The sequence below is a fragment of the Mauremys mutica genome, chromosome 25 (assembly GCF_020497125.1).
Source record: "Mauremys mutica isolate MM-2020 ecotype Southern chromosome 25, ASM2049712v1, whole genome shotgun sequence".
NCBI classification, from domain to species: Eukaryota; Metazoa; Chordata; order Testudines; family Geoemydidae; genus Mauremys; species Mauremys mutica.
Window position 1 is genome coordinate 5,120,864 of NC_059096.1, and position 69,701 is coordinate 5,190,564.

General features: G+C 54.4%; 1 protein-coding gene across 1 annotated transcript; it reads left to right on the top strand.

Moving 5' to 3' along the window:
• The first annotated feature begins 3,307 nt into the window (after nt 1–3,307).
• Nucleotides 3,308–57,402, top strand: TBKBP1 (TBK1 binding protein 1). The gene is made up of 10 exons (XM_044999763.1): nt 3,308–3,468; nt 13,964–14,240; nt 14,912–15,034; nt 15,762–15,866; nt 18,746–18,899; nt 21,465–21,661; nt 22,133–22,194; nt 53,600–53,718; nt 54,153–54,877; nt 55,710–57,402. Exons 2-10 carry the CDS (start codon nt 14,019–14,021, stop codon nt 55,836–55,838), a joined length of 1,836 nt encoding a protein of 611 aa, XP_044855698.1. The 5' UTR covers nt 3,308–3,468; nt 13,964–14,018; the 3' UTR covers nt 55,839–57,402.
• Nucleotides 57,403–69,701: the final 12,299 nt, after the last annotated feature.

A 69,701-nucleotide genomic window follows, 5' to 3' on the forward strand; every position in this document is an offset into this window, starting at 1 on the left:
AGTGGTGTCTCCCCTTGTGCCTCAGTTTCCCCATCTGTAAAATACTGACCTGCTTTGGAAAGTCCTTGAGCTCTAGGGATAAAAATAAGAGCTAGGTATTACTATTATTAGCAAAAAGTGCCATAGTAGGATTTCTTTTATTGCGCAGCACAAGACCCCATCATCCCTCTTAACACTGTGCTGGAACATTGGTTAAACTCTTACATGGAGAGAAGACTGTCACCTATTGAATGACCACCCCTGCTTCTTAGGACCCTACCCAAGTAACGACGTAGCACTCCCCGTGGGTGCTGGAAGGGTCAGAGCACACAGTGATCCGCCACTAAAGACAAGATCTCTTTCAGATATCAATGAATTTCCCCTTTGTGGGTGTGCAGAGACAACTCATTCAAGAAGCGAAAAATATGACTGAGACAAAAGTCACTGAGTAGCTGACTTTAATGTCCATACTCCTGTTGGCCACACTAGCACAGAATCAGACAGTAAAGGACTACCCAGGATCTCCTGAGTACATGGCCCAGCTGTGCCACTGACTGGCCAAGTCACATCACTCTGACTCAGTCTCCCTATCTGTAAAAGGGAGATAAGAGCCCATAGAGATGAGATATGGTGAAGATTCATGTGTTATATGCATTCATCTAGGGTATTTACATAGTAACACAATTTGGTTTTCACATCAACCACACATTTTTAGTGGTTTTCCCATTCTCCCTACTCCAGCAAAGGCAGGAAGAAAGGCTTTCTGGTGAAGGCAACAACTTCTGAGATGTAGGTTCAATTCCTGCCTTGGTCATAAATATCCTGTGTGATCATAGTCAAGTTTTTGAAAAGTCTTTTGATTTTGGAAAGGCAACTTGAGCCTCCTTAAAGCAGACTGGTTTTCAAAGCACCGAGCCTCTGCTCTCTGGACACCTGGGTTTGGGGCACCCCAAATCCCCAGGTCAGTTTCGAAACTCTTGACCGTAAATCTCTCTGGATTTCAGTGCCCCATCTGCGAAATGGGGTTCGGGAGGCTTCCTTTCTCCCACCCTTTGGTCTGTTTTGTCCAGTTTAGACTGTAAGGCCCAGATCTTGAAAGTTACTTAGGCTCCAACTGAAGGACAAAAACAACGAGGAGTCTAACAGATTTATTTGCCACTGGACGTGTTGTTTTTGTGGATACAGACTAACACGGCTGCCCCTCTGATCATTGAAGGACAATGTCTCTTACCGGCCATGTGTGCGTCCCCACAACTGGACGCCTCAACTGGGGCCTCTGGGTGTGACCTCATAAAAACAACAACCATCCCCAAACCATCAACTCTACAGACCCCTTGACTCAGATAATGATGCCTTTGTTAAAAGGATATATTCGGTCCCTGCATCGACACCCGTAACACACACTACTATATGGAAACCCGCGGTGACAGCTTCACCAGAGAAAGGATAACAGCTATTAATAAAGCCCCTGTGCAGCTAACTGAAAAAAAAATGTAATTCCTTAATAGAAGCCTCTAAATAGAGAGATATTTAAAGAATAATATGTTCTCACTGGGAAAAAAAATCCCACGCCCCATTGCATGTATTTAATGGGGTTTGGTGGTGGGTTTTTTTTAATTTCTCCCACTGTTATTCTATTTAAAATGCCTCAATTTTATTTTGATCTCTCATACACAATACGGAAGCAATCCACTCCTACGGCTTTCTTGAGAAGACTTGAGAAGGAATAAAATCAGTTTGCAGGAGCTCGCGAACAAAACACTTCCCATCGTGTCAATCAGGGCTGCGTGACTGGTGAACTGGGGAGCGTACTGACCGCAACGGAGCGCGGGGGCGTTTTAGATGCTAGCATGAAATACGTCCTGTGGAGGAAGTGCCACCCACAGTCCGCCTCATGGAGCCCCCTTGCCCGCGATGGGTGCACAGGTAAAGCCATCCTGCCATCCTCGGCTCCAGTGAGGTTGGCTGAAGGGGAGGTGTTGAGAGTAGGTTGTTGCGTCAGGCAGGCACAGGAGTTACGGACTCTGCTGGAAAGTTGGCATAGTAGTTACAGGGCGGCCCTGGGCTCTGGCCAAAGGTTGGTGGGGTGGGGATGGGATTCAGTTCTCCATCTCTGCTTCGCTCCCTGCGCAGAGTGTGTGTTTTATCCATGGGGGGAGAGACGTACTCAATTTTTCCCCCAAGGGTATGCAGAATCTCATTTCAAGCAAACACCCACTAAACCAAAAAAATTCTCAGGCCAAGCTTAGCCTGGAAACGATCAGCGTGGAAAACATCTCCAGTGGGTGCTTCAAACGCCCTGGAATTACTTAGACACTTTTCACAATCCCACCCGTTATGGACCGAGGACATGCAGGTTCATCTCAGCACAACCCGAAGGGCAAAGGCCGAGCTGGACTCAATTTGATTCATGTGTCAAATTTCCAGCACTGGTGGGGGTAGGGGGGGACTGCACAAAGGTCTTGAAACTGCAGCTCACCTGCTCCATAAACTAAACGAATCAATTGTAGCCACAGGCAGAGGCAATGTTTACACAGGACTTCCCATCTCCAAGCGATTTGCAAACATCCCCTCCTGAGGGCTCCCTGCAGCTTTGTGAAAACGGGGAAATTTCACAGACTGGGGAAAATTCACAGGCCTAGGATTTTCCAAAGTGACTAGTGAGCCTTGGGGCTGGCTTGAGACTTCTTAAAGAGGCCTGGTTTTCAGCAGGGACATGCCAGCGCGCCAGGCCTCTGAAGATTAGGTGCCAGAGGGGAGGGTCTCAGATCTGGGCCCCCAAAATGAGGCAGGGGCTGTGGGAGCAGGGGGGAGGGAAACGGGGGCTAACTCAGTTCGCTCCAGCCGGCGGAGGTCAGCCGCCTCCTGCCGGTTAGCCAGGAGGAGACAGACACCAGACAAATAAACGAGGAGGAGATTGAAAATGACGCTCCTGTCTGGGAAGTTGGTTGAGCAGCAGAGGCAGCGGCCAGCTGGTTCTGGGGGGAGAGGAGAGGCGTGGGGGGGGGGGGTTATTTCCCCCGCTCCTCCTCTTCCCTTAAAAACCCACCGCTGCATTTAAAGGGGGGGGGGTAAGGGACAGGATCCGAGCCTCTGTCCCTCTCGCCCTGTGGCTGGTTCGGTTATTCGCTCCCCGGGCAGGCGCTGGCCGGGCGGGGAGCCGGGCGAAGGGGGGAGCCCGCGGCCGAGCGGTCCCGGGCCGGGGATGCGCTGGGCAGGGATCCAGCCTGCCCGGCCCGGCCCGGCTCGGCCCGGCTGGGCTGCGGGCCACGTGGTGCGGCTGGCGGGGGCTATTCCGAGCGGAGGAAAGGGGCGGCAGGAAAAGGGAAGCGGCGGAGCCGGAGCTGAGCAATTCCCGGGGCGGAGAGAGCGAGCGAGCGGGTGGGTGGGGGGCGAAGGAGCCGCCCCACCCCCACCCCGGCGCTGCTCAGGGGTGGGGTGGGGAAATCCGGCCGTGCCGAGGATGGAGCCCGCCTGGCAGCGGCTGCGGTGAGTCGGTTCTGCCTCGCTCGCCGCGTCCGGCCGGGGGCCTGCGGCCGGGGGGGGGGATCGGGCCCCTGCCCCCGCGCGGGGGGGGCCCCACGGGGAGGGGGGCGTTGTCTCCACTGGGCGGGGGGGGGGGGCGAAAGGTCCGAGAAACACGCGCTGTACCGGGCCCCGGGCTCCGCGCCCCCCATCCCGACCCTCCCCCGGCCCCCCTGCACCCCGGTCCCTGCCTGCCCCCCATCCCGACCCTCCCCCGGCCCCCCTGCACCCCGGTCCCTGCCTGCCCCCCATCCCGACCCTGCCCCGGCCCCCCTGCACCCCGGCCCCTGCCTGCCCGGCCCCACCATCCCGACCCTCCCCCTGCACCCCGCCTGCCCGGCCCCCTTGCACCCTGGTCCCTCCCTGCCCGCCCCCCCATTCCGAGCCTCTGCACCCCTGCCCGGGCCCCCTGCACCCCGACCCCGCCTGCCTGGCCCCCCCATCCCGACCCTCCGCTGGCCTCCCCAGCTCCACTACACCCCAGTCCCTCCCTGCCTGCCCCCCGACCCTCCCCCGGCCCCCCTGCACCCTGACCCTCCTCTGGCCCTACTGCACCCTGATCCCTTCCTGCCCAGCCCACGAGTCCAACCATCCCCCCTCCCTGCCCGGCCCCCCCATCCCAATCCTCCCCTGGCTCCATTGCACCCCAAAACGACCCTCCCTGGCCCCACTGCACCCCTGTCCCTCCCTGCCTGGACCCCCCAGTCTGACCCTCTCCCAGCCCCCCTGCACCCTTCCCCCGTTCCCTGACCCCACTGCACCCCTGATCCCTCCCTGCCCGGAACCCCAGCCACTACCCTTCCCTGGCCCCATTGCATCCCTGCTCCCTCCCAGCCCCCTGTGTCCGGGAGTCCTCCACACCCCAATCTCCCCCAGTCCCCAGACTCCATTGCATACTGACGACCACCCCTTCAATCCTGGACCATTGCATCTGTGATGCCCCATCCCCCTGGCATCTGTAACTCCTACCACCATCCAATTTCATAGTGATCCCATTGCATGTCCTCACCCCCCAGCCTCTGCATCTGTGACCCCCCCCATTCTGATCCCGCTGGCCAACTGCTTCATAGCATCCTAACACCCTGCGTCTGTGACCCCCCCCATCCTAACACCCTGCGTCTGTGACCCCCCCCCATCCTAACATCCTGCGTCTGTGACACCTCCTCCATCCTATCCATTGTATCTGTGACCCCCCCATCCTAACACCCTGCATCCATGACACCTCCTCCATCCTATCCATTGTATCCGTGACCCCCCCATCCTAATACCCTGCATCTGACACACCCCACATCCTAACACCCTGCATCCATGACCCCCATCCTAACACCCTGCATCTGTGACACCTCCTCCATCCTATCCATTGTATCCGTGACCCCCCCCATCCTAACACCCTGCATCCGTGACACCCCCCTACCTCTTCTGACCCATTGCGTGCTGACCCCTGCCTATGTGACCCCCAGACTCCTAACTCCCTGACCCCATTGCATCTGTCCCCCCATTGCTTACTGACACCCTGAATCTGTGACCCCTCTAACCCGACTCCCATCCTGTTGTGTCTGTGATCTTCCCCCATCCTGATCCCAGGGCACCACTGGGCCCTCCATATTCTGACCTCCTGCATCCTAAGACCTGTGACCCTTCCATCCTAACTCCCGGGACCCCATTGTGTCTATGACACTCTCCAACCCTGATTTCCCCCCCCCACACACACAATCGCATCGTTGTCCCCCCATCCCTGCCTCTGTGACACCCCCCCCCATGCATTCTGACCACTCTCTCTGCATCTGTAACTAATGCAGCTGCACATGCACGTGCGCACACACACCCCCGGACCCATTCACTTGACCCTTCCTCCCCTGTACAGCAAGCATGACCCCCCCCCCATCCTGCTCCCATTGTATGTGTTCACCCCACTCCCCACACACTAGTGGGATCATCTAGACAGACCCTTCCCCTCCCACCCACATCAGCTCTGCTTTGGGCTCAGGGGCCAGACATCTGGAAGCAAATACAACATCTGGCTGCTTGGGATGACTCTGGGTGGGGTGAGAGGGAGGGGTCGGGAGTCTGCTTGCAGGCTGATCTCTATGGAGGCTCACAGCAGGGCCTGAGCAGGGAGCTGGGGCTTTGCCAGCCAGGTAACGGTAGTTTATTATTTGCAAGCATCTTCCCGGCGGGCTGGAGTGGATGCAGGGATGCCCGACTGGCTCCCAGGCCTGCTCTGGTGCCTTCCATTTGGGAAGTTGAGTGTTTGCATTGTGGTTAGCAGAGCAGAGAGGAAGGGGTTAATGGTTCTGCCACCTGCTCTCACACAGGCTTGTTCTCACAACATCGCTGTTGCCTGCACAGTCAGACTCGCACCTTGCACGGGATGCGGGTCACAGGCCCACGTGCATGCTCAGGGCCACACTGTTGCACGTTCACACTCAGTGTTACGCACCCTGATGCACGCTACTCTCTCACACGCATGCTCACAGCCTTACACACCGACACGCTCACCATTACCCTGATGCGTGTGACAAAGCGGACACTCGGCCACAATGTTGCACGTTCACACTCAGTGTTACACACCCTGATGCACGCTAGGAGATGCAAGCTCACAGCCTTCCACACCAGCACGCTCACCGCTACCCTGATGCGCGTGACAAAGCGCACGCTCAGGCTCACGCACGCACATTCGTACAGCTAGTCACACACACACTGTTGCACTCTTTGCACACAGACACGTGCTCTCTCTCGCTCATCCATACCAGCTGGCAAACTTCCCTCCCACATTGCGCACACTGGCACGATTTCGCTCGCACGCTTGATGCTCACGGCTGCACACCCGTGCGCAGAGGTGCTGGAACTAGGGGGGCCTGCCGCACCCCTGGGCTTGAAGTGGTTTCCGTCGTATCCAGGGCTTCCAGTTTGGTTCAATGGCTCTCAGCCCCCCACCTCTGTACAAAGGGTTCCAGCACCCCTGCCCATGCGCGCCATCTCTGCTGCCTTCCCTGAGACCTGAAGCGATCTCTGTTGCACGGTGAGTTACTGCTGCTTCAGTCACATAGTGAAAGAGAAAGCAACCAAGGGAAATAAAAAGCAATTAAGGGAGGAATCTTTCCCATCACCGCTGAGTAACCAAGAAGCTCAGGGCAGGAGAGAGATTCAGATCGGCACCGCCGCAGCTGTCTTTTTGTAGGGGCTGGGGGAGGTACCCTATTATAGGGGGTAACTCTTGAATCATCTTCCCCTGGTGTTTACACTACAGGGCCTGGGAAGCTGTTGTTATCCAGGATGGTCCCATTGTGACCTGGTGGCTGTCAAATATCGGTATCGGTGCCAACACTTAGTGGGAGACAGCTGGGTGTAGGCAGCGAAGCCAGGTGCCGAGGAGGGTCCTCGGTCCCTCTAGCCCCTGAGCGATCTGCAAACCAGAGCTGTGTTTGGTGCTGCTTGAAATGTACCAGCCAGCCGTCACGCTGCACAGCCGAGGCCGTGTCTCCCCTTGGGACAGGAGGGACTCCCACTGCTTCCTATAGGATTGATCCTCTCCTGTAGGAGAGAACCGTAGACCATAGGGATGAGCAGGGTATGATAAACTAGTGAGAATCAAGCCGCCCTTGGGGAATTGTGGCCAAGGAGTCTGGCCCCTGCTTGGTGTTTGGGATTGCGTGTTCGTGCTGGAAATTGATCCTACCGGTTACTTGCCTACCTGCTTCTGAGGCTCAGGTGCGCCGTGATTCTGCAGCTGGGGAATGTTTGGCTTCTTGTTCGCTCATGTGGAAAGAAAAAAAAAAAGTTTCTAGGCCTTATGGTTGCAAAGTTCATCACCCAGATGTAACTGACGCAATCATGCTTGTCAGTGGCACCAGTTCAGGGATTTCGGAGGGATTCAAGTTCCTGTCCCTGCCCCGCACAGAGTCTGCAGACAGCCTGAAACCATAACACGGGAGAGGTGAACTGCCTTGTTCATATCAGGTGGTGGTTAACTCTGAAACCCAGTGATGTCACGATCAGTGTCAGCTATTAAACTTTTGTTGACGATTTAATTGCCAATTAGTATACCTAGTTCTGTTTATCGCAGTTTGCCACCCACATCTTTCCGGGTGCCAAAAACCTCACCTGTCCCCTCCCCAGCTTCTAAAATCCACAGCTTCAGCCATGCCAAGAACTCCTGCAAGGCAGTGATGCCTTTTAACTGCAAAGTTCTGCAGCAGACCGACGATTAAAAACGTAGAGGCCATGTAAAATAAATGGCATGAAATAACTGGGGAAGCTGTAGTGATTGCATTATTTGCTTTCCTGTTGGATTCAGTGAACGTCTCAATGTTTCGATTTATCCAACGCTGCTGCAGACTCTCTGGTCAGTGATACAGGGCTGCTGGAAAAGGTAGAGGATTGCTGGAGAGTGCACAAGCCCCAGTGACGTTCAGCACACATGCGGTGCATTGTTGAGTGTGTTTCATTATCCACGTTGTACGGAGGGGGAAACTGAGGCACGGAACGGCAACGTGATCACACAGTGAGTCCATGGCAGAGTGGGGACTAGGACCCAGTCCTGCTCTAACTGCTAGACCCAAATCCCTTTCCAGTTTCAGGAATGGAACCCAGGAGTCCTGCTTCCCAGTCCATTCTGTTGTAACGACTCGAACCAACTCCCTGCTTAACAGCAGGAATAGAACCCAGGAGTCCTGTTCACTGGCGATGCTGCCTTTGCTTGGCTCAATCTCACATATAAGGAGCTTGTGTTAGGACAACTGCATGGTCTAATGCCAGCCTCTCCTAGGTCTGTTGTGTCCAGGCCTGTGGGGTAAGCTCAGGCCTCTTAAGGAATTAACCTGCGAACAAAACAAATGTGCCACCTCCAGCTGGGCACAAGCCAGAAGAAATAACTGAAAAATGAAGGACTCCGAATGGTGAGTGAACCGTTCTGAAGGGTGCCCGGTGTCTCCTAGCGATTTCTTGCAGACCATTGATTCATCGCCCGCTGCTGCCTGTGCCGGCAGAGAGTCAGGCCAGCATGTGGCCAGGGTGGCACAGAAGGGAGATTTAGATCTGGAAATATGAATGGAGGGAGAAGGAAGAATCTGGTGTTGGAGGAAGTGTGGGATAGTGGTCAGAGGAGGGAAATGGGACTTGGGGCTCCTGGTTTCTCATGCTAGCTCAGGAGATTGGGAGTCTGGGCTCTGGGGTCTCTTCCTGGCTTTGACACACATTCTCTTTGTGACTAAGAGCCACGGTTCAGGTGGCCGGTGATTTCTGGACGCTTCCAATTTTTAGGGAGCCCAACGTGAGATGCCTTAAGGGGCCTTGACTTTCAAAGGAGCCGAACCCCTACAGATCCCATTGACTAGAGCATCCGTCACTCAGCGCCCCCCAAAAGGGTGGAGGCGCTGGGGATCTGTGGCCACTCTTGGACAAGCTAGGCTTTAACCCTCCTGTGCCTCAGTTTCCCCATCTGGAAAACAGCTCGAGCAACCCCTCCATCCCCCAGGACCTCGTGGCAGTGGTCTCAGGATGAATTCCTCTTTCCAGGGTCCGGTATAAATGCCAGGGTTTATTACTAACTCCCTTAGTCGCCTGCTCCCCTAACAGACAATGTGTTGTGCTGGCTTTACGGCCTCTCTGTAAATACAGCATCTGAACAGACAAGTGTTACGGGAGCGTGTAAAGGTCATGTAGTGCCCGAGGTGGCCTTCTCTTTTAGCCTTCCTCGTCCCCGTGGATGTAATGTAATGGCTTTTTCTGTAACCCCAGCGCCTGCTCTGTGACCGGCTATTCCAGCCCGGCCCGACTTGCGCCGTCCTTCCCTGCAATGACCTGCCGTTCCCAGGGTGCCCTTTGGCCCTCTTATCAGTGCTGGGCCAGTGCCAGCTGGGCGCAGGGGGGGCTGTGAGAGGCGGTGGTGGAGCAGTCATAATATTTTAATAGCTGTGCAGCTTGCAATGGAACCCAGGATTATGAAAAGCTCAATTAGCGTCAATTGTGGATGGAGGGATTTTGAGTCAAAAGGGCTTGGAATCAATCTAATGGGCTTGTTTCAACCCTCCCTTTTTTTTTTTTTAATGTCGTTCGGCCTGTTGCAAGGCAGTTGGCTCTGATTCTATATTGTTTGTATTACAGTAGTGCACACAGGCCTCGACAGCGAGGGCTAGGTCTTACAGAGACAGCGTGGTGCAGTGGTTAGAACACAGCACTGGGACTCGATAGCCCTGGGTCCCGTTCCCACGTCTGCCGCTCACCTGGAGCAAACCATGTCCCCTCTCGTGCTGGTGGCGTTAATGCTTTGTATGACCCCACGTGCTCTGTTCAGGTTGCTGGCAAGCCTGGTGTTCTCCTCTGGACATGGACAGCGCCTGGCACAATGGGGCTTGCTTGGGACCTCTCTCGTTAAGAACATGGCGGGAGAGACAGTCCCTGCCCCGGAAAGCTCGCAATCTAAACAGGCAAAGGGAGGGATCAATGAGGTTTAACGAAGAGAACTGAATGTCTGAATTTCACACGGCAGGTCAGGTCCCCTGCGTCTGCCTGCCCGGAGTGCTTGCGTGGATGCAAAGTGCGGCGCACGGCGGGTAGCTAACCCGGTGGGCCACGGGCCGCCATCCCATGCAGTGCCCTTTGGGTCGTTTTCACAATGCATTGTGGGGTAGAAATGAGTCGGGCAGGGATGCCTGGAAGCAAGGAGTCAAGTTCCCATCGTGCAGTTCTCTCTATCCCATAATGCCATCCGTATCCCATAGACTTCTGGGGCACATCGCACTGCTCTTAGCGCTGCAGGAGGGACTCTGTCCCGGGGATGTATGGGACAACTTGTCTGTCCTTTCTGGGCGCGTGGGGAGAATGGTGAGCAGGCGTTGGGGGACGGGCAGTACTCGGATGGCGCTAGCCCAGCGTTTCTTGAATGTGGCCACTGTGGCTGCATGCGGCCACCCCCACCAGGGGCTTTTCTTGCAGCCACAGCCACCTGGGCAGTGACTGGGGGGGGGAAGCAGTGGCCCCTCCCCTGCCCCCCTCTGGAGCCACAAATATCAGAGCAGCAGGCAGCCAGTGAGTTCCCCACCTCCCTGGGTGCGGTGAGGCCCTGGCGTCAGGCTTCAGCCCTGGAGTGGCAGGCAGCAGGCTCTGGTCATGGGGCTTTGGGCTCTGTGGATGCCAGGCCTCGGCTCACCACCACCAGTATCATCCCTGGCCCCCACTGCCTTCCCGGCCCCCATCCATCCTCCCTGGCCCCCCCTCTGTCTCCCTACCCTCCTCCTCATCCAGGGCTTAATTCTGCTGTGAAAACTGATCTTAGTATATTTGTTAATATCACTTTTCACAGCCTCCCAGTAAGTCTGCTGTGTAAAGTGATATTAACAAATATTACTTTTCGCAACAGCAGACTTACTAGCTAGCACTTTTTGTTTGTTTGTTTGTTTGTTTTTTAAAGCAACCAAAAAGCAAAAGAAACCACCACCACAACAGAGGACGAGAATGTGCAAAACACCTTATTTGTGTTTCTATTCTGTTTAGGTCCAGAAAAGAATAGAAACAACTGTACATTATTTTTATCGAGTCTGCAAAAAAAACAACCAAACCCAACCCTCTACGTAAATAAATGATAATGATTTGGACGTATATATGTGCATATTTATCTGTTTTCCATAAAGTTAATTAAGTATTTTAGGAAAAATCGTCAGAGTGGCCCCCAGGAAGAGTTGATGGCCGCGCTCTGAGGTCACTGAAAAATTTGTTGAGATAGCCGGCATTCACACCGCAGCGAGTCTGGGGCAGCCGCTGAGGGCTCTCTCTCTTTGCACTGGCACAACTCCAGTTACCAGCAGCGGGCATTTGAGCGAAGGGTTTGTGTGCGAATGGGACTTGAGTTATAACGTATCTGTTAACTTGGCAGTGAAAGCAAGTCCTCTGCCTTTCTCCTGAGTTCTGGGGGAGTGAAGGGGGGGTGGCACCTGGGGGTTTGTGAGGCTGGGTCTGGAAATTTGTGGGTTTTTTTTCCCCCTACGTTGGTTCATAGTGTGTTTTCTGTGGTTGGTTGGATTTGTTCGTTTGCCCTCTGGGCTGGGTTTGCCGTTGTGATGATGTCATGCTCTTTCTAGGCTTTATTTAATTGAATGCATTTAAATGCTAATTAGCGAAGAGAGTGGTACTGTAGCCGTCCTCTGGCACAAGCACCAGAAAGATCTTTGGGAAACAGCTGTTTGAAGGGGGCCTTAAAGCCCCTCCCAAGAGCGGGTTGGGCGCTAGGCACTGTACATACGCATGGTACAGAGCCAGGTCTGCTCTGACAAGCGAAGCAGATAAAGATTGGGAGGGGACGTGCAACTTCCCTGATGTGTCATTGTGCAGCTGGGGCTAGAAGAACCCACTTTTCCTGACTCCTAGCCCATCCTGCTCTAATAACCCTGCCTGTCAGGCTGCATAGACATCTACTCAGAGTTCTTCTCCCCCATTTGACAGAGGGGGAAACTGAGGCATGGAGGGTCTAAGTGACTTGCCCAAGGTCATGCAGGGAGGCTGTGGCAGAGCTGGGAATTGATCCCAGGTCTCCTGCATGTCACTGTTAGTTATGCATGGAAGAGAGACATTCCCACATGTCCTGGCCCTTTCCCTGGAGGGACCCGCATGGCAGTGAGAAATGAGTCTTAATGGCCCATCCCTTTCCTGAGGCTGCCAACAAGGGGCTCAGCTGGTGCCAGCTGTGTCAGAGGCACCTGTCCGCTAAAGCTCTGGGTTGCAGCCCCCGTCTCATTCACCTAGTTCCATAAACAGCTGGGCGGAACTTCAGGCCCTGCTAATCCAGGCTGGATTCGAACTGGTGACCTGAAGAAAAGAGGGTGCCCCACCTCCTCTGCAGGTATAATGCAGGTCTGAGGCACCCGGGCAGGCGAGCGATGCGGGTGGGGGGGTTGGTGCCAGGAATCAGGAGGTGCTGGCTGTGCTGTTGGTGATGAGCGTATCTTTCTATAGGGCGAGTTGGATTCCTGCCTTGTATTTCTAGGGAGTAAGGGGAGCCATTGGGACAGGGATCTATTTCTGGTTCAGCCACAGACTTCCCGTGGGACCTTGAGACAGTCACTTAATCCCCCTCGGCCCCAAATCAGAGAGGAATCTTACGCTGCTGGAATTTACACCTTCCTTTGGCCCACTCAGCACGTAAATAACACCAACTCAGATTTCCTTCAGCTCACCCCCACCGGCTGACACGTCACGCATCCCCCCCCCCCGTGCTGTGAGAGCCTCGTGCGACACTGGGCACGGCTTGGTGCCAGCTTCAGTTCAGGCAGCCTCCTGTCTGAATTCACAGCTGTAGTAGCTCTATCTATGTCACAGGGAGCCTGGTGCTCAGATCTCGTCTATACACGAGCGGTGCCGCGTTAACTATACCGGTGTAGTTAAAATCCTGCATCCCCCTCGCAGAGTGGCCACAGGTTTACTGGTATCAATGTGCTTGTCCTGGTGCAGCTTAGACCCGTATGAGGAAGGGATTATGCTCGACCAGTATAAGCAACCTTTTTACCAGGATAACTGCGTCATCCACGCTAGAAATTGTACTGGGATAACTGTAGCCATAAAGAAAACCCCTCGCCCCTAACTGACATAGTGATACCGGGACACAGTCCCTGTGTAGTGCTTTGAGATCTACCGAGGAACAGGCCTAGCTATTAATTATCATCAGGTCTTAGCGATGACTTAAATTGCTTTCATCCTCTTGGCTGGAAGGTGATAAAGCCAGCAGAAAGTTTGCTCACCGGGCTGTCTTCATCCGCCCCCTTTCCCACGGTGACTCGCATGTGTCATGTCCCCAGCTCCCATCTTTTAGTGTGTGCGGGGAGGGGGGGGTATTTAGATAGTTCTGGTCTCTCTTCCAGGCTCCCTCCCCTTTTTAGCCATTCTGTTGGCAGAGGTATCACCATGCTGAGATCTTTTAAATCCACCATTACCTGGGTTTGTTATTTATCTGCCTCCCGTGCTCCCAGGGGCTTTGGGTATTTTTTTTTTAAATGGCAGTTCATTGATAAGCACAAGCCGGTTTCCCTGCCAGTGTGAGATGGGCACCCCTCACTGCCCATTTCCTGGTCTGCTTTAAAAAAAAATCTCCACCAGCAACCACAGGTGTCTCTCCCCCAGGGCTATTGCTGTGGTTAAGTGGCTCGTTTTGAGTGCTTTGTTCTTGCGGCTGGGCCGGGACTTGAGAGATTTGGGTTTGATTCCTGCCTCTGCCGCAGACTCCCTGGGTGATTTCAGGCAAGTCTCTCTGCGCCTCAGTTCCCCCACCTGTAAAATGGGGATAATGTTTCCTTGGTCAGCTTCTGGGGGTTGCAAGCGCTCTGGGGCCAGGACCATCTCACTGTGCATTTGTATGTTGCTCAGCTGCCGCGGGGAGACGACAGGGTCCCTCGGTGCTACCGGAGCACTGATGATTAACCACTAGGCCCTGCTTCCTCTCTTCACCCTGGCTCTTGTCATTCTCTTGCAGTCAGGAGTCGCCGTGCCCTGGCGATTCCCGCTGAAGGCCCGTCCCGAGCCGTGCGATGGACTCCATGTTTGAGGATGACATCAGCATCCTCACCCAGGAGGCCCTGTGCCAGGATGAGGAGTGGCTGGACAGCCCCAACACGGACCTCTCCAGCGAGATGTGCTCGGCCTCTCACTTCGCCCTCATCACGGCCTACGACGACATCAAAAACCGCCTGACCAGCCTGGAGAGGGAGAACTCCACCCTCAAGAGGAGGCTGAAGATGTATGAGATCAAGGTGAGGCGCGAGAGGGCGAGTGTCCCCCCCCCCACCCTCCCAAATGCCGCCAGATCCAGGGTGGACCTGACCCCGGCCAGGCGAATGGGACTGCTGGGACAGGTGCCAGGAGTCCAGGATAATTGTAATAGCAGCTGTCACCGTGAGGTGCGGGGTGTGCGGCTCTGGGGTCACGCCCGCAGTAATACACAGCCGGGTGTGCCGCTCTAGGATTGTACGCCTGTGTACAGCTTCGTGGGCAGCAGCTCCGGGGTTGTAGATTTCATTAGACACCCCGGGGCGGGGCGGGGGTGTTTCTGGGCTCACACGCGTTTCTGTGGGTTGTCTACGCAGTGTGCGGCTCTGGGCTTGTCCCCGGGATTATACACCGCTGGGCGTGCAGTTTCCTGTGTCTCTAGCACAACGATGATTAACCAGAGCGCGTCTCGGTTGTGCTTGGCGCTGGCCTGAGCAGAAGGCCACTCGCGGGCCCCATTCTGAGACAGCCACATCCACGGAGCTTTGGGAGTCCCTCTGAACCGAGCCGAGCGGCGTTCTGTTCTCCTGGGCCGGCCTGTAACTTGGTCCATTGGATGCCAGCTGGGGGCAGCCCCTGGGCTCCTGGGGAGGTGCCGGGGCTGCCGTCGGCAGGTTCCTTGATGCCCGTGTCTGCTTTCGCCCCGTGGCTGCAGTACCCGGTGATCAGCGAGTTCGGGGAGGAGCGCCTCTTCTCGGTCTACAACTCCCAGGAGTGCTCCCTGCTGAAGAGCGAGAAGGCCAGCCTCCAGCAGCAGCTGAACCAGTTCCAGCATGAGGTGGGTGGCTCGGGGGGCTTGGCGCCTCGCTCGCCTGGGCCCGTTGGTTCCTAGCTGAAAAGATCAGGGTCGTGGCGAGGTCTGGGGGATGGAGTTAGCCAGGCCCTGTGCTGCAGAGGTGTATGTGTGTCTGTCTGGGGTTTGGAGGGCCCAATAGAGGGGGATTCTCAGTCCTAGCAATTGTGTGTGTGGATTTGCAGAGCCCAGTAGAGACAATTTCTCAACCTTTGGGATAGAAGGATCTGCAGGCCCCGATGGAGGAGGATTCTCAGATGCGGGGTGGGGGGTAAGCCTGGCATCCTGGCAAATTCCAGCTCCAATAATTATACTTTGCCAACCAAAAAGCCCCTTCCCGAGCCACTTAAGCCAGGCATGCCGTTTTTCTTCTCTTCCGGTGCGAAACATTGCTGGGTGCTGTTAAACAGCTGCTGTGTTGCACCCCAGAGGTGGCTGCATTTCAGAGGCGGTCTCTACATAGATAACGCTTGAAAAGCACTGTGGTTTCAAGGGGCCAGGGGAAAGGGAAGCTATTTATTATCTGCTCTCATCGTTCCTGTGTCCACTTCTCTCTGGCTGGAGCAGGATCAGAGTTTCCCCCGCTGCTCAAGTATCAGAGGACCCCACAGCAGAGAGGCTTGGACCTCTGCCTTTAGTACCTTTAGCATGTGTCCATAGATGCGGCGTGTCTCTCGGCTCCCTGCGAACAGCTCCCTTTGCTTCTTTCCAGCTGCAGAAGAGCAAAGAGAGGGAGGAGCAGCTGGACGAGATGATCCAGGCGTATGAGAAGCTATGTGTGGAGAAGGCTGATCTGGAGTCGGAGCTGGGGGAGATGGTAGGTTCCGACGAGTGCCCTGCATGTGCCACAAACTCATGGCCTGGGATAGTCTTCAACCACTCAAAAATAGGCCAGAGGAAACCAGATTGAATAACCCTTTGGTGGGAGGCAGGTAGCTAGGGAGAGGAAGGGTAGTCAGGGGGCTAAGGGGCTGGCCTGGGACTTAAGAGACCCAGGTTTGATTCCCTGCTCTGCCACAGATGTCCTGTGTGCCTTGGGCAAGACCCTTAATCTCTTTGTGTCTGCTCCCATCTGTGCAGTTAAGTAAGAGCGCTGTTCTGAGGATAAATGCATTAAAGACTGAAGCGCTTAGATACTGTGGTAATAGGAGGTGGCATAAGGTACCAGATAGTTTGTTCTGTCCTTTGATCTTGGAGTGTCTCTGGTGGCTAGAACAGGGGACTGAGGGACAGGACTCCTGGGTTCCATTCCTGGCCCTCACAGGGAGTATGGCCCAGATCCCCAAAGGGATTTTGGCCTCTAACTTCATGCAAGTTTAGGTGCCGAAATACCTTTTGCAGCTCTGGGCCCGTGTGCAGGGAACCAGTATCAGGATTCTATTCCCAGGACTCCTGGGTTCTATTTCCAGGTCTGCTGCTGACTCACTGTTGCTGGGCAAATCGCTTCACCTGTCTGTGCATCTGTCAAGCGGGGCCGATGATAGTGACCCGCTGTACTCTCCCTGGCGGGGCTTCGCTCGTTTGAGCTCTGTGCTCGGGGAATGCAGAGTGCTCCAAGACACAATTCTTATAATGGCTGAATTCATGCATCAGGCAGCGTAACTCGATTACTTACCTCGGTTAATGCCTGAGTCAGAGCCCGCTGCAGTGCGGCTTTGAACGTGACTTTTATTAATGTGTCTTATCACTTCTCCTTCGCTTTGGAAGTGCTCTCGGCTCCTTCGGGCAGCAGAACCTCTTTGCTTCCAGCTGTCCCCCGGCCGCGGGTTGCTCTCAGAGCTGCATGAAGACGCTGCAGGTTAAGCCCATTACTTCTTGTCTTACCTTCCGCGGGCACCATAGGCACCAACTTTCTCCCGCGCCGGTGGGTGCCCGTGTCCCCCGCCCCTGGCCCCGCCCCCATCCCAACCCCACCCCCAAAGTCCCTGCCCTAACTCCACCCCCTCGCTGCCCCTATTGGATCCCTTCCCCAAATCCCCGCCCCGGCCCCGCCTCTTTCCCAGCACGCCATGTTCTCCCTCCTCCCTGCGAAATCAGCTGTTTCACGGCGCAAGCGCTGGGAGGGAGGGGGGAGAAGCAGGACGCGGTGGCGCGCTCGCGGAGGAGGCGGAGGCGAGCACCCACCGATTTTTTTTTCCTTGGGTGCTTCAGCCCCGGAGCACCCACAGAGTCGGCGCCTATGGCGGGCACGCAGAATAGTCAATCGCAGGCCTCTTTGTGACAGCCCGCACCACATTGCAGACTGTTCTCAGGTCCCGCCCCTCAGTCTGCTTTTTCTCAAGACTAAACACGCCCAGGTTTTTAAAAACTTTTTTCCCCATGGGTCGGGTTTTCTAAACCTTTGATCATTTTTTGTTGCCCTCCTCTGGATTCTCTCCAGTTTGTCCACGTCGTTCCTAAAGCGCGGTGTCCAGTGCCGAGCAGAGCGTGATAATCCCTCCCATGTCTTACGGCTTGTCGTCTACACTTCAAATGCTGCAGCGCTTCACCAAAGACGCGGCCTGTGTTGATGGGATTTCTTCTCCCGTTGACCTCCGTGAGTGGCAGTAGCCAGAATTCTCCCATCAATCTAGCTCTGCCTGCACCAGCGACGTAGTTACACCAACCTAACTTCCTAGTGTCGACCAAGCCTCACGCCTGGCCCCCTTGTTAACACGCCCCAGAATGATCTTCGCCTTTTTGACAACTGCATCACACTGCTGACTCATACGCCGTTTGTGATTCACCGGAACCCCCAGATCCTTCTCAGCAGCACAAACACCTAGGCAGTCGTTCGATCAAAAGAGATTTGATATTTTTTTTCCCCTCGGTCCTACGTACTTTGCGCTTGTCTTTATTGAATTTCATCTGGTTCATTTCAGACCAGTTCTCCGGCTTGTCGAGGTCTCGTTCTGTCCTCCCGAGTGCTTTTAACCTTATTGTTGTTAAGTGGGCTGGGTAAAAACCTCTCGCGTTCATTAGTTTAACAACTGCCCTTCATTTTGGTGGAATGTAAGTAACAAAAGCCGTCTCCAAGACAAAGGCGCACCCAAGGCCACCCAGGAATTCAAAAGATCAGGCAAAGAGGATCCAGCTGAGTGGTGTTTTCGGGGTGCAGACGTGTCTGTGTGGGTGGGACAAACAGCACAAGAGAGGAGACACAGGGACTGTGGTTTATGCAGCACTCAGGTGTGACGATTGAGCTGGTGGCTTTTGCTGCGGTTGACGGTCCATTGCTGGGATGTTCCTAAGGTGGGATTTTTCTGAAGTGTCTAAGGGAGTTAGGCACCCAACTCCTATTGTAATTTGAAAATCTGCTCCCCCGTGCTGGGTGTATTTCAGCTACTGAATCTCATAGGTGTTTGTGTAACCGCCTGGTGAGTGCGCGTTACAGGTACCGATCTGCGGGGGATCAGAGTCTGTTACACAGGCCAGCTGCAGAGCTTTCACTCAAGCTGTAACAGTTCCTGGTTTTAGTTCAGGAGGTCCCCAGTTCAATCCCTGGTGTGTCAGCCACAGTAGTGGCCATAAGATTAGCTCTCGGGCTCTGGCGTGTAAGTTCAGATTGTACAGCCCCGTGCACCACATGCAGAAAGGGCCCACAAACCACGTGGTGTGCAAAGGGTTGCGTGTGTAGAGGGTGGGGGGATATACTTGCAGCACAGATCCCTTCCCTTCACCCTCTTTCTGCACCCCCTTTTTTCCCCTCCTCCCCAGAGAGCTTTGGTGGAGACTCATCTGAATCGGATCCGGAGCCTGGAGCAGCAGCTGAGACAGAGAGATGGCAGCTCCTTCCAGAACCTCAACTCCCAGCTGCAGAACCAGGAGGTCCAATACCTGTCGCTCCACGGAAGCCCTGGCCTGACACATGGTGAGTTTTTCGTTTCTGCCCTGGGAAGATGTTTGGTCTTCCCCAGCGTGGACCCTGCGTCATGTTGGCCATTGTAGAGGGACTTGTAATACGTGGGGGCTTATGCCCTCACTGGCCTGGATTCCCAGCTCCTTAAGGCCATTTTTCTGCTCACTGCATTGTGGGGCACTCGTGGGTCTGCCCAGTCATTGGTGTTTAGAGCAGCCTCGGGGTTGCTCTAACTTACACTCTGCTTTGCATGGTGCTGCATGGGCCCTGGGAAGCAGAGAATAGTTGGAGTGCGCTGCCCTCTCCCTCCTCATCCCGGCCTCCAGAATGGAGTCCCGCTATGAGGTGTTCTTTAGCCTAATTAATATTTTATAGGGTTTCTAGATTTTAGCACCAAAAGGCATCATTATGACTGTCTAAACCAGTGGTTCTCAACCCAAGGCCCACGGGCTGCTTGTGGCCCAATCAGCACACAGCTGCGGCCCATGTGACATCCTCAGGGCCATATAGGTAGTATATAGGGTAGATGCGCCCACATAAGACATCGAGAGCTGCATATGCGGCCGATGTTGGTAAATAGGTTGAGAGACACTGAGCTAATCTGACCTCCCGCACAACGCAGGCCGTGGAATTATACCCTACATAAGAAAGGCCAGACTGGATCAGACCAAAGGTCCATCTAGCCCAGCATCCTGTCTTCCCACAGTGGCTACTGCCAGGTGCTTCAGAGGGAATAAACAGAACAGGGAATCATCAAGTGATCCATCCCCTGTCGTTCATTCCCAGTTTCTGGCAAACAGAGGCCGGGGACACCATCCCTGCCCATCCTGGCTAATAGCCACTGATGGGCCTATTTGGGGTGGTTCTGAGTCCGGCCTGTTAGCTTGCAGAGTACTGTGGGCCGCTGATGCTTTCGGTATCTTTATGTCACTGCTGAAAAGAACAGCTCTATGGCACAGCTCCGGGCCGCTCGAAGGGACGGGGATCAAACCACGCCAGGGTCCTGTGCTGAGGCACGGTGCTTTCCGGCCAGAAGAGGGCACTGCAGCCCCTCCGGTTGTCGCTTCTGTTTCTGAAGCCTGCCACAAGCCTGGTTAATGGCCCGTTTCAGACTCCCTGCCACCCGGAAACACCGAGTCCCTTTCCATGGCTTTAGTGGGGGAGATGGCGCAGACCAGCTGTTCACAGCTGGATGGATGCTCCCGATGAAATAACAGCCGTTGCCGCTCTGATAGCACCTGGATCTCCGAGCGGGAGGGTAGCTCTGGGGACACCGGCCAAGCTGTGCCGCGCTCTGGGAGCGAGACACCGTTCTCCTCCAGAGTCACGGGATGGGTGAGGGAGAAGCAGAGAGGCACAGGGGGGCCGGGGGAAGTGAGCTCCTGCCTCCCGGTTCCGTGCCTGGACCCCATCCCTCTGTGAGCTGGTGTAAGAGCAGCCTGCAAAGCAAACCCACCGGCTCTTTGATCACCAGCTGCTTCTCCTAGTGGTGGTTTCGCTAACGAGTGCCGAGGGGTCTTTGGTGACGGTGGGAGAAGGACTGATCCCCCCCATGCTGCTTGTGGCTTGACTCATGTTAAAGGTGCCCAAGACTCGAGTGATCCCCCTAGGGTGACCAGACAGCAAATGTGAAAAATCGGGACAGGGGGTGGGGGGTAATAGGAGCCTATATAAGAAAAAGGCCCAAAAATCGGGACTGTCCCTATAAAATCCGGACATCTGGTCACCCTAGATCCCCTTGTCATAGAAAAGGGAACCCTGGCCACCCCCTGTGACTTCTTCACCCCTGAGAGCCACAGCTGCCAGCCTCATCCGTCTGGCACAGGCACTTCCGGGATGAGCTGCAGCGGAATAAAGATGCTCTAATCAGGGCGGCTAATTACCGAGCAGCGCGAGTCACTGGGGCGAGCGTGAAACCTGCCGTTAAATACAATTCAAGGAAGGGATCATTGAAAACCAAAGAGGAAGCTGCCACCTTGGGTGTCTGGGCACCCGACGTGGGCTGCTGGCCAGTTCCTCAGCTCAGGCGTTGCTGTCCGCGGAGCTGGATCGATTGACGCCCGCTGGGGATCTGGCCCCTTGGCGCCAGTGGACTGACGCTGGTTTACCCCAGCGAGGGATCAGGCCCTGGGGCTGTCAAGCCAGAGCTCTCAGGCTCTTACTGGGAGCACGTCTGGGCTGCCTGGGACCATGTGTAACCCAGACACGGGGTCATGTCTCCTCCTAACGGCCGGCCCCAGCGAGGAGCAGGGCCTGGCTAACGGCTCTAGAGGCAGCAGACGGTGCCTCGGAGGTGCAGGGCCCTGGTTTCACGCTAGCTGCAGACGGGAGTGCCCGTTTGTACGTGGCGTCTGTTCCCTGGGCAGTTCTTGCTTTGGTTTGTTACCGAGACGGGGCCGGTTGTTCGTTTCTTTCTGTGGGGCTGACCCCAATTGGGCTTTTGTGTTCTGACCTCCCCCCCGGGAGAGGGATGCTGGCGGAAGGGAGGCAGGTAGAGGGAGCCAGCCTGTGCCAATTGGGGTGGGTCTGCCTCCCTGCAGCGCCTCCCTTCACCGGCATTGTCCCATCCCCCCCCAGTGCTGGATCACTCGATGAGCTGGCAGAGCTCCCGCAGCCTGGAGCAGCCCAGCGAGCTGGAGGTGCACAGGCTGGAGGCCGAGCTGGAGGAGGCCCGGCACGAAGCCCAGAGCTCGCAGCGCCGGGAGGAGCAGATGAAGGCAGAGTGCGAGAGGCTGCAGTCTGAGCTGAAGCAGCTCCAGGAGACCCGGGCGCAGGTGAGGGGGCAGTCGGGCCGCTGCGGGTGCTCACCTGGGCCCGATCCTGCCCCGGACTCCTTGCAGGATCAGGCCCCGTGAAAGAGCAGAGGCCCAGTCCTGTACTGGGGCCTTGCTGCCATTTGGAATCGGGGCTTCTGTTTGCCGGGAGCACCCAGGGATGGTTGCAAACCTGTGCCCCTCCCTCTCCAGCTGAGAGCTCAGGCAGGGGTGGGTCCTGCTCTCGGCCCCACTGCTGTACCTCTGTAGCATCCCCTTGGGCCGGGTGGAGTCATGATGGGCAGAGACCTGAGCCTGGTCCTGGTCTCTGTCCCTGAGAACGCAACAGCAGGGGAGAGAGGGGATGGCTGGGTTACCAGCTGGGGAGACTGGGAAATCCACTGGGACCGGGATCAGAGCTGCCCCGGAGTGTGTGCGTGAAGGGTTGGGGCTCCCTGCTGATGGTAATGGGGGTTGTCTGATGTTCCCTAGGACCTGGCGACCAGTCAGTCGGAGCGGGATATGGCCTGGGTGAAGAAAGTCGGTGATGACCAGTGAGTACCCGTCAGTACGGAAGGATGTGCTTCTGCGTAACCCGGGGTGGGAGGGGGAGGATCCTGCCCCGCCCGATGCAGGATGTGGGTGGCCAGATCTGTGAGGCGAATGACTTGGCAGCTGGATGCTTCTCTTGCCTTTGAGGTGGCCCAGGAGCCTTGGTCTGAACTGGCCCTTAGTGGGAGAGAAACGATGAGAGACACGGTGCAAGGGCCCCTTCCCCCAGCTGTTTGCCTGCTCTGAGTATCTGGATCAATAACGCCCGTGGGCCCAAGCCGCCAGCCCTCCATCCCATTGGAGTCAGAGAGCAGCGGGGCTGCGGGATCAGGCCCTGACTCTGTTTCCACCGGACCCAGCTCTGAACCATCCCTGGCTTCAGCTCAGCAGGGGGCCCTGACTTTCCAATGTTTCTGTATTTGGCGGGGGGAGCCCAACTTGTGACCCTTTCAAAGGAGCCTGATTTTCCAAAGGGGTGGAGTGCCCGGAGCCACTGATTAAAGTTGGCAAGAGCGCAGGTTCTTGGCACTGTGAAAACGGGATCCTCTTTTAGCGGCCTCAGGTCAGGCTCCCTGGACAATAGAGGTGCTTGAAGTGTGTGGCGTAGGGATACTTTGTGTGTGTGGGCGGGGGGTGAGTGCCTCATGTGGATAGGGGTACCTCATGGGGAACGGGGTGTGGCGTAGGGATATCTCTCAGGTGAGGGCGTACACGTGTGGCGTAGGGGTACCTCGGGGGGGAACGGGGTGTGGCGTAGGGATATCTCTCGGGTGACGGCGTACACGTGTGGCATAGGGATACCTCGGGGGGGAACGGTGTGTGACGTAGGGATATCTCTCGGGTGAGGGCGTACACGTGTGGCACGGGTACCTCGGGGGGAACGGGGTGTGGCGTAGGGATACCTCGGGGGTGGTGGGGTGTGGCATAGGGATATCTCTCGGGTGAGGGCGTACACGTGTGGCGTAGGGATACCTCGGGGGGAACGGGGTGTGGCATAGGGATATCTCTCGGGTGAGGGCGTACACGTGTGGCACGGGTACCTCGGGGGGAACGGGGTGTGACGTAGGGATGTCTCTCAGGTGAGGGCGTACACGTGTGGCGTAGAGGTACCTCGGGGGGGAACGGGGTGTGGCGTAGGGATATCTCTCGGGTGAGGGCGTACACGTGTGGCGTAGGGGTACCTCGGGGGGAACGGGGTGTGGCGTAGGGATATCTCTCGGGTGAGGGCGTACACGTGTGGCATAGGGGTACCTCGGGGGGAATGGGGTGTGGCGTAGGGATATCTCTCGGGTGAGGGCGTACACGTGTGGCGTAGGGATACCTCGGGGGGAACGGGGTGTGGCGTAGGGATATCTCTCGGGTGAGGGCGTACACGTGTGGCATAGGGGTACCTCGGGGGGAACGGGGTGTGGCGTAGGGGTACCTCCGGTGTGGGGGCAGTGTGTGGCGCAGAGATATCTGATGGGAGGAGTGTTTGGCGTAGGGATATCATTCCCTCGCCGAGTAGCTGCTGTGCGGCGCTGCCTGGTCACCCCAGGGGGCCGGTGTAGGGAGTCCGGCCCGTTCAGGGATCTGGATCTCCTTGTGCACGTGCCCCCAGGGCCCCCTGACGACATGCGTGCCCGATGGCTGGCATAGCAAACCCTGTGAGAAAAGCCCGGCGGGTTCGGCTCCTAGGGTCCTTCTCCCGCATGGTTTCTCCCCGAGTGCCCTCACCCGGAGTGCCACCCCGGCGCCTGGTATCACATATCACCTGGCTGACACTTCTTGTCAACCCGTCGGGGAGCGTCTCCTGGGAGAGCTGTCGCAGGCCGACAGGCGAGGCGCGTGAGTGGCCCCTGCATGGCGGAGCTGCCTGCGCTGAGGAGGGCAGCCGAGGTGAAGCGGCTGGGTGGGTGCACTCCAGGGGGCAGCAGCGAGCTTGTCCTGGTACCTGGCATGACGAGGTACCTGGCATTCCCTTCCCCACCTTGTGCCCCTGGCCCAAAGAGTTAAACCTTGCAGTACCCGGTGAGGGCGGTATCTACTCTTCTGTCCAGTGCACAGAGGGGTAAACTGAGGCATCGAGTGAGACAGCGACTCACCAAAGATCCCATTGGCTGCTGTGGGAGCTCGGTACTTGGGCAGGGACAGAGCCCAGCAGGCCTCTGCTCTAACCACTAGCCCACAGTGTGGATCATTGCTCTAGTGGGTAAGGCAATGGATAGCATTTAGTAGACCCTGGGGGCTGTTTCTGCCTCTGCCACTAACCTAGTGTGCAACCTTCAGTCAGTCCCTTCCCCTCTCTGTGCTTCTCTCTCCCTTCCCCACCCTGTGGCTTCCTTGGGGTAGGGAGCATCTCTCCTGTATTTGTACAACGCCTAGCACCATTGGGGGTCCCAATCTCGGTGGAGGGTTCTAGGTGCTACTGCCAGGCCATGCCGCTCGGAATGAGTGTCCTAGCGAGTTCTAGATGCCCGATCTCTCTTGCTCTTGGGGCACTGGAGAGACTCAAGCCTACCTGGTGGCTTCTCTGCCACTCGCAAAGGATTATCTCCTGTTCAGTGTGGCAACAGAAAGGTGGGAATATTACACTGAGCCCTGCTAACCGCCCCGGTGTGGTTACTGAACGGGCTGCCCCCAGTTCAGCCACCCCCATCTCGGGAGCGCCTGTGACTCCTGATTGCACATCAGCTGCTGAAGAGTTGAAAATAAACAGTTCAAAGCCACTTGGCCTCACATCCTATTCCCGAGGCCCTGGAAGTCGATAGACTGTCCGAACTCTAACAAGCTGAGCGTGCTGTGTGGAGGAGGGGATGGGGAGGAGAAGGGGGAAAGGCTTTTAAAAACATCCTCCTTTCTCACCAATGTCCGAATCACTTGTGCCAGACTCGTGTGTGTGTGTGTGTGTGTGAGAGAGAGAGAGAGAGAGAGAGAGGGAGAGAGACTGTATTACTGGCGTCGTCTGCTTCCGTTGAAAAATACCTGCCATGGCTGTGAAAATGGAGAACTCGCCTCCCTCCTGCTGTTGAACTGATAGTGGGTTTTGTGATGATCGCTGGGAAGTCGAGGGAAGAACGCAGGGGGGCTGCGTGCTTACAGGGGCTTTTGGGTGTCTGTCTCCCGGCTGCCCGTTGCCTTGCCCCTTATGGTGGTGGTCATACTGGTGCTGGTGAGTGCCTCCGCCGTGCCTGACCTGCAGAGGGTATGAGTCAGCTGGGGGCGCTTGGCTGTTTCGCTCAAGCGGTAGCAGCTCCTGCTTTTAGCTCTGGAGTTCCCCGGTTCAGTCCCTGACGTGTCTCACACAAGGGGAAGGCACAAGCAGACCAGGTGGCGTGTGTCCGTGTGTGTATCCCTTGTGCGATTGTCTGTGTTTCCTCAGGAAGGGTGAATAGGAGAACAGCAGGGGACGACTGACACTGAGGAAGGGTGAATAGGAGAACAGCAGAGGGCGACTGACGAAGGGTGAATAGGAGAACAGCAGGGGGCGACTGACAGGGCAAATTCCCTCAGGTTGTAACATCTCCGCAGAAAGGGCCCCCTGGAAAGGAGCATGAATACTCCAGGGACCAACAGACAAAGCAAGGGGGTTTGGATAAGGAGCCTGGTTTTAAACCGGCCTTCTTCCTGATCCAGCAAGCGGACAGGTCCAGAGAGGGAGGGTTGGAAGGATTGGGGCTTGTTCGGCGCTGAAGCTGTGATGAACTGGTAACCTCAAGGACTTCCCTTGGGTGGGTGTGTGGGGGAGGGCTGAAGGACTTATCCCTCCCGAAGCCCTGCTAGGGTCAGGGCGAATTCTGGTGAGCTCATTAGCATGCACGTGGGTTCTTTCGTTATTCGTAATGTTTTCTCTGTAATGCTTTTTACCTTCAGAGCAAAGTCGGCTTGCCTGGGAAGTGCCGCGCGGTGACTTCTAACTGTTGACAGTCGCTCTATTGTCAGTCTCGGACAGCCTGTCTGTGCTGGGAAATACACAGTGAAAGGCAGGGAACTGGGCAGCCTGGGAACACCCCGGCCTGAAGGGAGAGAGACGCGGGGCTCCGTCCAAAAGAGGCAACAGCCGGGGAGCTGGCAGCCTGACGAGTGCCCTGAAAATTGCCCTGAACTAGGGTAACTGATCATACAGAGGCCCTGATTTTGTTCCATGGAGGCTTGGTCAGGCTGCTCCCTCAGCTTAAAGACGACTGGAATTGGCTGTAAACAGCCCTTCAGAATCCCCCGTCCTGCTCCCCCCATCCCCATCCCAAGTAGGGACTGGATGGAGGTCAGTTAGAGCAGCCCTGAGTCACCCTCGCCCTCTCTGTCCCAAGTGAAAGAACAGTCACTGAGAATCAGGCCCCAAAATGGAGACTCGGGCCCGTGGTTCCTGCTGGAGGCCACAGCAGAGACGGGCCCGGCAGTGAAGGAATCATGTGACGCTTGCTCCATCAGGACACCATCCAATCCTTCCATCGAGCCCATGTCACCCAGGTACTGGGTGCTCCAGGCTGTAACAGGGCCTGGGAAAACAGCGCCTGCAAGGCAGCTGGGTATCTGAGAAACATGGGGAACAGCTGGGATGGCTGGAAGCTGTTTGGAGGCCTCCGTGAAATGAGTTGGGGAGGGGAGTGTCTCAGTCCCATTAGCTGGCACCCTCGTTAGCAGTCTCACCGGAGAGGCTGTGGATCGAAAGGAGGGGTGGTTGGATCTCCACACTTGCCCTCGGCCTGGCTCCATGGGCTTTGATGGAGCTCCTCGCAGTTGGCAGCTGGCTTCAAGTCTGCCCGAGATGGGAATTGGCCTCTTTGAATCATGCCAGGCGCAGCCGTCCGCCCTGGGAGGACACCTCCGTAATTAAACTGTCGCAGAGTCAGCCCCCTGGAAAACAGCCCACGCTGGCCTGCCTGCTCCAGCGTCTGGGATTCCGCCACCCCCTGTGCGTCCTTGATTATCAGCTGGGTAAACATTTGGTGTGTTTCCAAGTCGGCTCCTCCGCTCATGAAGCTGATTACTGGATTCCCTCTTTCATTATCTCTGCTCTGCTGGGAATCCCTCCCCAGGGGATCCTCGGGCTCATTTCCTGCACACAAGGGCCATGCCAGTGCTGCTGTTGCAGCTAATCAGGCAGAAGCCGAGGCAGGTTCTAAAGGAAGGGGGGGAGGGAAGATGCACCTTCCAAACTGTGTGTGGGGGGGTCCCTCATGGAGCACCCCTCCCCTCAACCGTCATACTAACGAGCTTCTCCTTTGGGGTTGGTGTTAGTGAGGTCTGGTGGGGAGAAGAGAGTGATAGACAGCAGCAGGTGGTGGTTCTGGGTCGGTGCTAACTGCTGGGATGCCTGCTCCCTGTCCCCTCCGATTTCCTAGCTAGCCTGGAAGTCGGTAGCCAGTGAGCCCATCCTGTGTTCCCACGCGGCAGGTGCGTGTAAGCGATCAGTGGGTACCAGCATCGCCATCATTCCAGCTTCTTGCTGTTCCGGGATGGATTTGTACCTTGTGAAGCTTTGCACTTCCGGGGCTCTTTTCACACCAGGCTCCAAAAGTGCTTTAACGAGCGCTAATTAACGCAGCCTGTCCGCACCACTTCGAGTTGGGGGATGGGCCAGGACTAGGAGTTGGGCCATCTGGGTTCCGTTCCTGCCTTCTCTTGTGCAACCCTGGTGCAAGTGGCAGCCCTGCTCTGTGCCTCAGTTTCCCCATTTGTAAAAGGAGGCGGGGGATGGTGGTATAAAGAATCCTGACACTGACTCCAGGTGCGTTGTAGTAAGAGTCCGAGTGATTCTTCTTTCCTTAGCCTGTTTTGCTGACAAGGAAACTGACGAGCCGTGAATTAGTGGCGGAGCAGGGACTGTAACTGGAGTCCTGGTTCTTAGTCTACGTCTGCGGTTGAGCCGGGAGGTGAGGAGCTCGCGTCTGTGGACCCATGTTAGCTCAAACAGAGCTAGCACGCTGAAAACAGCAGCGAAGCCGGGACAGGCCGGGCAGCAGTTTGGGCTTACTCCCGAGTACGTACCCCGGGGGTCTGGGCAGGACGTACTCGGGTGGCTGAAGCACCCCCCGCACCCCAAGTTCCAGCATCTGTGAGTGCGGGTACGTGGACGTGAGCTGCAAATCAAACGTAGTTGTGGGGTCTACTAGCCGACGCTTCCCCCACCTGCCTGCATGAACCACTTGGGTTTTTCTCGGCCTCAGAGTAGGAATCATTAACGCATCATACGCAGCTCGCACATACGCATGCCCTCCCTGTCGCCTCCCAGCACTGACGCACAATCCTATTAAATTGTTAGTGAAGAATGCATGTCATCTAAATCTGTCGCATCAAAATCTATACTCTGAGAACGCCAGCGATACCTTCCCCCCCCCCCCCCCCGCCATCCCCTCCAGGAAGGAAGGAAAGATCTTTGCACCTTGAATGTGTCATCCAGCTAATGAAATTCAGCTCTCCTGGGTCCTTAATTTAGAAGACACGGTGGCATGAAAAGTTGCCAGCTGAGAGAACTGTATTTTACACCCTGCTAGACTTGATGTGTTCGGACCATCCAGTCGTGTGTCTGATTGCTGCTGCTTTACTGGCAGACGGTAACCATTTCTTTATCTCACCCTTGTGCTTAATAACGCCTTCATTAAAGTCTTGTCTGGGCCTTGCTGCCTGGCTGTTCATTTAACGCAGGGGTATTGTTTGTTCGTTTGTTTCATCATAAGCGGCATTGGCCGGACACTGCCGTGGGGACATTTGCAGCTGTGCTTTTTTTTTTTTTTTTTCCTTGCAACACACCCTAGCTCAGAGAGGTGTGATGCGAGCTTTTGATCTCCGGGAGGCCAGCTACATTTGCATGAGCTCATTCTAAAAGTGAGTGTGAATCAAATGTGTGAAAAGCACAACACCACTGGTGTTCTCTAGCTGTTTGTGCTGAGCAATGAAAGCCCTTAGCAGAGAGCCAGGATGCCTCTGCAGCTAGACGCAGGGAGAGGAGATTAAAGATTTTGAATGAACTGTAAGTACATACTCCCATTGATCGACTCCTCTGCAAAAGACAGATGGTGCTTGGTTGCCGGTCTGGCTATGCTGGGACCTAGCTGTGAGTGCCTCTCGTGGCTAAATGAACTCCCCTCCCCTTCCTCCTTAGGTTTTGAAGAGGGTTTGAGTTTATGTGGACCTCTTGTATCCAGCGGGACAAATGTGGTCTCTCATTGTTTGCGGAGACCCAGCTGCAGTGTCTGCAAGGCTCGGCTGCTGTGAACTCTTCGCTAAGCGTCTTCAGCTTTGCTCGCTGCTCCCCTTGGCCCTAAGCATGGCACGAGGTTGCGGCAGAGATCCGCTCAGCGCGAGTCCATGTGTGTAAGAGAGGCACTGTGACACTAGAGGCAAAGCATGTGGGTTCTGCTCCCAGCTATGCTGCCTGGCCTTTGGCGAGTGTTCTTTGCGGTAGCACCCGGAGGTTTCAGCCCGGGGTGCCTGGGTTCTATTTCTGACTTGTTTGGGGTGAAACTTACCCCTGTGCACCAGAGAGCCAGCACCAGGTGTAGTTGCTACCAAAGCCTTGAAAGGTTTAAAATCGGGCAAGCCACTTAATCTGTCTGGGCTTGATTCTGCCCAGGTGTCAGTGGAGTGGATTTCATGGATGTCAGTAGAGTTCACTCCAGATTTACACGAGCACAAGCAGATACTGGAGCCCATTGTGTGGTCCTAAACTGGCTTCAGTGGTGACTTTTGCTTTAGTCAGGACTTGCGTGGTTTGATCTTTCCAGAGGGTGGAACCTGGATTTACTCTGGCTAGTTCAGTGCTGGTATTCATCTTGGTTTCTCACTGGCCGTTTTTAAATTTGCCAGTTTACGGTGCCGAAAATAAAGCTGGATCTGCTGTCCATGGGGCGTTACTACCGCGCGATGGTAGGAAATGCCACAAGAAGATAGCATCTTGCTTTTGTTCAGTTCTGGGGCATTAAGGAACCTTTTGTGAAAAATATAATCACAAGTAAAAAAAAGAAACAAACCACATGTAACTGAAATAACAGATATGGAACCCCCCCCCCCCCCGGTCCTAGCTTGTATCCGCTAATTGCAGGATTCCTCTCCTATATCTAATATTGTAACGTGTCTATGGCCTCTTAGAAATTGACAACAGAGTAAGATCTGGATCCTCCTGCTTCAGAACCGAAGGAGACCCTCCTTCAGCTACATGCAGTTAGAGCTGGGTGTAGGGTGACCAGATGTCCTGATTTTATAGGGACAGTCCTGATTTTGGGGTCTTTTTCTTATATAGGCTCCTATTAACCCCCCCCCATCCCATCCTGCAAAAAACTTTGAGAGTAAAATAAATACCCGGTTCCACACTAGGGACAAAACCAAGACTTTTGCTCATTTTTTGAAAAATGAGAGACCGACCTCACCCCAGAGCATTGCATGTGCAGGATCTACCTTCAATCCCTGCTCCAAACCAGGCAGAACGGGGACCTGAACCTGTCCCTCCTACATCGCAGGGGAGCACCCAAGCCATTGGCGATTGGGAGATATTGTTCTTGCTTTGACAAGAAAGTCCCTCCTGCACCTGAAACGCCTTTCTGCCAAAGCTTTTCCTACAAAAAGTTTTGGTTTCAGCAAATTGGCCCTTTCTGACCCCCTCCCTTCCCCCCCAGAAAAGTTGAGTTGAAAAATTCTGAACCAGCGCTAGCTGCAGTACAAGGCGTATGGCAGGCAGTTATGCAGTTCCGATGGTATCCAGCAGAGGGCAGCGGTGACTCAGCTACACTAGCCAGTTCATTGCACTGGTTGCTCAGGGAATGGGCCTTTAGTTGCAAAATCAATGAGATGACAACAGAGCAGAATTCTGGAGATGAAACCCGTGAGCCTTTAGTCCTGGTCTTACTCCCACTGAGGTTAAATGGCAGGCGCTCCAGGTCCTACATCTGGATCAGATCCTCAGCTGGTATCAGTTGGAGTAGCTCCATGGAAGTCAGGATTGCTGAGGGAGATCTAGCCCAGGGGATCTTGAAAAAAGCCTGATGGTAAAAATGCCACTGAAGATAATCAGGCCTTTAGTTTGTGAAACTCTTATGCAGAATTCCGCCACACATTCCCTTCAAACATCACCTTGGAAAATTAAAAAGGAATCAACAAAAGCCCTCCCGAGTTTTGAAAGAAATAACGGTGCTGAGAAAAATGGCCATAGTTAAACAAACAAAGAGCAGTGAAGGTCAGTTCTTCTGCGTAACGCTGCAAGACGCTCACTGATTTCCCCGCGGGCCGAGTCTCTGCTCCGGCGTGCTGCTGGGAAAGCGTTGTGTGGAGTTACGCTGCTCTAGCCAAGGGAAGACTCTTGGTTGTGTGGAGGGAGGGGATGGAGCAGAGATAGTCCATAGAACGAGGATTGGGATTTTAAGGAGGGCCTGAATAGCAGGAAAGGCTGGTAGATACTGAGCTCTGCTGGGGTGTGGGATTGTCTCCCAAGGGTGGGCAGGGCATCCTGTGACTCCTGGATGGCCTGATCCTGAGCCCCCTGTGGGGCCCGATTCTGGTCTCATGCCACCTGGCACAAGTGAGAGCCGAATCAGAGCCTGATGTTCAGAGACGCTGTGTAATCCACCACGCCATGTTGAAGTCAGTGGGAGCCGCGGGTGGGCATCGCCCTCTGGACATCAAGCCTTGAAAGCGATGCGTGGAGAAGACATGCTTAGCTTGTGGCGGCATGTCCTTGGGGATTCTTGCAAGTGGTGCAGGGGAGCATGCCCTCTGAGCGGGTTTGTAAGACTTCCTGTCCTGCCTCTGCTCCTCTCTCGGTTTGAGAGGATAAGTCTCTGAGACAGAAACTGACTCAACTGAGGAGTTTGACAGGGTAAAAATCTCAGAGGCTGACCCGGTTTTCCAAGTAACGCTTTTGTTTTCTAAAAAAACCAAAGGCCTGATTCTGGTCCCCTGCCAGAGAAGTGCCACTGAAGGCAATGGAGTGTAATGTGAGGTCACTGGGGGTGGGGATGGATGGGTGGAAGCATTTTAGCCAGGAATCCCACTCTTTCCCACTCTGCATGGGAGATTTCACTCGGTGTTGTAGTATTTCTCTTTGCTTATTAAGTAACCCCCAAATATCAGGAAGAATGTTGATTTACTAGAATTTCTTCAGTATTGCCGACCCCAACCGTTCCACAGTTGTGAGTCCCAGCCCCAGAAAATCGTGAGATTGGCTTTAAAATCATGAGATTTTTAAAAACAATATAACGAATTTGGGTTTGTTTTTTTGCTTTCTGATTTTTGAGCCTTTCCTCCATGCTCAGGTCACATTTTCTGGCTTCCATCTGCAGCCATAAGGGCTAGAAACATTTGTTTGTTTGTTTTGAATGAAAGCCGAGCTTTTCCCATATTCACATGTCTCCAGGAGCTGGGTCTTTAATACCCCCAAAATACCACAAGACTCATGGTAAGATTGCAAGAGTTGGCAATGCTGCTTTGGACAGTTGCAGTGAGTCAGATCCTTTGCTGTGCTGGATTTTACGCCATAATTCCCACTGAAACCAACTAAGAGTTCTGCCTAAAAATAAATATGTGCTGTGGATTCCCACCATGGTAAATAGGAGGACTTGCTACTCAGCATCATTGAAGATATGGGCCCTTCCTTTTTCCCCTCTGATTGGGGATCAGATCCTGGACTTTGCTTGAAGGGTTTAGAGTCAAATTAGGGTCTGGGATCCACCAGGATTAAGCCAAAGTCATTCCACACACCAGTGTAAATGGAGTGACTCCATATTGATGCTGGTCTAACCGAGAGCAAATTTCTGCCCCAGATGCAGCTGAGTGCTTTCTGCTGAGGTTGAGAAAAAGAATCCCTTCATGTGTTTGAGGCTATGGCTTTCTTTCCCCACGATCACTCATCAATCATCCTTTAAGCTTTGCAGTGAAACCAATTGCTGAGATCATCCGTCCTGTGGTTTCTACATTCATGTTGGTTTCCCACTGCTGGATCTGCGTCCGGAGGGGATTAGCCCCACATGGGTCTAAGAGGGAGCCTTGCGTAGCTAGGAGAAGTAGCCAGCAATCTTCCCCCACCCCCGGTAACATGAAGCGGAATCCTACACGGTTAGAGAAGCACAAGGAAAGTCAAGTTGTCTGTTCCTGGCATGTCAAATCGAACCTCGTCCAGAGGGACAGGACAATGCCGGCGAGGGGGGCCTGACAGTGATGTATTATTAAGCAGAACAGAGTGAGTTTTCACAGACCAGATTAACTCTGCGCTGCTAAGATTAGCAAGCATGCCGCCTCTGCTTTGTGGACAGATAAAAGATGACATGGAGCACAAGGGCTAATTCTAATGTGGCGGAGTGTAGACGGAAAGGTGCTAGCGGGGCTCCAGGGTCTGTTTGGTTCGGTTTGGTTTCACGGCCAGTAAAAGAATGCGATCGATAGGCGAGGTTGTGAGCAGAGGTAGAAGAGTAAGCGACCGAGTTCCACGCGGCAGCCGAACTAAAGTCAATGTAGGTCACGGGAGTCAGAGCCAACTTTCTTCTTCTGAAGCGAAGGGCCCGCTTCTCCAGTCGCTCGGATCCTCAGCCGTGTAAAGCAGTGTCGCTGTGTGGTCTTTAGGGGAGCTAGCCAGGGTTACTCCAGCTGAGAATCTGGCCCTGATTTGCCTGTTCACTTATTATTGGATGAGATCTTCATCTGGTATAAATCTGTTTAGTTGCTAGGGACACAGGAGTGGAAGGGACCTCCTGGGTGATCGAGTCCTCTCCCCTCACCCCCAGAATTGCAGGCAATCCCATTATCCAGCTCCACCCACTGGCTTCAGTGAAGTATGCTCACGTACACCAGCTGAGGATAAGGCCCTTTAGTAGAGGCCACTACTGAGATCAGGGCCCTGTTGTGCAAGGTGCTGTACGTCCAAATCTAAATGTATTATCTGTATTTTACAGCTGGGGAGCTGAGGCACAGGGAAGTGAAGGGACTTGCCCAAGGTCATAGAATCATAGACTATCAGTGTTGGAAGGGACCTCAGGAAATCATCTAGTCCAACCCCCTGCTCAAATCATCCCAGCCAAGGTTTTGTCAAACCTGACCTTAAAAACCTCTAAGGAAGGAGATTCCACCACCTCCCTAGGGAACCCATTCCAGTGCTTCACCACCCTCCTAGTGAAATAGTGTTTCCTAATATCAAACCTAGACCTCCCCCACTGCAACTTGAGACCATTACTCCTTGTTCTGTCACCCAGGAAGTCTCTGGCAGAGGCTGGTCTTCTGATGGCCAGGGTCGTGCTTGAGCCACCACGCCATCCTTCCTCCTCCACCAGTGTGTTCTCACCTCATGGCAGATTTTGTTCCCTCTGGTGTATATAGCAGTAGGCTGAGGCTGCACAGTCGGCGTCCTCTGGACGTGGATTAAATTTTAGGTCTGTGGTTTAGCGTGGGAGGCTGAAATGATGGCTGAGGATTGGATTCAATGTGACGACGCTTGAGATCATGCAGTCTGTTCTTGTGACGTCCGCTCTTTCTCCTGTTGGGCACATACATTTTTCTGGATCACCTGATTTGGTGCAATTTTTGCTGTTCTGGGTCAGAATCTCGTGAGACTGGCTGAGTTTGAGAGATTTCAGTTTCATCTAAACCAGTAGTAACAGGGCATCATCCAGTTCTCCATCTAACCTGGAACCCCAGTTGTAAAGGGGTTTAGATCCATGGAGTGCCTTTGTCCACATGTGATTTGTATCCAGATTGCTCAGAGGATGGAGTACAAGCCACAGAGCTTTTTATTTTTAAGTCATCAATTCAGATCTACCGTGGTTAGCAGCAGCCCAAAGTCCGTTCCAACTGACAGCTCTTCAAGGCCTAAGAGAAATAACTATGCATAAGCCTCCCCATTCCTTTCCATGCAAGGATGTCAAATTTATGTAATAAAGATTAATAAATTAAGCCGAGTAGCTAGCCCCACTTGGTGTTTTTCTTAAAGCCCCAGCTCCTCGAGTCCTGTGCTTTGGTGAGACTCTTGACGTTCATTTAAATAAAAGTAAGCGTTTAGTCCTTGTGGGTTGCAGAGCAAAGCTTGAAATTGTGGCCGCAGTGTATCTTAAAGGCTCAAAAGCCAGGTGGCAAATAAAAATGAAACCCATGTTTATTATTATTTTTTAAGCCTCGTGATTTTTATGCCAGTCATGAATTTTGAGGCCTGACTCATGTTTCTTTGGAACATAGGGGTGGGGGTGGTGAGGGTTAATCAGTACTGACAACCCCTTAACTCCCTTGGGAGGTAGATCAATATATCCTTTCGGTTTAGCAGATGGGGACGCTGAGATACAGATAGGTGACCCAAGGTCGTCCAGCGAGCCAGAAATAGAATCCACATCTCAGGACTCCCAGAGTGGGGTTTTAACCACTACGCCTTCCTTCCTCCCTGGCAATGTGCTTGAGAAAGATGCCCTACATTTTGCAATGCAGGACCTTCCCCCCCCCCACCCTTCGTGTCAGGTCACTTGCTAAATTTCCAGAATTTTTGACTGTGCAGTGAGCCCCCCCCGCTCCCCCCTTGCATGATGAGTGCAAGCAACCAAAATTCGACTATTTTTTTTGCTTTAAGAGAAATAAATCAACATTATTTTTAGAAGCCACACACGCCCACTCACACTCCCCCGTAAAGAAAAATCAGATTCGGTTTTAATTTTGGAACATAATTTACCTCCTCAGAGTTCTCTTTTCTTGTAAATAAGGCTCATTTTTGTAACCTGTTCTTTTCCACCTCTTTTGGGTGTGAACTGTACAGTATCTGTATTTTTAATCTTTGGCTGACTTTTTCTTTCTTTCTTTCTTTTAGCCGACTTAGTCATTCTGCCTCTCTAGTGTAGGGGCAGAGAGAGTTTTAGATTTGCATCACTCTCCTGTTTCAATATTTTTCTTTGAATGGAAGATTGAGAAGATTTGCAAAACCCTTACGGGATATAGGAACACAACTTCCATTGACTTTCTGAAATCTCCCCCAAACAGAATACCTGTGTAAAAGAATGATATTTTGAGTCCAATCCTCAAATCCTGTAAATTGGCAGCACTGCATTGAAGATCCTCAGCTCGTGTTGAAGTCAACAGAGCTACATCAGTTTATTCCAGCTAAAAATCCAGTCTTTTCTTTATTAATTTGTTTGGCGAGTCTAAGGATCTTAGTAAAACCACACAAAATATAACAGGGAGCGCAATACACGCTTATCAAAGAAATTGACAAGATTGCAGATTTGCTCTGAGAAAAATCTTTTTCTGTCCATTCCTCTGCACCTTGTGTTGTCATTTGTATCAGTGCAAAACTGTAAAGCTTTTACCCTTCCTTTGCACTCACGTAAGAAGAAATGGCGAATCAGACTCCCAGTGTTAAGAGCTACATCTGATGTAAACGTAAACACATTTTTAATGTCACTTAAACTACAAACAGAATGTTCTATCTCCGCCTAAAATTTTAACGCTCCCAAAAGCTGTCGTGTTTTGTTTGGGTTTGTTGTCTTTCTTCCAGCCTGTTTTCTTTTCTAGTTTGGCCAAAAGGTGGTTCCGAGTTTGGACAGGCAGTCAGGTTTATTCGAAAACGTAATGCACGTTTTGTTTCGTAACTTGTTCCAAATGTAGAACCCAGGTGGAGGTGGCTCTGAGCCACACGGTTAAGAAGTAGCAGAGATGGAAAATAGTAGCAATGATTAAATTGTAACTTTTCCTTTGAAGGCTCTGATCCAAAAAAGCCTTTAAGCACATGCTTAAGTAGCTTAAGTACCCCATTTATTTCCATAGGACGAGTCGTGTTACGGCTAAGTATGTTCTTAAATGGATTTGCTTGCATGGGCTCAGTTCTAGATCGGTTGTCAGTTACCCTGGTGCACCTGGGCACTGTCTCCATAGACGTGAATTTCACTGAGGGCAAAATCTGGCCCCCTCAAAGTGCAAGGCACATCGTGAATATCAAAACAGGCTTTTTACAGGTTATAGAAAAGTTACTAATGGAAAAATAATGAGCCTTCAGGAGTAAATTTTACAATTACAGGCTCCTGCAGACATCACACTGGTGAAAAACACTGAAGTCAATTGGGCTTCTCACGTGAGTAAAGCTACTCGTGTGCACTGGTGCTTATAGGAGTTTAACTGTGGCATCCATGGGCCTAATCCTCAGCTGGTATAAATTGACATTGCTCCACTGAAGTCCATGATTGTTTGTTTGTTTGTTTTTGTCTCATTGACTTCAATGGGAGCTAAATCAGACCTTGTACCTTAGTATTGCTATGTTTAAAATAAGATCGGTCCCAACTCCCCTGAACTGCACTCTTTGATTCTGACTGACTGGCATTCTGCAGAGGTCAGTTTGATTTCAGACTCTCTTGCTGGGAAATGCTTTCTTCCTTTTTAATTTCTTGTACGTTTGCATTTTGTAGTTGGTTTTCTTGCTCTAAGTGCTGCAAAGGAAATCCATTTGCAAAAACAAACACGAGAGAGACGTATAAAATAATCTTTAGGTAAAAAAAATGTAACCAGGTTCATTTGCATGGGAAGGGGAACTGGGCTGGATTGGGGAGATACGAGAGGATTTGAATAATGCAATTTTTTTTTTTTTGCAATGGAAGGGAGACCAGGAATACATGCTGCATCTGAACCATCACGTATTAGGAGTCTGTTATAGCTCCCAAGCTAAGCAGGCAGAGATTGAGACAGAACTCAGATAGGAGACCTCTGGCGCGGCGTAAGGAACGATCATTGCAGTTCAGCATGGGATACTCTTCACTGGGAATGGGCAGCGAGGCAGGGCCCCGGTCTGGGGTTAAGGATGGTGCCTGTCTTTCAGACGTGAGGTTACACCAACATCCCAACTGCTTGTGGTTCTTCCAAGGGAGGGGATGTTAAACACGGATGTCCTGCCTTGCGGAATAGCATTTCACCTCCCTGAATTCCTATGTTGGATATAGTATTCTGCACTTCCTGTCCTAAACTCTTGGCCGGGTCACTGTGTTTCATTCCAGGGCTAGCTGTCATTCAGTGGTGGGCTAGGAACTGATTTCAAAGTGCTTTGGGCTCCTTCCAGGTGGAAGCCGTGTTCTAGACGCCAGTTAGTGTCAGCCATAGAACTGGAAGCTGTCCCTGCAGATGGTTCTGTTCTCCTGCCGCTGTTCACGTGAAACTCCCATGGATGCCGATGATGGGCAGAAAGCTACATTTCACCCTGCAGGGATCTCTGCACATTTCACAAGTCCCTAATTAGCAAATTAACCCTCCCCGCACCCACAGTTGGCTTGTTAGCAGCATCCTCTTTTTACAGATGGGGAAATCGAGGCTGCCGGAAGTAACTCTCCTGGAGTCACTAAATGAGTTCAGAGCTGGGAGGAGAACCCAGGAGTCCTGACTGTGTGACCTTGGGCAAATCGCTTAAATTGCTCTGGGCCTCGGTTTCCTCTATGAAATGGGGAGAATTGATAGCGACTCTCCATGTGCAATAGGCTGGACGCAGGTGAGATTCTCTGGCCTGCGTTGTACAGGAGGTCAGAAGAGATGATCAGACAGTCCCTTCTGGCTCTAAAATCTCTGAACCCGCCAAGCCTGCCTTCACAAATGTCTCTTGAGCACTTTGAAATCCTAGCGTGGGTTGCGGCAGAGCTGTTGTTATGGCTCCTCTGTGCTTGTACAGCACCTAACATAATGAAAAAATAATCATATTATTCTTCCATCTGGCAGGCACACAGAGGCCCATGGCACTTTCTGCTTCCCGATCCCATCGGGGTGGGCTTCTCGGCCATTTCCCTCCCCACCCTACCCCCAGTGGCTCTGGCTTAGGCTGCTGCTTTGCCCACCCCCCATGTTGAGATGGTAGATAAGACTGTGGTTTGTGCTTTTATTTTTGCGCGGGTTTGTGCTGTTTGGCAGGAGTGCTACTCACTCACGCCAGCTTGGCTTTCTGGCAGTTCTTGAGTAGGTCGTCTTCCCCTCCGCCCCCCGATAATGCTGCCTAGGATGGGGAATTGGGGACGGGCCTTGCTGCAGGCCGGCCTGCAGGGGAGAGTGGAAATGTCTCCCCGACCTGTCCTGGTCTGGCCGAGGCATCACCTCGGCCAGCAAAAGCAGGGTGGGTTCTAGTGCTGCATGCTGCCTTGAGGTCAAGGGCTAAAGGTCGTAGAGCTTAAGGTCAGAAGGGTTCTCGACAGGCCACTAAATCCCACCCCGCTGCCCCCCGCACCAAGACGAACAACTGGAACGAGACCAAAGTCTTACAGCACTGAGAAGACGAAACCGTCGCTGTGACGCTGCCAGCGTACCCGGGGCTGTGACACGCCACGTTACCACCTGCCCTTAGCGTGACGCACCTGGCTCTGTGTCCACAGGGGCCAGCCGCTTGGCACTCCCAGCCACGGGCATCACGCCGACTCCACTGTCCCTCTGCAAGATAGGGATAGAGCATCCCCCCCCTGGCATGCAATGCGAAACCAACAATAGTTTTGTCGGGTCAGTGCTTGTAATACTTGTATCTGATTCCAGGGAGGCAGAAACTCCTCTCCAATCCCTTCCCCTCTCCCTCCCCCTGTTTGTTTTCTCGAGGACGAGAGAGGGAGCAGAGTACAATAGCAGAAGCTGCGCTGCTCAGTGGAGCGAGTGAAATCCTGGTCCCACCAGAAAATGGCAAAACTCCCACTGATTTAGTGGGAGCCAGGACTCCTGGGTTCTACCTGCGGTTCTGCCGCTGGTTTGCAGCACGGGCAAGTCATTGCCTCTCCTCTGCGTCAGTTTATTGGGCCTGATCTGCACTGAAGATGTTCGACCCGCGTAACTACGTTGGTAAAAGGTGTGACTATTCTGCCGATGTTGCTATGCCAATGAAATAAGAGCACCTCACTCTTATTAAAACACTTGTCATGGGTGGCTCTCAAAGCCCTTTACAAAGGAGGTTAACATCATTTTACAGATGGGGAAACTGAGGCACAGGGAGAGGAAGTGGCTTCCCCAGACTCACCCCGCTGGCCAGTGGCAAAGATGCAAATAGAACCCAGGGGCTTGTCTACACGGTGCACGCCAGGGGAGTGTGAATCCTAATACATGCTGGCAATCCCCCTCTCCCCAGCAAATTTCTAGCACTTATGAATCTGAAGTACCTGACCCAAGGAGACACACTGAAGGCTCAAACCAGCAGGCAAAGTAAAAGAACTCAAAACTTTTATTTTTTTTAAAAATCTCATGATTTTTAAGCCAGTCTCCTGATTTTGGGGGCAGGAGGAGGGGCTGGGTCATGAGTTTTGAATGCCTGGGGTTGGTGATGCTGCAGCGGGACTGAGCTCCAGCCATAATCCTGGACTGAGCAATCAAGCATTCAGGGAATGGGTCTTTCGTTGCAAAATCAATGACATGACGACAGAGCAGAATTCTGGAGATGAAACACGTGTTTGGGCCCGTCTCTCATTAGAGATGCCAGGTGACTGGGCCACATCCGTCGGATAATAATTCCTAACTACCTCTTTTCATCATCAGATCTCACAGCACTTTACAAAGGAGCTGAGTAGCATGAGCCCCATTTTACAGAAGGGGAAACTGAGGCATAGAGAGGCAAAGTGACTTGCCCAGGTTCACCTAGAAAACCAGTAGCAGAGCCAGGACTAGACTCCAGGTCACCTAAATCCTAGCCCTATCTATTAGCCCTGGAAGCAGATCTGGGGCTCAAAGCATGAAGGATCTTTGGAGCTGGCATTTCTGGTTCAGTGGCTGTTTCTTTTGACATATGGATTCAGAAGACTGGACCAGGTCCTCCGCTGCTATAAATCAGTGTAACTCCATTGACCCCAGCTGTTAATTTGGCCCCTAAATGGGGCAAGTTCATTGCTGAGAGATGGGTTTCAAATTAGCACATAAACCTCTCCCTGGGCTTAGTTAGCAACCTCCTCCAATTTCCTCGGAAGGTGATCCGCGTTTTGCAGAAGGAAGCATTAGCCCTCGAAATAGCCAGCAGTTTTGTTTTTAATAAGAGAGACTCTTTTTTTAAATTGGGGGGTTTTTTTTTCCTTTGCAAGCCTTAGAGGCAACCAGCTTTTAATTCGGTGGTTTCCTCATTTCAGTCTCATAGGCAGAGCTTCAGGAACCTCTGACGCTGCAATATCGCACTGCAGATATTCATCACAATCACAGCAGTTAAAAAAAAACAACCCCCCAAATAAGTAACTTCATTGCACATATTTTCTATACACACAGCACCTTCCAACCCAAAGCACTTTACGGACTGTACATCAATTTCAGTTGCACCCGATTGATATCGGGGCCCCGTACATAACAGAGCATGAGAGACAGTCCCTGCCTCAAAGCGCTGGCAGTCTAAATAGACAAGGCCGGTGGAGACTGGAAGGGGAAGCGTAAGTGAAGTCTCCTGCCCAACAGCAAGTCAGTGGCAGAGATGGGACTAGGACCCCGGTTTCTTGAATCCCTGTTCAGTGCGCTACATGTTAGACAGTGTCTCTGTTGTGTAGACATGCACCATTGAAATGCAGCCACCTCTGAGGTAGAAGAGAGCCAGAGTGCCAACTCCAAGCAAAATAAATAAAGGCTGAGATTCTTGCATATTCACCTGACTCCAGAAGTTGGGGCTGTCAGGCAAACAGCCAGGTATGGTGAGATTCATGATAGAAGCTGGAGAATTGATAATACTGAGATAGGCATTGTATAATAGGAGGGTGAGGGGTGGGGTGTCATTTTTGTATCTAGGGCACTAATGCAACCCTGGCACCCGCTCCAAAAAGTGTCTCTTAATGATTGCTCAGCATTTTCTTCTCTCACGAAATCCTTCCAACCCACTCTCAATGCGCTCGCTCTGGGCGTAAATAGGGGAGCCCATTCAAATGACCTGGCGCGTTTGCCTCTCAGCTCCTGGTTCCCTCCCTGCAGTGCTTGGGGGCTGGCGATTGCACCTTAAAAGCATGCGCAGCAGAGTTGGCAGTTGGGAGAAGGCAGTTGGGAGCAGCAGTTGCTCATTCACCCGTCAGTCGCTATTGACCCGCCGAACCTTTCTTCGTAAACGGGCGCTTCCTAACGTGGTTTGGGTGGGAGCCGGGCCTGGCTCTGAGCGTGGGAGGAAAGGGGTTAAAACCCAAACTCTGGACTAAAATTTGCAGACCTCCCCTCCCAGCCTTTACAATGGGCCGACCAGACTCCCAGGTCTTCCTTCCTCATTCCCTGCTAAAACAGTAGGTTCTTCATCAACTACTCCTGCCCTAGGATGGGACTAAAAGTAAGGAGCACAGGCCCCCTCACCTCTGCTAAAAGCTGAGGGTCGCTCCGCTTTCTAACCATCGGAGTGAGGGTCTGGAACAGTCTCCCACTGGGAGCTGTGGGGACAAACCACTTCATTAGTTTGAAGAGAAAGCTGGACAGATTGTATGATGAGGTTGCTTGTGATGCTGGCGGCCAGGGCTCACTTCCAGTTGATGTCTTACGTATCTAAAGCTCAGGATTTCAGCCAGCTGCCGGCAGAGGTCAGGAAGGAATACCTCCCTCCTCCCAATATATTTTTTTGTCTCCCTCCTCTGAAGCATCAGAGATGGCCCCAGCTGGAGATGGGACCTGGGGCGGGGTGGGCCAGGGCTCTGAGATGGCACTGAGCATTTTCTCTCTTGGGGGCTTGACTGGCTGGGTCTTGCTCCCAGGCTGAGGGTCTCCCAGATCGCCACATGTGGGGTCGAGAAGGAGTTTTCCCCCAGATCAGATTGGCAGCGACCTTGGAGTTTTTTTCACCTTCCTCTCCAGCATGTGGGTCACTTGCCAGGATTATTTCTCTACCACTGCACGGGCCTCGGCCCCTCCTGTTCTCTGCCTGCGGCACAAAACGGTCTTGTCTCCTGTGTAGTGCTTTGATCTCCTGGCGGTGGCTGGGTTTGGTGGGTGGGTGGGGGCTGGCTGGCGTTGGTGGTCTGTGATGCACAGGTCAGACTAGATGGTCTGGGGAGTCACTTTTGGCCTTAAACTTTATGACTCCCTGGGTTGGGTGAGCAACGCTCCTCCTTCTCTGACACGCTGAGAGCGCCCCTTCCTCTTTCAATCTGCTATAACCACGGGCCTTAGTTTTGTGGTAGCCACTTGGCGGCTGATCAGTAGCGGCGCCCCCTGCTGGCAAACCCAGCCTGAGCGCAGAGCGGGCGGGCTGGATTCCCTTAATCTTGCCTTCCTGTTCATTTCACAGCTGTTCAGGGTGTAAATGACCCTTCTGCCCCCCCTGGATCCCAGACACTCCCATGAAACCAGGCCTCCTTGCTAAACATCTCGTCCCCTTCCCCCCCACCTCTGCCACCCACGCCCACGGGCCACCGCTGTGCTCTCTGCTGACAGAGAGCATGAGGCGTGGGGGAGGGGGATGTGTGGGAGTGGGGGCCGGGGAAGGGCTGACCACAGCATTTTATTAAAAGGGTTGAGGCTTGTGGGACTGGGGGAGGAAGCAGAAGCAAAATAACAAAAGAGTAAAAACGAGCGCGTAGGAGCCAGCGCAGCTGCAGCCTCTGCCTGATTTCCCATCTCAGCCCGGCAGCGTGCAAACCCCGTGAGATGCTGCCCGTGTGTGCGAAAGAGAGAATGGGGGGGGGGGGCAAATCATTGTATTGAGAAACTTGCCACAGCTTATCGGCAGCGCGCTGCTTCCCGCTGATTTGTATCTTGCGATCCGAGAAAAAATAATTTGACTTGAACTCCTGGTGACTCAAATTGTGGTATTCAGGAGGCCCGGGTGTGCTAGATCGTGGGGGATTGTTTTCGAGAGGACATGGCCTCTGTGTTCATAGATTTGTCGATTTCAGGGGCAGAGGGGACTGTGAGGTCATGTATGCTGACCGGGCCCTCACGTTTCACCCAGATTCCCCTCTCTTGAGTCCAATAACTTCTTTGGGCTTGTCTACACTTAAAACACTGCAGCGATGCAGCCAAAGCACTTCAGTGAAGACACTGCCTACGCCGACAGGAAAAGCCCCCGTCGGCGGAAGTGATCTGCCTCCCCAAGAGGCGGTAGCAGGTCGACGGGAGAATTCTCCCATCCACCTAGTGCTGTCTACACCAGGGCGTGGGTCAGTTTAACTGCACCGCTCAGAGGTGTGAGAGACGTTACACCAGCCTAATTTCCTAGCGTCGACCAGGCCTTTGACTAAAGCAGAGCTGCTCAGACTGCGTCTCCTGAGCTGCAAGCGACTCTTTAATGTGTCGCCTGCGGCTCTTTGCAGGACATGATATTAAAACACCGTGTGATTTAATGATTAACTGATCTAAGTTATTAACCAATCAGGATGCTTTTCCTCTGTTATCAACCAATTGTAGTTGCTAAAATAGTAATACTTGGTCAGTGATTTTGCTGTGCGTATGTATATTTTTATTTATATATCTAATAGTAGATGAAACAATGATCACACGACTGACTCTTTTTTGGGGAATGTTGATCACTAATTTGGCTACTGAACCCCTGAGGTCTGAGTACCGCTGGACTCTGAGGTTTTGTCTACCCTGGAACCGGAACGACAAAACTTCGGTCGTTCGGAGGTGTGAAAAAAACACTCCCCCGAACGACAAAAGTTTTGCTGACGAAAAGCGCCGGCGCGAACAGCGCTTTGTCGGCAGGAGCGCTCTCCTGCTGAAATGCAACGTTTTGGTTTTTATACCCAGGGAACTTCCTGTTTCTGGATATTTATCGGCATTGTCAGCGCTCTCCTGCTGACAAAGCTACCGCTGCTCATTGGAGGTGGAAGTTTTTTGTCGGTGGGAGAGCTCTCTCCTGCCGGTATATAGCGGCTACACTCCATGCCGGCTACACTCCGTGCCTTTCAGCTGTAGCTGTATCGCTAAAAGGTGCGTAGTGTTGACACACCCGGAAGCATATCTTTCAGGAAGACAAGGGGGCGAGGCGATATCTTTTATCGCCAAGAGACAAGCTTTCGAGCTTACACGGAGCTCCTCTTCAGATCTGGGAAAGGTACTCAGTGTCACAGCTAAATACAAGACAGAACAGATTGTTTAGCATAAGTAGTTAGCACATATTCTAAGGGGAAGTGGCTAAATTAACACCTCTGCAGACATAGGACGAAAAAAGGGAGGAGTGAGTTAGTTACAGATAGTTTATTGTAATAAGCCGTAAATCCAGTGTCTTTATTAAGGCCGTGGTTTTTAGTGTCTAGCAAAACTATGAATTTAAGTTCCCAGGCTCATCTTTTCAAGGTGTTGTGCAGGTTTCCTTTGAGGATGAGCACTGAGAGGTCAGAGATGGAGTGATCACTTTGGGAAGAGTGTTCACCCACAGGGGACCGGGGTGGTTTTTTGTCTCTGGTCCTTTTTCTGGGCGAGTTCTTTTGAGAGTGTAGTGATTGTCTAGTTTTGCACACATAGTTATTGGGGCGTTTAATGCCGTAGAATGAGGTACACCATACGTTGCGATAGGCATGTTTGAGACCCCTCCATCTTGAAAAGTAGGGATCACCTCCCCCACCTTGTCTCTCTAATACCCTGGGACACACACGGCTACAACAACACTGCAAACACCAGTGGAAAATACCTTCCAGGAAGGCATGTGGTCTTGATCTGACAACATCAAGAAATGGAGCATCTACCACTCTCCTTGGGCATCTGTTCTAAGGGTTAATCACCTTCATTGTTAAGTATTGGTGCTGTATTTCTAATTTGAATTTGTCCAGCATCAGCTTCCATCCATGGGTCCCCGTTTATGCCTTTCTCCCCTAGATTAGAGTCCTTTAGTACCTGGTATTTTCACCCTCTGAAGGTGCTTTGACACCAGGATAAATCACTTTTCAAGTAAGACAATGTGTAATAATTGGAGATATACCTATCTCCTAGAACTGGAGGGGACCTCGAAAGGTCATCAAGTCCAGCCCCCTGCCTTCACTAGCAGGACCAAGTACTGATTTTTGCCCCAGATCCCTAAGTGGCCCCCTCAAGGATTGAACTCACAACCCTGGGTTTAGTAGGCTAATGCTCAAACTACTGAGCTAGCCCCTCCCTAAATCCTAGCCCTGTGGTCTGGTGCACAGGGCTAGGATTTAGAAGACTTGTGTTCTGTTCCCGCATCTGCAAATAATTTGTTGTGTGACTTTAGGCACATCACTTTCCTGCTTGGTGCCTCAGTTTCCCCCACACCCTTTGTCTGTTTACACTGTAAATTCTTTGGGGACGGGGACTTTTTCTTGCCAAGTGTACAGACGGTGCCTACCACCATGGGTCCCTGAACTTGGCTAGCCCTTGAGGTCCTGCTATAATGGGACAGACGTACAAGTGGTATAAAGGTCCCTGGCAGTGGTTCGGAGGCTGGGAAAGCGAGAACGAAAAGCTTTGGACTGTTTAATTAGAGAGGGGAGAAACAAGAGGCATGAAAGAGAGAGAAAATGAAGAATGGAAGCGAGACGGTAGATCAGGCGCTCCTATTTATCCTTTCCTATAATATGTGGTCAAGGGATGTCCAGGGTCAGTGAAATGCAACATTTTGGGTTTTATACCCAGGGAACTTCCTGTTTCTGGATATTTATCGTAGCCAAGAGCTTAGAAGGATTCCAAAAAATAAATGGCCAAACTTTTTTTTTCATGGAGAATGAGCATAGCCGCAGTTCCATTACACGGGGTAAATGCTTCATAGGAGTAATCCCCATGCTTCAGGGCATGAGTCAATCACAGACTGTCTGGGGTCAGGAAGACCTTCTCTCTTATGGGAAAGTACGGCATGATTTTTCAGTATGGGGGTTTATAGACTTTCCGCTGAAGCTGCTAGTGCTGAGGGGCAGGAGATAATGGCCCATTGCTCTGACTCAGAATGGGCTGAGAACTTTTACTGCAATTAGTGGGAATTTGCATGAGGATTCATTCCCCCCCCCCTCCCCCCCCCGTGAGATGAGTAACAATCACTTATTTATTATCGCCCCTATTTGACCCTGGGAGAAGCTGAAGTCGAGAGATCTTAAACAACGCACCCAAAGTGGCCATGACAAATTAGCAGCGGAGCTGGGACTGGAAACCAGGAGCCCTGGCTCCCCCTTCTCAGCTAACTGCTAGACCCATTCTGCTGTTCCTATAGTTGTACGGTGCTGCTGGCTGCTCGCTCGAGGAAAGAAGGGGTCACATCTCATTCTGTTGCAAAGCAACAAGTACTTTTGTAAGCAGCAAACAATTGGAAGAGGATGGTCTTGTGGTTAAGGCAGTAGGCGCGTACTCGGAAGATTGAGGTTCAACGCTGAATGCTGCTACTGACTGCAGAGTTATTTAGGGCCAGACTATCAAGTCCTCAGTTCTTCCCTTTGGGGCCAGAGAATTAACAATGCCCGAGAGCTGCCGTTGTGACGCACACAGGTCACAGTAGGCTGCCCTCTTTGGCAAATCTGTCCCTTGATTTCTCTCAGTCCCTCCATCTGTAAAATGGGGTGATTGCCTCTTTAGAATGTCAGCTCTATGTGTCTGTACAGTGCCTGGCGCAGCGGGGCTCCGATTTCAGGTCGGGTCTCTAGGCGTTACCTCAGTACAGATGGTCATAGCCCTCTACCATGTCACTGGACACGAATACAGAGATTGGAGGTGGCTGGTCTTCTGGAGCTGGTTTGTTCTGAGATCTCTTGTTTTCAGCTACTTATCAAAACCCATATTCTATTTTGAAATGAATATATTGGGGGGGGAGGTCACGTTCAGAAACTGTCGAGATTTTCTGTTTTCCAAGCAAGGTTCCTGTTGGGGAGGAGATTAATTACAAACAGCTTTTCTGCTGCATCAGACTTCCTGAAAGGCTGTGAAATATTTGGGGTGGAAAAATAGATCTCGGTGCTGTTTCTTTCTGCCATTACCATCTGTTCGGGGAGGGAGCTAACACATTATTTCCCCCTCCCCCCCGTCCCTGCAATGAGCTGTTGCCATCAATAGACCGTGCCTTGCGAACACGGGGCGAGGTGGAGAAAGGATCGCGCCTTATGCACGTAAAAGTTCCCTTTCGCTGTGGCGGGTTGAGCCCGGCGCGGCCGTTCAGCGAGATGGTGCTGAAAATGCAGCAGCGTGGCTACCGGTTGCCTCCTGCACCTCGGCAGCTTTCGGTGCACACAGCTCGCCTCCCTGCCTCAGCATGCGCGGGCTCTGTGGTTTTGGCAGTTCCTTTGTTAATTTCAGCTTGACTTCTGATTCACCGGGGGGAAGGAACAGGTGTGCAAGGCAGGGACCGCTCCGGAAGGAGCTCGGGGAGCTGAGCGCTGGAAAATCCGGCCACAGGTGTCCTGGTGGGAGCTGCAGTACCTTTGACTGCGTCCGTCTTTGGGACAGAATCTGGTCTGCTACAAGTGCCTCAAAACCCATTGTCTCCTGAGGCACAAATCCGGTCCGCTCTATCCCAACACAGGCCATTAATTAACTCCCACCGCCTGACCCTTGGTATGGAATATACAAGGAATCAACATGCAATAGGCATAAATCCTGCAGGGCCTATTCATTATTTCTGTTACAGTGGTGCAGAGAGGCCGCACGGCACCAGGTGCTGTACATAGTCCTAGTAAGAGCTCAATGGACAAGACAGACCAAGGTATTGTTATCCAGATGGGGAGCTGACACGGATTAAGGCCACTCATCTCTTGAGAATCTGGCCCTTCCTTTGAGCGGCAATCTCTTGAAAACTCGGCCAGGTACCTCGATCAAGGAGCCTCCGGAGTCCCAATTTAGGGTGTGTCTGCACAGCACCTAGACACCCGTGGCTGGCCCGGGCCAGCTGACCTGGGCTTGCGGGGCTCAGGCTGCGGGACCGTTTCACTGCTGTGTAGACAAGCTCTGAAACCCCCCCACCTCGCAGCGTCCTACAGCCTGAGCCAGGACGTCTACACAGCAACGAAACTGCCCCGCTTGCCATGTAGACATACCCAGAGTGTCTTAACTGCAAGGCATCCTAAGCTATGCAGGGCAAATCCCACCCAGGCCAGGGTTTCAGCACTAGCCCGCTATCTTTTTTGAAGCGCACCGTGCTTCCTCTTGTTCCCGGTGGTTTGAAAAAAAAATTCCAAGCTTGATCCAGATGCCTGACATTGATCGGTGCTGGAACTAATCCTACACTACCTGGGTTTCAGAAACCTCATGCATGGCTGCTCCACTGCAGCTGCCTTCAAAAAGAGAAACCTTTCCCCCTTCCTGGTAGCATCCAGGGCTTGCAGTTGCTTGGAAGGTGTCATCTAGAAAACTTAATTCCCACCCCCTCCCCTTTCCCTGCGAGGTTCCTCTGTGCTGGGAGCTCGAGCTCAGAAACCTGGCCCTGGTGCTTGCCTGGGCTGTTTGGGGTCTTGGCAGGCTGTGCCATTATTGATGATCGTTCACGGAGCGTTGCTAAGGGCACCCTACGCCGCTCTCACGAGGTGCTGAGTGCAGCCTGAAATCGGTGCTCAGAACCACGCAGGATTTGGTTTGGGGGAGGTCTGAGCCGCTGTGCACAGCAGCTTTCGGGAGGGGGCTGCACGGGGCCCGAGTGAATCTATAGGGCACCAGGATCGGGGAGGAAGATGGTTCAGGCACAAGGGGAGACAGGGCATGAAGGTCACTGCAGGGCGGGCTTGTGGGTGGCCACAGGGCTGGGTGTTGCTGGGGAGGCTGTTTCAAGAGGGCAGCTCGGACGCTGGCATCCAGCTGAGAGCGGGAGGGTCGGTCACAGGGGCGAGGATGCAGAGGAGAATTGGGGATGGATCTGGACCCAGCGGTGACGCAGGCCCGTTGCAGCGGCCAGTCAGCGAGAAGCCCAGGGCAGAACTACCCCAGGGCAGAGCCAGAGGAAGCGCTGAGTTTGCATGGGGGTAGCAGAAAGCCCGATTGGCTCCCGGGGTCTCTCCGGGGACTGGGCGGAGGAAGATCAGCGTCCGTGTAGGATGGGGTGTTCTGGAAGGAAGTTCATGCCTTGGGGTGGGACCCAGGAGGACGAGTCCGCTTGGAGAGAGGCCCGGGGGTGAGGCGGTGGTGATGTTTCTTGGGCCACTGCAATAAGCCGAGTATTGGGGGCTGAGTGTCCCCGATCCAGGCACAGGGGCTCTGGGGACCCTCGCCCAGGCGGGGCTCACCTATCGCCGCCCACAATCTGCAGCGGAACGCTCTGGCGAGGGGGGAAGACGGGAAGGAGGCGCCTCAGCACCCTCCCTGCACAGCTTCTGGGCATCGTCCCGCTCGTCGCTGGAGGTGTGGCACCCACCTCGTAGGTTAAAGAACCACACGCCTTTCTGAGCCGCCTGCACCGGGTGGGCCCCCCGAGAGGTTGGTCACCCTGGTTAGGCGGTGGGGGATTTTTTTTTTCTTTTCGCTCTTGCTTCTAAAATAAGCCTCCGCTTGCAGCCACACACACACCCAGGGGGCCTTTTCTTCTTAACCAGCCTTTATTTGAAACACTCACTTTTCCTGTCTTCAGAAGCACAAACCTCACACAACTCTCTTCTGCCGCCACCGACATGTGCCCCCACTCTCAGCCCCGGCCTTCGCCTCCCCTTACAGGAACCGGTTCATTTCTTTGCTGACATTTGCGAGGCCAAAATCCCGGTGCCCCGGCTCGGGACGGCGCCAGTCTCTTATGTCATGCCCCAGTGTGCCAGGCAGTGGTGGGGGAGGGCAGGGGCGAGTCCTGCTTTGCCAGGCCTGGGCTGCTTTTCGTTTGATTTGCATTGCTAGTGATTGAGCTGGAGAAGAGAGTTTCCGCTCTTTGATCTCTGAGGGGCAGAAGGTTAGTTTGGAGGAAGGGAAGGTTACATACACGGCAGGGCTTTTTCTGACCGGCTCACCTGCCGTTGCCAGTGCGGGACCCGCCCCAGCAGGGCCTGGTGGGCTGGGTTGGGTTTTTTGTTTTGGAAGGCAGCAGAAGAGCGAGGGCATGGCAGGTTCCCACCCTGTGCTAAAACACGGGCTCCGAATGGTCACACTATTTCGGGTCTGAAATGTTCATGGGGCTGCGGGCGAATGTCGGGCATCCGGGCGGCTGTTCGGGCGTCAGTGAGAGAGGACAAAGTGCTGGCAACTTTCTGGCCTGTGTGAGATCAGCCAGCCTAGAAATCCCCTCTCCACCTCACCTTGCCTTCCACTGCAGCGTGGCCTCGTGGTTGGAGCGATTGGGACTTCGGAGAAGTCCTGTGGCCTATGTTGGCGAATGGCGAGGACGTCAAGCCAGATGATCACAGTGGTCCCTACGACTTTAGAGTTTGTGGAGTGGGGCACTGGAGACCTGGGTTCTCTTCTCGGCTTGGCTGCTGGGTGACTTTGGGCATGCCAGGCCTCAGTTTCCCAAACTTTAAAATGGGGAGAATGAACCTGACCTCCTCTGTAAAGTGCTTGGAGATCTAGAGATGAGACGAGCTAGGAGTGAGGATTGTTTGTTATTCGTGGGTCTCTTTCTTTCACACCCAGCCTGTTGCATCTTCAGTCTGAGCCCGTCTCTGTCCTGCTGTATGTCACAGGCTTCTATGCACCGCGGTCACCCCCTGGCTTAGAGAGTAGGGGTGGCTTTAGGGGGATGGATTCCCAGCTCTGCCACTGGTTCGCTCTGTGACCTTGGGCAAGTTGGCAAGGGGTATGTCTCCTCAGCAGCGAATCTCAGAGCCCCCATCTGCCGAGGGGGGACAACGATGTTGCCTTGTCCTGCTGCGGGCAGGAGATTAGTTTCCTCATTTTGCAGAAGGACAGGGAAGGCGGAAAGGTTAAGTGACATGACCAAGGCCCCAGAGACTGCTGCTGCCAGCGGTGGGATCAGTGGTCCCTTAATGAGGTTATTAAGGGTCCGACTCCGGCGCCTGTTGAAATCAATGGGAGGCTTGGTTGGGGGGGAAGGGGGCTGCTGCTCTCATGAGCTGACCCTGGTGGGGCCAGAGGAGCAGGCTCAGCAGCTGGGAAGGGTCTCGTAACAGCCCTAGCGCCACCAGCCATAGCTCTGACAGCACAGCCACAAACCCTCCCCCAAACCGAGGGGCCGCAGGCTTTATGGATCCCAGAGGCGTCCACCTCTGGGCAGGAGCGGGTCTGACCGGCCTCCTTCAGGAAACGTCAGGGCTGGCTGCATGTCCCTAGCGATCCGTACCCACGGCAAGGTGCATGTTCAGGGCTCTCTCCGCGAGGCTGGCTAGGGACTGGACGCCAGCTGGGATCGATGCCGAGTTCCCCACCCCCTAGAAGAACCGGGGAGCATGTGAGTTTCAGGACACCGGGGAGCTCCAGGAAGTGTAGCTGCTGGGCTGACAGAGGAGAGCTATAGACGGTTCCCTGCTGCCTTCTAGGGCTCACGAGGGTTTCCTCTGCGTGCGCCTCGTGCCCATTGTTCACAGAATCCTTCCAGTCGGATCCTTCAGGGCCCTTCGTTTCATCGCCTGTCACTCCCGCCGGCCGCACGTCAGAACAAACAATCGCCCCCTCGCAGGGGGATCTGTCCTGTGAACGCTGGAGTGAAAACAACCCCTGATTCTTTAGGGGTGGCGGGAGGGGGGGGGACCTGTCCGCTGCTGTTACATGAGCCATCTCCCAGGTCCCCTCGGTGTCACAGTCACTCAGCTCAACACGGCCGCTCTCTCGCGCCCGGCCTGACAGCCCCTCGGTAACCTCACGAGACAGGTTCTCCCTTCACATCAACATAGCGAATCTGGGTTTTTTAAAGGCAACACGGAAGTTGTTGGGGAGACTTCCATGCGTTGACGACGTTGGCAGGGCCGCGGGAAAGGCGTTGACGGGGACGGCAGCCCGGCGGGAGGGAAGAGTCGTCGTTTTCCTGTTGCATTGTTGTTTGTTTGATGGGAAAGCCAGGAGGCCTGGGTTCCATCCTTGCTTGCTAGGCGACCTTGGGCAAGTCGCTCAACCTTCTTAGAGCCCTGGGCTTGGTTTGTAAAGGGAGCTGAGCACCTGCTGTCTGCGTTTGTCTGGCCCTATCCTGCACTATGATTTATAATGTGGGTGATGGTGCTGCAAGGTGCATGTTCAGGGCTCTCTCCGCGAGGCTGGCTAGGGACTGGACGCCAGCTGGGATCGATGTCGAGTTCCTCACCCCCTAGAAGACCAGGACTCCGTTGAGCTAAGGTCTGGTTAAACCCAGAACAAAAGGCCAGTCTCTGCCCCAAAGAGCATCCAACCAGAGTACAGGACCGGAGACAACCGCTGGGTACAGACAGCCTGGCCTCTGCTGGTCGGTGTGATGAGTAGCGGCCTCGGCTCGTTTAGTTCTAACCTTGTTCTGATGATCTGTGTTAACGCGCTTCACTCGGGCTATAGGATCGCAGGCCCTGGGGGGGAGATCAGATGGACGTGAGCCCTAGAGCTCTCCCGGGGCCTTCCCCAGGCTCCCAGGCATCCCTCTGCTAGCAGGGTCCAGCACCTGCCCCCGTCTCCCATGGCAGTTGGCTCTGATCTGCCCTGGCCATGGCCCCTCACAGTTGAGGGTCACAGCGGCTCAGCAGAGCCGGGGCGGGGGGCTCTCCCTGTCCCCAGCGGGGCCGTCTCCATGAGGGGTCGCTTTATGCCTTGCCCTGCTGTCTCGCCCTGTGTTAGGGTGAACCTGGCGCTGGCCTACACCGAGCTGACCGAAGAGCTGTGCCAGCTGCGGACCCTCAGCTCCCTGCAGAGCCAGATCCTCCGGACGCTGCTGCAGGAGCAGGCCATCAACGGCGGTGAGCACGTTCCCGGGGGCGAGGGGTTTGCGCGGGCTCGGTTCTTCCAAGGGGGAGTGGCACCGTCCCCCTCGACCAGAAGGGCCCGGAGTTTGGGATCTGAAAGGGGAGAGGGGCTGGAGAGGGATGCAGAGCCCCGAGGTCAGGCTGTCACCCCGTCACCCGCTCCCTGGGACCTCCCTGCTACCCTTCCTGTGCGCCTCAGGCCCGGAAGTGCCTCCTCTAGGGGCGGAAGAGGAGATGGCTCTCAAGGGCCTGGATTCCACCCTTGGCCTCTTTCTGTGATCGGGACGGTCCCGGTGCCTGCGTAGGCTGAGCTGGTCCCTGCCCGGCGGTACCACCCCCAGGGCACTGCTCTCTGTGCTGCGCGTGCACATTGCGGGGGGGCGGTGTCCCCTTGCTGACTTGCTTGTCTTTGTCCCGTTGCTTTGCAGGCCAGAGGCACTCCCCGCTCTCGCAGCGCCGCTCCCCGGCGCCGCCCTGCCCGCCCCCGGCTCAGCAAGGCCGGCCCCCGGTCCCCCAGTGCCAGTCTCCCGCGCTGCAGCGGCGGTCTCCTGTCCCCCCCAGCCAGTCCCCCGCCCAGCAGCGCCGCTCCCCGGCGCCCCCTGCATGCCAGTCCCCTGCCCAGCAGCGCTGCTCCCCGGCGCCCCCCCCGAGCCAGTCCCCCGCCCAGCAGCGCCGCTCCCCGGCCCCCTCCTGCCCGTCCCCCGCCTCCCAGCACCGGGCGCCCCCCGCCAGCGAGAGGAACATGATGGATCTGGGGTACTCGAAGCCCCCAAGCCACCACATCAAAGCCAGCTTCCAGGGGCGTCGCAGCTACTCGGAGGTGAGCGACGCTGCCGTCTACCGGCAGAGCCACTCCCTGTGGCTGCAGCCCGAAGCCTCCACGCTGCCAAAGCACCGTCCCTATGGCGAGGTTTACATCGGGGGGGCTGGCGGGCCCGGGAGCACCAGGGATGCCTTCGAGGAGCACCTGCGCTTCGAGAAGCAGTCCTCGGACGAAGACGAGTGGAGCGTCCCCAGCCCCCCTAGTCCCGAGGTGGGAGCCATCCGCTGCGCCTCTTTCTGTGCCGGCTTCCCCATCCCCGACTCCACCACGCACCGGACAGCTGCCTCCTACTCCAGGGCTGAGCACGCGCAGTCCTGGCCGTCGATCAACGTAAGCGATAGCCCCCGTTACTACCTAACCCACTGCTTATCCCGCTGCGAGCTTCTTTGCAGCAGTGCCACCTCCAGCCTGGTCTGGGATGGCCTAGCTGAACCCCCGGACGCGGGGATGTTTGGCCTCTTTTCTCAGTAATGGGTCTGACCCAGAATGTAGGACCCAGGGAGGAAGAGGAGTGGTGGTCCTGTGGCTAAGGATGGGGAGAGCTCCATTCAGGTCCTGGCTCTGCCGCTGCCGAGCTGTGTGACCTTGGGGAAGTCACTTAACCACTGTGTGCCTCAGTTTCCCCATCAGTAAAATGGGGGGGGGGGCTGTGATACTTTCCTACCTTGTGAGGATCAGTCCAGTCCATGGCTGAGGCAGTTGGTTACTGTGGTGCTGGAGGCCTCGGGAAAGCCTGTAACCAAATAAGGAATGTGGGGACCTTTGGCTTCCAACCTTGAGCTGAGCTGTGCCTGGTGGACCCCAGCTGTTGACAGCAAGTGCTGGGAGAGGCACCCGCTAGTGACTGAGGGAAGCTGACACCTGCGACTCTGCGTCCTTGAAAGCTGCCAGGAGGGGGAGGGTGGGGCATAACCCCCCAAGGAGTGGGTTGAAATTAATGAGGGGGGAATTCAGGCTGAAGGTCCCAGCAAAGCCTGCGGAGGGGGAGACCTGGTGGGCTGCAGAACAGTCTCCCGGGGCCGTGAATTGGGGCTGCTCCAGTGACTTCAGTGGAACTCTGCTGATCATCATCAGCTGGGCTTCCGGCCCCACAGCTCTGGGGAGGGACCTGGGACTCTCCTTTCAGCAGAAAGGTCATTTCTTGCCCCTTCTCGCCCCGCAGCTGCTGATGGAGACGGTGGATTCCGACATCCGAAGCTGCCCCCTCTGCCAGCTGGCGTTCCCCATCGGCTACCCGGACGATGCTTTGATAAAGCACATTGATTCGCACCTGGAGAACAGTAAGATCTGAGGCTCCTCGTCCCGACTTCCTTACAGCCCTGGCTCCCTTTGGATGCTGCATGAAAACGTGGGGAGCAACACGGCTCCCTAAATACCTCCAAATCTTCAGTAGCTGCAGGAAAGACTGAACTGTAAGAGACTCGCCTCTCCCTCTTCCCCTCCCTCACATTGGTTTTAAGTGGGTTTCTCCCCCCACCCCCGGTGCCCCCAGGATCTGCAATACCTGGCGATGCTTGTGCCAGACGGGGGGACGCTCCGGTCCAGGCACTGGCGGAGGGCAGACCCGTCGGTGGTGGCTTCTTACAGAGGGTGTTGCTTGTCGTTTACTCCTGCTTCCTTTACAGCTCTGGCTGTGTCATTTGGTTTCTCTGGATGATCTCAGGGAGGATTGATGGAGGATGGAGCCCCCCCCGCCCCACACCCCCACTCTGAAAGCTGCTTCGGTGAGAGGCACAGAGTTTCCATGCACCTGTCTGCGGGAATCTCGGTGCAGTTTGAGTCTCTCCCCCCAGGGGTTTAATTGTTACAGGGCGGTTGGTTCTCTTCAGCTTTGGTCACTGTTGGGTCCCCGAGAGCTTTCAAACCAACCTGCCTTGGCCTTTGGCTGCTAGTTCAAGCATCTTTCCAGTCCACCACCCCTTGTCTCAGTGACGCTGATGAGAAACGAAACCCACTTTCTAGAGGTGTAGCATGGACATCCTATAATATTGCACTGAACTTCCTGTCGGCTAGGGGCCGTATCCTGGCCTCCTCAAAGTCAACGGCTAGTTTTGTCATTGACTCCGGCGGCGCCTAGCTACGTCCCTGGTGTATTTCTATTCTCTTCGACGTACCGTTGACTCCTCCTTCATCCTGACACGTTGCTTTGAGTAGCTAGTTACCGTGTAGCAAGGATCCTCTCTGTGTCCCGCGTCGTGGTCACGCCCTCACCTTGCCCGCAGTCCCGTGACGGCCTGTGACACTGGCGTGACGGCATCGTGTTAATTCCGCAGCAGTCACCTGCGTGGGTCCACGATCCACTGTCTCTCTCCGGCCTTACTAAGCACCTTTGCGTGGTACTGATCTACGCCAATCCCATTCAGACTGGCCAGCTGCCCCCTTTTCCCCCGCGGGGACTGTCTCAATGGACCTACATGGAGTCATTCGTTCATCAGAAGTGCCCGTACGGTGAAGATGTTTTTCCTAGCAGGACCCAGAGACCGTTTTTGTGCTGGGCAAACCCCCACTCCTTTGTCATTCGCCAGGGTGCTGATGAAACTAGCAGCTGTAGCAGTGCTGCTCTGGGTAGGCGTCGGCTGTTCCTCTGGGCCAGATCCTTGGCTGGTGGCATTCGTCCAAACTCTGGGTCGGGGAAGGGAAGGAAGAGAATCTCGCTCGTTCTTGGCAGCGCTGTGGGCTGGGAGGTGGCGTTCGCCCTCCGGCATTGGAGTGGAAAATGTAATTAATAACGAACCGGCCCTTTCACCCCAATGCTCTGCCTAGAGATGAGCCGAAACCACTAACAGTTAATCTGGAGCGACCAGATCCCTGGCATTTCAAGGGGTATTCAGATGCAGGGTTTGGGCCCCACTCTCAAATTGTGCTGGGGAGTGGGTATGGTGTGAAATTGGTTTACTTAGGGTGAGGATTCTCCGGGCCCACGGGGAATCCCGAGCTCCTTGTCTGAGGAAACTCTCAGAAGGGGAGGGCTTGTCCATACTTGAAGGTTAATGCAGATTAAAGCACAGTGTAAATGGAAAGTGTATTAGTTGTTCCCGATTAACCCCCATGCATGGAGCCTTTTATTCCACAACAAGAGTGCCCTGTTCTCGTTTCGTTTCACTCCGGCGCGTTAAGCTGACCGGGGACAAGGCTGGAATACGAGGATCCACAAATGGAACAATTCCACAATTCCGTGGAATTGTTCCATTTGTGGATCCTCGTATTCCAGCCTTGGATTGTGGGGTTTGTCCGTGGAACTGAGAGACCCCTGGAATTTAGAGGTTTCCAAATTGCCATAAGAAGGGTTTGTGATTTAACAAGGATCAGAGCAGGGCCAGCCTGTGGCTCGGGTGACCTGGGGGCTGGCTGGCGTGACGACTAGCCTCTGAGCCCACATGTTGGGTGGCCAAGGGGTGCGTTACCGACTGATGGTGCTGGCGATCCGGGGTGGACGGATGCCGGAATTATAGGGCCATGAATTTACTGACGGGCTTGATGCGGAAATCACTGGGTGCGGCGCTCTGGCCTGCGTTATGTGTAACTGACACATAAGCCACCCAGAGGCGGGTCTGCGCAGGCGCGTGGATCATTTTGATCCCTTCTGGCCTTAATGGGTGTGTCTGCACCGCAGATAAACGCCCGTGGCTGGCCCGTGGCACCTGACTCGGGCTTGGGCTGTGAGGCTAGAAAGCTGTAGTGTCGACGCCTGGGATCCTCCACCCTTGTGGGGTCCCGGAGCCTGCACCCCGGCCTAACGCCAGACAGTTACAGTACAGTCTTATAGCCCTGCAGCCTGGGTGTTTCATCGCAGAGTCGACGTACCCGAAGTCTATGAATCAGAGAGCAATTCCAGACGCTTCCAAGCAGCGCTGACGCCGGTGCCCCCGTGTGAGGTGCCCGAGTCTAACGGGGACGTGGGCCTTGGGGAAAACGCATGCAAACCGGTTTTGTGCATTCTGGGGAGGTGGGGGCTAACACCCCGCCACTCATGGCTCCCCCTGCCCCCCCCATATCTCATGTCGTGCTGCATCTCGTGGCGTTGGGCAAACAGGGCCCAATCCTGCGAGATTGCAGAAAAATTCCAAGCAGGCTCTGAGCACCCTCAAGTCCCACAGACGTCAGCGGGGGCTGAAAGGGCCGGGGTCTCTTTGGAAGGCCAGCTGGCATGAATCGGTGTAGCCCCTCTGACGGCAATGGGGCCACGCCGATTTACGCAGACAGAGGAGCCGGCCCCGTCCTCCTTGGCTGGTGCATCGCTCCTTTCCATGCTCACCCACCAGCTGTGGATCACAGGCAAGGACAAGGCAGAGGATTCCAGCCATATTGAAGTCATGTCACTTTAAGGGGGAGGGGCCAGCACTTGGGGGGGAGGAGTCAAGGGCTAGAGACGTGCCCGCGAGCAATTTAATTTCCCCACGACTGACACCACTTGTCCCACATCCACATGAAATCTACCTCAGAGCCAACGAGACGCAGACATGATGGAGAGGGGAGACTGGGCGGGGCCACCCGGGTCCGTCTCCAGGGCTCTGACGCGTTCTGCATTGCGGCGCCAAGCCTGGCGTGACAACGCCCGGCTCCGTGCGAAGAGCCCAGCGCTACCCCTCCCCCATGCGTGGTCTGCAGCGAGCTCTCGCTGTGTCATTTATTGTCGGCTGCTCCGGGCCTGTTACTTCCACCCCCCCCCCCACACCCGCGCCCCGGTCTAGTCCAACAATCCAAAGCGGAAATACGTGATGTGATATAATCTCCGCCCCTCTCCCAACCGAGCACCCAATCGGGAGATCCAAGCGGCCTGTCAGTCATTGTTCTGTGCTGCATGCTCTTGACTGACCCAACAAACACGAGCCCCTGAGAACCCCAGCTCAGGGGAACGTGGAGAGACATTGGTCTGTATGTATCTTCCTTTTGTGTATGTTCTCTTTGAAGAGATCCTGTGCTCTGTGAAACAGAATAAGTCGAATAAAAGTTACCTATAGACTGAAGCATCAGTTGGCAGCCAAAATCTCTTCTCTTTTGGGCGTGTGGGTCAGTGCTGGCTTGTTCACTTTTGCAGTTAAATTCCCCGGGATAATATAATCCGCTTGGTCGGGGACAAAGTGTTGGTCTAGTACTTGGAGTAGAGGATTGGGAGTCAGGACGCTTGGGTTCTATTCCTGGCTTTTGGAGGGAGCGTGGTCTAGTGGTTAGAACAGAAGACTGGGTGCCAGGACTCCTGGATTCTATTTTTTAACTTGTGGGGGAGAGGACATATGGTCTAATGGACAGAGCCAGGCACAGGACTCCTGGGTTCTGCTTCCAGCTCTGGCAAGGAGTGAAGGGCTTCCCAAACTTTTGATAGAGGGAGCCACCCCTTAACAGATAAATTGTTTGTTTCATGACCCCTCCGCCTGCCTCTCCTTTTCATGATCACAGCTCAAGCCCATCTCTAGCTGTCAGGGAGGTTATATCACTGGAGAGGGAAAGGGAATGGGCCTGATTCACTCCCAGCTTACACTGGAGTCAAACTACTAACTCCACAGAGGTCCGTGGAGTTACGTGAAGTGAGCACTGGATCAGGCTTCAGAGGGGTGGGCTGGAACCTGATTCACCATGTGAGAACAGCTGGTTCATGAGGGTCTGTCTTGGCTATGTTAGCGTGGGGTGAATTTTTATGGTCTCCGGGACTTAGCAAGAGGTGGCCATAAACTGGAAACCCCTTCCTGAGAAAAAGTTTACTTTGTTTGTTTAATTTTCTGTCCCGAATGAAAAGTCAAAAATGTAAAAAAAATTTGCAGGAAGGGAGGGATTTCCAGATAAAATCTGTATGGGGAGAACCACAACGGAATCTTTTGGCTTCCCCGAGGCTTGCTTGTGAAGACTGTTGTCAATTTCACTTTCCCCCAGCAGGCGGCATGTGAAATTGAGAAGCGTCTTCCGGGGGATCCGTCTTTTCAATTTTCCACCAGAGAAAATCAAAAAATGTTCAGCAACGTTGACATTTTCCACCTTAGTACAACAACAGAACCCTGATCTCAGGTACCACCCTAATACAAACAATAAAACCAGGTCTCCACTAAAAAGATAGCTCGACCCAGCTACGTTGCTCCGGTACAGACAGCGCTAGGTTCTCCCACCGCTGTAATGACGTCTGCACTGACACGTGACAGCGGTGCCGATATAGCAGTTTAAGTGTCGACGTAGCCTAATAACCTTCCCTGCTTGGAAGTGTTGTGGATCATGGGGAAGAATCCTGCAGACCAATCTTGGTGCGGGTGTGGGAAACAGAGGCACCGAAATCAGGCTCAAGTTCACGCAGCTGGTGAGTGGAGTGGCAGAGGTGGGAATCGAATCCGCACCGCTTCCCTCTCACCCAGGGCTGGGGAATGGACCAGCTCATGTGTTTTCGCCACGACACAGACCTGATGTTAGGATCGCAGGCCAGGGAAGGTGAATGAGTTGAAGCGACCTCGTAACCGGGCCCTACGGAGGCCTGATTCACATCGTGGCTGGATTGTTTCAGATTTACTGCGGTGTTTTCACAACAGTAAGATTAGAACCACGGTGGCGGGGGTGGGAGGGAAATAGGACAATCAAAAGCAAAAGCAAAAGCTTTGCAAGTCCCCGGGCACTTAGGTGGGACGCCTGTGTGAGAATGCTCCCTGCATTACCTCCTCCGGCCCTGCCATGCGCCCCCACCGCTGGATTGGGACCTTTCACATCCCCGGGGGGGGCGGGGGGGGGAAGAGGCACGATAAAAAAAATCCATGGGAAACATGCTGACTACTCCAGACGCTCCCCCCGGCCCCCCCCCCCCCATTTCACTTCTATACTAGCATGAGGCATTGATCCAGAGCCCACTGAAGTCAATGACGGGAAAAGCTGCTGGGCGGTAGATTTCCCCTCCCACGTTACCCAGCCCGGCTTTTCCAGCCCTTTCAATGGAACCCCACTCCCCATGGCGGGCAGGGGGTGGGGGGAGAATGGGGCTGAATCGGGGCACGGCGGCGCCCCCTGGAGTTGATTGGGGGGAACTGCAGCATGGCACGGTTTTGGTGCTCGGGGTTGCAATTCAGGATGCCGGGGTCCTGCTGTGCTTTAAGAAATGCAGCCAGAGCCCTCGTAAATCGCTGCTGCTTTTCAAGACTGAAGTGTGGTCGTCAGGGTACTTCCCTAGGAGCGTATCCACTTCCAAGCAGGGATATTATTATTACTTGTACCACAGTAGCACTAGAGGCAGGGGTGGAGATCGGGGCCTCAGGATGCCAGGTGTTGTACCAGCACATAGTAAGAGAGAGTCTCTGGCCCCAGATGCTTACAGTCTAAATAGACAAGACCGACAAAGGATGGGATGAGATCAGAGGCCCAGGCTGGAGAAGTGACTAAAATCCCACAGTAGATAGCACCCAGGTGGCTTGACTCTTCGCCAGTGCCCTATTTACAGCCCCATACCTTGGCTTGAGATTGGGCCTTTTCAGCTGCAAAGAGGAGAGACTGACCCACCACAACAAAGAAACAAGCTACTGTTTATAGCACAGCTCAGTGGTCACTTCCACTTGCAAAATGCCGACTGTGCAACTGCCAGCCGCACGATAGCGCACCCTCAGCATTTGCATGTGCATCACTTCACACGGGCGGTGGAATGAACCCCCCTCCTTGCACGCATCGTTTGCACTAATCAGGTACGCTCGGCCCCAGCTCCCTGATTTCAGCAAACAAATCCCTGTGGGACCTGCAGGGATGCAGCATTTCACAATGGATTGCAAATTGGGCGGGCACGTTTTTTTGGAAAGGGCGTTGGATATCTAGACTGGGACGGGGGACAGGAAAGGTTCCGGCCTTCAGATCTCTGAATCTGAACCCAGGGGACAAAGGTGCACATGAATTCCTGTCCTCTTTGGGGGAGAATAAAGCACTTTGCTCTGCAGCTGAAGAGGCGATAAGCATAAAAACACAAGCCCCAAGACCAGGGCAGATATGAGGCTACAAAGCACATAGTGGTTGAAACCACAGAGGAAGCGTGTAGCAAACAAGATGTTTGGTAAGCAAAATACCAAGCGAAACAGAGGCGATGGAGGAGAGAATATGCCTGAAGAAAGAACATGGAGAGAGAAAGCCAGATCCCCAGCCGGTGTAAACCAACCTAGCGCTATTTAAGTCAATGGACCAGATTCCCAGCTAGTATAAATCGGTGTTGCTGCCTTGAAGTCAATGGAGTGACACCGATCTACACCAGCTGGGGATCTGAGTGAAAGCCTCATGCTGTTGAATTCAATGGGAAAACTCTTGAGGCTTTCCACCCTCGTCCATAATAATATCAAGCTTAGCCAAAGTCTACTGCAGCCAATGTAGAGACTCCATTGACTTCAATGGGCTTTGAATTGGGCAGGTCGGTAGCATCCAGGTAAGTCTGAAGGAACCACAAGAAGATGGAAATACCTACTGGGTTAATAAATGTTTCTTCTGCAGGAACAATGCCTGAGCAGAAATTACAAACAGAAGCGAACTCCTGGATGGGGGCTGAACAAAATTGTGACTTTTGTGTTGCACAAAATTGGGAAATTTCCATTTTTCATTCTGATTCGGGACGAAAGGAAACATTAGACTTCCCCACAGAATGGGAGTTCTGCATTTTGACCAGCTCTCGTCCTGACACTATTGAAAATCTGGCTCTTACTTCGGTTTGGTCAAATGGAAAGTCAGTGGGACTTCACGCTCCTAGCTGACGCAGGGGCTGCCTACACGGCAGTGGGACGGTAGAGACTGGCACTTTACTCTAGCTAGCCGAAATACCAAGAGCACTGAAGCCATGGCAGCCTGGGCTAGCCACCCGAATTCCTGCCCAGGCTCCTGCGTACTCTGGCAGCTCGCCCGGGCTACAGCTCATGCTGCCATGGCTTCTCTGCTATTGGTGCCTGAGTCACTTAGATGAAAGCTAGTTCAGTTCTGGCTACAAAAGCTGCAATCACAGTGCAGCGTTAAGAGTCTTTGGTGCATTCGAAAACTGTCCCCTCAGTGCTTGAATGGGAGCTGAGCTCTTCGGGAACTCCGGCCCCGATGCTGGGTGCTGAGCAGTGCTAAGTCCGGCCTTGAGCTCTGTGCAAAACAGAGCATCATGTGGATGATACTTTCCACTCTTTTTTCCCCTCTCTTTGTTTCAGCCCCTCTCTTTGTTTCAGCCCCCACATGAGAAGGCTTCTGCTGGGCTCAGTTCTTCTTTGGCGAGAGCAACTTTGTGAACAGGCAGCGAAACCTGCGACGCAGTCTAGGTTAACACTCCTGAACGGCGACATCAGAAATAGGGTGTGACGCTTTCTTGGTGGCACCCAAAACCTTAGCTTGCTGTGTCGCCGCCCTGCCTCAGCGCGAGAGAGATTTGCCAGCGCCAAACTGGGGCTGACAACTTCCTGTCCCCGCGATCTGTTAGCCACCCAAATCAACTGCTCAAAACTCTGCCCTTCATGCCGTTCTCTTTACCTTATGCTTTCCTCTGTTCTATCCCCTTCACCCAAAATAAACAAGAAAAAAACCCTGTAACCTTTTGTTTGGTTTGTTCCCCACCTTCTCACTGGGGAATCACATCACAATCCAATTTTTCAGTGCCTGTAGCGTGACTCTGAGCCACCCAGCAAGCTGTGTGTCAACCCTGCTGACTACGTCCCTGCTGCGCTTTCCCTGTTTAGCATTAGCAGATCTCTTGCTGAGGGAGAAGAGTAACGAGGCGGCTTGTAGTTCTGGACGCCCCGAGAAAGCGTCAGGTGGGGGCACCCCAAAACCACTTCCAAGCATTTTTTCAGAGCTGGGCCACTGCTCTCAACAGAGCCCTGAGGCGACAAGGAAACCACATGGACGCAGCTGGGTTCCAAATAACTCTACTAAAACAATTCACGGACATGCAAGGCCTGGCCACGTATCCACCCTGCTGCTCTGTTTCGGGCTGGTGGCTTCTGCAGTAGAATACAGGGAGGCCCAACCTCAAGGTCCTGTGTGAGCTTGGGGACATCATTTAGCCTCTCTGTGCCTCAGTTTCCCCCCATACAATGGGGATAACAGCCTTGCCCGGCCCCATAGTGGGCTATGAGGTAATACGGGAAAGATTGCGAGGTGCTCAGACACTGTGGGAAAGGGGCCCATCTCGCTAGCCGGAGCGAGGGAGGGCTCCCCCACTATTTAAAGGGACACTACCCGATTCTATACGTGACGTATTCCCTCCTGCTTGAAAGGACACTTACCAAAAAAGCACCAACGTATTCTACCAAACCCCCTCTCGTTAGCTATACGACACACAGCCCCGGTGGTGCCCCGTGGTGCCGGCGAGCACTGCGTGTCGGGCCTGAGTGCCGTGGCTGGGAGAAGGAGGCGTCCCAGCTCCCTAGGGCTCCGGCTCTGGTATGGAAGTTCGTCCCCTAGAGGTTGGCCGCACAATGGGAAGACCACGGGGGCTATGGTTAGGAGGTGGGATTCTGGTGGGATTGCTAAGGCAGATGTTTCCTCTGGCTGCATTGTGTTATTTCCCCGCTCTGTGCCGACCCCCCGAGGATAGGAATCTGTTCTAGCTCCCCCATCAGCCTGCTTCTAGCTCAAGCCGTAGCAGCTCATGCTCCTAGGTCTGGTGATCCCTGGCTCAGCTCCTGATGCCTCAGCCAAGGGGGCAGCCAGCAGATTACACTAATTACACTGTGCTAATTACAATGCAGTCCGCAGTCCCTTCCCCTGTGCTCTGCCACGTGCCTGCACCCTCCCTGCTTTGATCACAGGCAGAGCGAAAGGTGCCACCGTTAACCTCTCCACAGCCGCAACCAGCTACCTCAGTGGAGGGGCAGGTCAGCCGGGCCTCGGATCGCTCGCCCCTTGGAAAAAAAACCCCAAAGCCACTGGGTCCCTCGCACCTGCGAGCTCGTGAAGCCAGCTGGCCTCGGGGCTTGTGGTGTAACCACGAAGTAATGTGCCGCCGTGGCAGGAGAGCGAGCTGAAAGCAGGGAGCGTGCAGCAAGCCACACAGGCACCTGCCTCCTCGCACAAGCTCCCCAGGTGGGGGCGCTGATATGTGCCGCAGAGATCGCCAGAGCCTGCGTGGTCTGGTGGTTAGGTGGCCGGGGGAGGTATTGGGGAGCCACTTTTTCATTGCGCTAAGGTCCCTTTATAGAGAGGGGAGGCAGAGTCGGTGCAAAGGAGGCCCCCTGCTTAAAATCACCGGGGGAGGCACAGGCTGGCTCCCCCCACAGCGGTGACAGCCTGGGCAGAGCGGTTAGGGGGCATGGGTGGGCTAGAGGAGGGAGGGGTGTGGCCAGGGCCGGTCTGCACCCTGGCCTCCTCCGAGGCTCGGAAGCCAATTAGATGCACGTTGGGGTTGAACTGGCCCCCGGCGGTTTCTGAAGCGAGGAGGCACAAACACCTGCACCACAGCAGGGCTGGATATGCCCCTCCCCCCCCGGGAGTCAGGACGCCTGGGTTCTGTTCCTGGCTCTGTCGCTCGCTCGCTATATGACCTCAGCCCGATCACTCCACTACCCCGTGCCTCCCTCCTCAGCCCTGTCCAATGGTTTAGCTTCTGAGGGGTGTTGGGTGAGTCCCTTACAGTTGAGGAAGAGCTTTAGGGTGACCAGAGGGACAGTCCCAATTTTGGGGTCTTTTTTTTATATAGGCTCCTATTACCCCCCACCCCCATCCCGATTTTTCACATTTGCTGTCTGGTCGCCCTAAAGAGGTTTGAGATTCCCAGGCGGCCGGCGCTATGGACCGGTGCCTGCGCCCCATCGGTCTGCCCCAGGCAGGGGCGAAACAGACACACTCACCATCTGTTTGGGTTGGTTAACCGGGGCGAGTCCTTGTGCTCCACGGGACAAGTTCCGCAGGCGAGATCCACGGGAGCTCTCCACTTAACGCTGCCCATGCTCGAGGCTGGCCAGCCAGCACCATCCCGCCTGCAGCTGGGAGAGGCCCCTTCGGACCTGGCCCTTCTGCTGAGAAACCTGCAGCTTGCAGGCCTGTCTGCGCTCGCCCCTGGCTGCACGTGTGGCCACCTGGCCTTCTCCAAACGTAAGGCAGCTAGGCCGGGTGCTGCTCCCTCGTGCTAAAGCCCGCGGCATGGGTCTGCAGCCCGCCCAGCCGCCTGCCTCGGTGCTCTCCCCTTGTCCTTGCCCTGCGCCCAGCTGGAGGCTTGGCTAAGCCTCGGCCTCTTGCTGCCTGCACCTCTCCCCTTAAATGACAACAAAAAGCCGATCGCTCAGTCTCTCACTGTGACTCTGCAACAAGGAGGTGCCCGCCCCCCACCCCAGGAGGACCAGGGATGGGGTGTACTGTCCCTTTAAGAAGGAAGCCCGGCTGATTCTCCTCTAGCGCCTCCGACTGTGGGAGGGAAAAGGCGCTGTGAGAAAGGATCTAAGTCAGGGGTTCTCAAACTGGGGGTCGGGACCCCTCAGGGGGTCGCGAGGTTATTACATGGGGCGTTGCGAGCTGTCAGCTTCCACCCCGAACCCTGCTTTGCCGCCAGCATTTATAATGGTGTTAAATATATAAACAAGTGGTTTTAATGGATAAGAGGGGTCGCACTCAGCGGCTTGCTGTGTGAAAGGCGTCACCCGTACAATAGTTGGAGAACCACTGATCTAGAGGCCTCTGCCAGACTGAGCAGGATCCCAGGCTGAAATCATCCTGGTGTTGCTCTAAGCACGGTGGTAGCACAACCTGCCTGCCTTTGCGTGGGATGCTGTCTCCTTCTGGTGGCTGGCCCCCTACAGAAACTATTTTCTAGCTGCCTGGCATCCCAGAGTGACTCCTTTAGCTCAAGCAATGGCAGCTAGGGCTTTTTCAGAGCCCAAGGTCCCAGGTCCAGCCCCCACCTGGGACCCAGGCAAGGTGAGGGAGAGATTTGCGGAAGCCGCAGCGTGTGGTGGTGCTGGGGGGGTTATCACGGGGCGGGCCACGCGGCTGCATTGCTGTTCGCGGTGCCCTGGTCCTTAGCCGATCGGTGTGGCTGGCCGGGCTGGGGATCCTAGTGCCTGCAAGCCCAGCAAGCCAGACCATGCTACAGCATGCGTATTGTCCGGCTAGCTCAGTGGTTTGAGCATCGGCCTGCTAAACCCAGGCCTGTGAGTTCAATCCTTGAGGGGGCCATTTAGGGATCTGGGGCAAAAGTCTGTCTGGGGATTGGTCCTGCTTGAGCAGGGGCTTGGACTAGATACCTCCTAAGGTCCCTTCCAACCCTGATCTTCTATGAATAGGTTCTCAGCCAACAAGTGGGGGGGGGATGACCCCCCCCCTCCTGCTCCACATCCTGTCTGTGATTGGAGGGGATTCTTTCTACTGTACCGTGGGCTCGCAGTGGGGTAAGTGTTGAGCACCAGGGCTACGGCTGCACCCGCCCCCACCCCACCCCACACTAGGGGAGTCCACAGGCCAGTCTTCCAGCAGCGTTACTGCACCACAGAGCTTGTCATGAAACCTCCTCCAAAGGGAGAAAGGCGTCAGCCCCCTGCTACCAGCAACTGTGTGTGCGTGGGAGGGGGATTTACAAAGCAGCTAGCTCCCCCCCCCCCGTGGTCGATCGGACTTCGGACTATCCTGCAGGGGATCCCCCTCCCCCTTTGCTGGGAAGAATACGCCCATCCTCTGAGCACCTCCCGCTCTTTAATGCATCTCGCCGCCAAATGCCCTGGCAGCACAGCGCCTCGAGAGCTTGTAGGGGCCTGACTCAGCTTTTAAGGCCCGTGGTGATCAGCTTGGCTGACCTCCTGACACCCACTGAACTCAAAGAACACTCCCGCCCCCGTTACTGGTCATAGCTTGCTATGGTAGGTCCAGGCTGAACCGGCAGCAGAGCCGCACGTGGCATCAAGGCAGATTGACGGCAGGATCTTTTCCTCCCACCAGCCAACACCTTGCCGCCTCCGGAGGCAGGCAGGTGAGAGCTGCGTTAATGAAGTTTTTCTTTCGGGCCCAGGGTTGTGAATCAGACGTGCTAATGGAAATCACTTGGCCGGGCTAATTAGAACTTCATTAGTGGCTGGTACATGCTCGGAGCGGAGAAAAAAGAGCCCACCCTCACAGAACACGAGGCTGAGCACATTGCAAGGGAGAGGGGACGTGTTAATCAGCTTATTCCTTCTTTGGGGAAGAGGGTGCCGCTCCCCCCGCACCGCCGATCGCTCTCTCAGGTTGCGTTCCCGATGAAGTGGGTTCTAGCCCATGAAAGCTTGTGCCCAAATAAATCTCTTAGTCTCTAAGGTGCCACAAGGACTCCTCGTCGTTTTTGGTTAACCAAGGGGGCTCTGGGACGCAGTTTGGCTAGAATGAGGACGGACACCAGAGCTGAACCTTTTCTAAGCCCTTGAGGAGGGGGGTGGCTGGCTGGCTGGTTGGCTCAGAGCTATCAGTGCACCAGTTCAAACCCAGCCTAAGAGGGGTAGCAGCTTAAAGCCAGGGCTGGTTGGTGAGTCTCAGCTGGGTTCAGACCCTGCTATTATTTCTGTTACGGTAGAGCCTACAGCCCCCTGCCCTGAAGAGCTTGCGACAGACAAAAGGTGGGAGGGGAAACTGAGGCACCGAACAGGGTGACGTGCCGTGGGTCACCCAGCAGAGCAGGGGAGAGAACCCAGGGCTCCTTAGCTGCCCAGTGTGATGCAGCTCACTACGAGCTCCCGCCAAAGCAGGCCGGGGGGCAGGGTCACGCTGGACCTGCTGTAAAGGGCAGGGGAGGCGCCTTCTGCTGAGCTGCGCCTTTGGAGGAACGTGGGGTGTTTTGCTCTGCCCGGGGGAAGGGCGTTGCCTTGTCTCCAGCCCCTGGAGGAGAGGGACGCTGGTGTCACGTAGCCATTGGGCGTGACTGGCCATTAGAAATGAACTACTGGTGCCCAAGGAGGGCTGGGACCGCACCCTTTGGCAGGGCACGGCTGCATGCCGGATACATGCTCAGGACACAAGGGGCTCGGCTCTTCTTCCTGGCGCAGGCCGGGCAAGGCCACTGGTGATCTCGAGCGCTAGGAGAGCACGGAAGACGCTGCGGGTAAGAACGCTAATGGTGACAAGCTCTGGAGCAGAGCCGGGCACTGATGATGTCCTGGCGCTTCTTGCTCCGGCAGAGCCATTGGAGAGAGGAGGTTCTGCGAGGGCAGGGTGGCCTTGGCCAACTCTGTCCATCCCCCTTAACGCGGCTCCAGTTTCCCCTTCCTGGGCAATGGCCTGCAAAGCAAAT

Bases quoted from the DNA above. Each gene is read 5' to 3' on its own strand.
- TBKBP1 (XM_044999763.1), top strand. From the start codon at position 14,019: ATGGACTCCATGTTTGAGGATGACATCAGCATCCTCACCCAGGAGGCC. The intron at 15,867-18,745 runs GTAGGTTCCGAC...CCTCCTCCCCAG, and splicing joins AGTCGGAGCTGGGGGAGATG to AGAGCTTTGGTGGAGACTCA. The intron at 22,195-53,599 runs GTGAGTACCCGT...GCCCTGTGTTAG, and splicing joins AAGAAAGTCGGTGATGACCA to GGTGAACCTGGCGCTGGCCT.